The following is a 71687-nucleotide window of genomic DNA, read 5'->3' on the forward strand; positions in this document are numbered from 1 at the left end:
CTTGAAAAGTAGTGATCATTCATGGTCACTAGACGAGATATATCCCAGAATGCTTTGCCAGGAGAGCTCTCCTTATATCTCTGATATAAGATGGGGCTTGGCCAGGATTTTTAATTATTTTCTGGATTTCACATGTTTTATGTTGATTTACTTATATTTCAGTATTATGTTTTCAGTTTAGGAGCCAGAACCAGTTCTACTGGCCCCTTTTGGCCACTATCTAGAACCGCCCATAGTTGTACCAGCAGTCATGTTTTTGTATTGTGAGATGCAAACATGCAAACAATTTGAACACTCACAATAACATTGCTACCAATTGCACATACTCTCATTGTAGTTTTCTAGAGTGTAATAGTAGTTCCAATGACCAGCATTTCTCATAAAACCTGTAAGCAGAGGGAAGGATCAAGTGGAAATGGCAGTGGAAAACTCTTATTAAATAAGCCAATAAATAAAATGATCATATAAATATAAGGGCAGTGCATATCCACAGAGGTCCATGCAGAGATTTCACAGACTCCAGAAAAGTAACAGGACAGAAGTGTTATAATTAGTCAGCACATTTCTCCCACATGACAAACTGAGCCAACCCGTATGATCCTGCTCGCATCCGTGGTGTGATGTGTGGTGAGGTCTAATCAGGAGCCTTTAAAAAGGTGTCAAAGTTTACTAAAGTTCAACTCTCCAAAATAATCCGCGTCGTCTCATCATCGCGCCACGCGGGTCGCGGCATCCGACTGAAAGCGACCAATCAGCATCCAGATTCGGACTTCTGATCCTCCTGGACCAATAGGAGCAGAGCGCTCCAAACAGCTGTGATGACTTGAAATTTTTTATGGACGTTTGGCAGCTGCAGGATGAATTAATCGCTGCTGAAATACTTGGCATGAACCTGGAGACAGTTTACAGACCTCCTTAATAGATAGATACAGATGATGCATGTAACGTTTACAAGGCTGCCAACTTTTAACCAAACCTTGGGGTGAGATTTTGAAATAGTTTAGACATGCAACCCTGTCACGGTTAGATGAGGACAGGTGCGACTATAGGTTGGAGGATTTGACAGGATTTAACTGAAACAAAGTGGCAAAATGTGGGATTTTTATACCATAGTAAATTTTACTGAATAACAATAAGTGTAGTTATGTGCAACATTTTTCTCACAATATACATTATTTTCTACATTCTGGTGATTTTTAGAGAATTGAAGTAAAGCAGAATGGGCCCTACTAAAATACTTGCATCTTAAATATACTGTAAACTAAGAATTTCACAACTTTGCTCATTAATTATTCTCTGCAGTTCAATTAAATTAAACAACTAGCCACTAATAAACTATTACTGGATTACCGGCACGGAAATAGGAACCAATGCAATCGAAACCTATGCAAATTGTGTATGAATATTTGGTAATAGGCTGAGGATTAAAAAGCTTTATTCATTATGTAATTAGTTTTTCTTACAGTTGACAAAAAAGCTAAACAATTCAGTTTTTTCTATAGGAGGCTGTAGATTTCATTAAAACTCACCATGACAGAAGATGGCACTTCTCTGGATGTTTCAGTCTGGAAAATGTGATGGAAATTAAGTTTTTAAAAATATTTAATGCACCAAAATAAAGATAAATGAATAAGATAAGTAATAATAAAAGAAGATCATCCCTGTGGTTTCTCCTCTATGAATCCAGGATAAATGAGCTGTTCTGCACATCCTCTCTGAGTGTAGTTGGCCTTTTCTTGGGTGGCTGATCTTTTGAAAAAGAAAATGCAATGATTCTTTTTCTTTTTGTGGAGCGTTTGAGAGGCAAACCTGGAAGCTTTAAGAATTAAAATATGTGTGTTGGTTTAATTACTCCTAAATTCCAGCGGGAGATATTAAACTAGACTGAGTTGAGTTTTCATGTCTGTCATTTTTTAGTGTGAGAAATTGGGAATATGGAGTGAGAGTGTGTGAAGACTCTGAGATTGGTGAGTCTCACTCCCAATGGGTGAGAGATGGCAGCCCTGCGTTTCTGTTTAACAGAGAGTTAATGTTGTGAACATAAAAATTAAATGATGAACCTTTGATTAATACATTTCTCCCCAAAAAAGTCTATTTGAAACAAGGTTTTCCAATTCCATTTTTAGGCCAGATATTTTACATTTAATTAGCCTACAGATTATCAAAAATGTAGTCTACAGAAAAGATAATAAGCCCACTGAATGACTATCACTGCAAAAATGATGTGGAAATAGCAAAAAAAAAAAAAAAATCTCATTAATTTGAGTAGGTAAATAAGATGAATTGCCAATGGAATGAGACACTGAAATAATTTTTTTCTTATTTAAAATGTAAATTGTCTTGTTCCATTTGCAAAAGAAGAAAGAAAAAAGAAAAAATGACTTATTTAAATTTACAGTTTTTGTAGTGTAGCAGAGATGCTTTTTTTTTTAAAGAAAAAAAAGATTATGCTTGTTTTACTAGACCTGTTCTTAAAATGATTGTTTAAAATGCTCAAGTGTGGTTCCAATATCAGAAGTTAACATCTTAATTACCGTATTATGACCTTTTAAATCTGTCTCATATTTGATCCGAATGTTATTTATATAAAATACACAGAATTTTCTTTTAAGTCAGGAAGAGAAAGTTGAATTTGGAGCATCAGCCATTTAACAACTTCCACATGAAATAAAAAAAAAAGAAGTAACAATCGCTTAAATCTCTGTTATATTTTTTCTTTTTATTCTGCTAATATAACTTATTCAATTAGTACTGCTTGTCTAGGTTTAAACTAAATAAAGATGTAAAGGAGGTAAATCCTCCTGGTAAAACATTACCTTCTTATTGAATGCCTCTCTAAAATGCTGATTTCCTTTTTTAGTTCATTACACGATCATTGTATAAAGCTATATCTCCTTTTAAAGCAAGCAAAGCAAAAGCTGTGTGTGGTGCGTAAAATCAAGGATGAAAGTATTTTCTTCTCCAGCATCTTTCGTTTAATACTGCTTTGCATCCCGAGTTTCATCCACTGGACTTGGTTTCCAAGATTCAAATCTTGGAAACCAAGTCCAGTGGATTTTTTTATCTTTTACGGACCAAACCTGGATGACTGAGAATCTTCATCAGCACTGCTTTGCATTGTTTTAAAGTTTTAGGTAGAAAGTGAGCTTAGAGGGTCAATAGACCAATTTGTTTTTTAGCGTTTTCCTTCTACTTACAGTGGGGACTTTCAAATAATTGAATGGTAACAGGAATTAAAATACCAGTAAGTGTAGAGTAACAAGTCAAAGGATAGCAAACAAAATAAAAAAAGAGGGAAATTTACTTAAAACATGAACTTTTTCCATAAAATTTGACACCTAAACCCATTGTACAATATTGCTGTTCATTTTCCTGGTATGTTTAAACCCATTATCTCTTAGTGCATATTCAACACACACTATAAATCACTTTGGAAGCAACTGTCACCAATGAATGCTCGGTTATGCTCACATGTGCACACATATCTACGATTTATTCTCACATTTTTACATAATTTTCATTATATATTTCGTTACATAGATTCCAACAGTAAGGAAACTTAAGTTTAATTATATAATCATTATAAATGGCTTCTGGTACCTAATGTTCAAGTAGCCAGCAGTAGTCAGGAGCCATCAGCTAATAACCCATTAACTTTTAAAACAATACCTTATCATAAGAGAGCTTTTTGGGGGTCAATCCTGTTGCCAGTTCTGTTTGATGGTCTGATCATTTTGTGTGTTCATTGGCAGTAGCATCAGAGCACATTTCTCTAATGTGATTTCACTGTCCTTTATAAAATATAGTTGCTGTTAGAGGATGCACTGTAGGCTGATAATGTTCATAGATTGAAAAAATATATTTTCTGATTCTTACATTCTCATTCTTAATCTCTATAATTTTAAATTTTAATGAATTTCTTATATAGGTTTTTGCACATGGTCAAACATAAAAAAAATGTTATAGTTGAAGACTTTACATATTTTAAGTGGAACTTTATTTCAAAAAGAGATATCGAAATGAGGAAAGTAAGCAACATGGATTGTATAAATATCTGTGCAACTAAAACAGGCACAGTGAGGCACTTTCCTGCCTTCTGCTGCCCTCCCCCTCAAAAAAACCCAAATCTGTTTATTATAAGCAGCTACAAAACTAAGAACATCATCTGCAGTCTTTCAATTTGCTTACATGTTATCATTCCATTCAACACAAGATTAAAAATTGATGTTACAAAATGAAACATAGCTGTCAACATGGAGTAAGAGGACCTGAAACAGTGGGACAGGCTCATTTATTTGCAGTTCAAACAGAAAATATTCTAAGTTTTGTTCTAGAAGCTGCTATTTAAAGTTATCTGAGGGTAAATAGAGGAAAGCATGCACAGTAAAGCAAATATGAGGGCAAAATGGGAAGAAAAAAAAATTCACACTAGCTAATGTTGAATCTTACTGAAACTAAAAATAAAATCTACTTATTAGACAAAACATTCTTCAGTGCTTTGGCCCAGAATCTCCCTGCACCATAATTACAGAACAATCAAAAATTTAATGACGGAGTTCACAAAATGCCTGTAATGCAGCTCGTTTTTAAAAAGGGGCACACATTGTGCAGTCGTAGTCCTCCCTCACCGAGTGCAGAGGGTGGATTGTGAGGATGACCCAGATTTTATTCATAATTTATGAAAATGTGAGCCCTGAATGTTTTGTTGGTGCAGCTGGAGTGTTGCATGTCTGTTAAGCTGTTGGAACATCTGCCAGCGCTTTAAAGAAAAATACACACTGCAGCACTATGTAACGTGTTTTATGAAAATGCACCTACTTTTTAAACAACCGGTTTCATGTATCACATCACTATTTGAATTTACACCGAGCCACTTTCTGAATACATTCATCTTCTGGCAAAGATAAGCACAGCAACATCAACAGATACCCATAAAACTCCACCTTTCTGCTTCAAACACACTCATCCTCTGTGAGGAACCATCAGAACCAGGTTCTGTAACGGCATCAGCCACTATTCTCATGGCTTACACCTCGTCGGCTCTTAAAGGAAAATAAATACGTATACAACATCATGGTAACACTGAAGAGTGGTTGGTGTTGTCTGCAGGTTTTAAACGCCCAGCTTGTTGGCGATGGTCATGAGCACTTTGAGGATGGGCATGAAGGCAGAGATCTCGCTGAAGTTGCTGCTGCTGACCACCTGAGTGTGGACCTCCAGGCCCCGCTGGTAGTTCTGGCTCGCTACGCAGCGACTGATCTCATGGAGTCCGCCCAGGATATTGTGAGAGAGCTAAAAAGGAAGGCAGTGTTTACTTAGTTGTTTTTCATATCAAATTCAAGCTCTGAGTTTTTCTTTACAAAGATTCCTATTTTACCAAGACTCAAATGACTTTGAGAATAAAGCTAAATCTTAACTGTAAATTTACAGAGTGTATTTTCTATGAAAAAGATAGATGGGTGTATTCAAAGACAGAATCAACAGATTATAACTGGGTGAAGCTAATGATAGGCGATTCTCAGAGAGCTGGAAGTTATTTTTTCAAAATAAAAAATTAAGGGAGCATGATGTAGAACAACTGTAAAAGTGAAAAAGGTGCATCTGTCCCACATTGTCCCTCATAAGCAATAAGCATCCTAGTTACCATATTAAATTTCTTTCTTTTGCAGATCTGTTCACCGTTTAACATACCTATATACCACTAAAATTCCTTACCCATGTAACGAAATTTCTCAGGTCAGAAACATGTTGCTTTACATTGTTTGGTGATAAATACGTGGGTAAGCCGCATGGTTGACGTCACGTGCCATAAATGCATGTGGTGTATTTCCTCCTTTAGCTTTATATGCCCTATAGTGCAAGGACACTAATAAATGTCTAAATCTTTTAGCCCTGCTGATCTTTTTATGTCAGTTTCGAAAAGGCTAATTTTAAACAAATGTTATCATGCATGCAAATGTTATTTCTCAGTCCCAAGCTTTAACTATAAGAATTAGTCATTTTAAAAAAAAATGCTACAGAAAATAAACTTCTGACATGTATCTTAAGTTCCGTTTGCTTTTTTCAATGAAAATTAGGAAGAAATATCGTCGTCAATATCACGTGACGAAATGTTAATGATGTTTTTGTGACCGGAACTAAAATAAAATATATAATATTTATGGACAAATAAAAACAAGGCTAAATGTAGTTCACAAGTGAGTGAGTTGGATGTCTGGACAAACTTTAATTACAACCAAGTGGAAAACTAAACAGAATGTATCGTGGAATAAGATGAGGACAAATGCGGCTGTAAAATAACCATGAATCTAAAAAGACATTGTAAGATCTTCCATTATGAAATCGCGGTATGTTTACATTAACGTAATTTTCTATTTCACTCCGAACGGCCTCTTGTTTGCGTGGGTATGTGAAAAACACAAGGTACATACAGGTACCTATGGGGACATTCAACTGATCGCCATAATGTAAAGTTCTCTTCTTAGGGTGGGTGCAGGTATAGGACTAAGGTCTAGTTCAGGTTAGGCTGGATATATGGTGGTAATGGGTAGGGTAAGGGTCTAGGTTAGGCCATATAAAATGAATGTAAGTCAATGAAATGTCCCCATAAATCCTGTAAACAAACTTGCTTGTATGTGTGCGCGAGAGAAACTATATTATTTTCCTGCATTGACAGCAACACACATGGACATATGTTAATTAGCTCTAACTAGGCGCTGATTAGTGAAATGAGTTTGACTAGAAGAACATAAAACAATAAAAAGCATGACTAAAACTAGACTAAAATGTCTGCAGTTTTCATTAACGAAGACTAGACTAAAATAGTCATGAGTTACTCTGATTAAAATAAGACAAAAATCCTTAAGTTTTCATTGGCTTTAACTTAAATAAACAAAAGAGTTTCAATGTGAATAAAAGTGCTAAAAACTAAAATGACAGTTTGACACAAAGCATAGACTAAAAAACAACATTAGTGCCATTGCCATGGATGCAGTCTGATCGGCTTCAGTTAGTTTACATCTCGCCTCTGGGAACATATTGATCACCTCAGACTGCCTGCTGACCTGGTTCTCTGAGCTGTGGAGCATCGGTTAGAAAATACGACCCTATGCTGCTCTCATTACCATTTACTCTGTTTAAACACAAATTAAATCCTTACCGACTGCTCTCTCAGCTTATCGTACAGGTTTCCCAAACGCTTTCCAGCATCATCAAGCTTCCGTTTTGTTTGCTGAAAAAGATTGACATGTTTTACGGCATAATATCCATTCATCCATGCAAAGAACGCAGGCTACAAACTGATTATAAAAAATAAAAAACACTAGCACCAGGACACTGCCATATGTGGAGGACTTACAGGATCTCCTGCTGCCAGCTGGCAACGCTGAACTAAGCTATCAAAGGTGGTTTTCAGGACCATGTGTTCCGCTGGGATTTCCTTCTGTTCCACTCTTTCTGCTGGCAGCTGCTGGAGGAGCTGAGTGACAAATGTACACAAAAAAGAAGCTGATGACATTTTTGCAGAGCAGATAAGAGAGAATTCAGAAAAAGCCTCCATTGTTATGAAACAAACCTGCACACTGGGCTCCTGAGGGGCTCCAGGGGGGACCTGGGTGTGGTTCTGCGGCTGTGGAGCCTCCACTGAGAAACCCATTACAGGAGCAGTGATTGGGGCTGGTGGAGTGTAGTTGTCAGGGACCTGTAATTCACATTAAAAGTGTACATTTAAAACATACGAAATATATCTTCGGGTTAACTTTTCTGCTGCAATAAAAGGGTACATTTAATGCAGAGTTATAACCTTGTTATGCATCAAGATAAGGGCTGCAACTAATGATTATTTTGCAAATAGATTATTCTGTCGATTTGAGACGTTGTGACACAGTAGATTGAAACTTGGTTTAAAATCCCAATTTTTGTGCTGCAAACAAAATAATTTCAAAAGTCTTTATGTTTTTATGTCAACTAAGGAACAAACAAAAAAAAAACATGATATAAACAGGCAAACACAGAAAACACTGCATAAGGCCTGGGTTCATAAGTGTACACACCTTTGAACAAACACTGGTGCCAATTTAATTTAACACACTGAATCTGATTAACTTCAAATAAAGTTCAGTTCATTTGCATCCCACAGATAAAGAGCAAGGAGAAGAGTTGAAACAAGTATTACATTCTCACTACATTAGTCATTTATTATCATACTCCTGGTCCACATAGACCCGTTTGTTAGTTGTTGTCTGTTGTGTTGACTTAAAAAAATCAAATCAGCAAACAACAAAAAACTATTTTCATACCAGTTTTTCCACCAAGTCGACTGGTAGTGCAGTGCACTGGCTAAAGGGTGCGGCACATTATAACATGACTGATCTGGCAGCTTTCCAGGTGACACCCAACTTATACATCAAGTTCCACATGAGTGCCTAAGATGTCTTGACATGTGAATTACAAAACTTCCATTACTGGACCAGGATTTCCTTCTGATAAAGTTATTGCGTTGTTCATTAATTTTGACACCTGCATGTAGTTTTCTGGAGAAGAAATGCAACCATTTGAAAACTCTTTTGTAATCGCACATTTTAAAATGAAATTGTACATTTTATGTATGACTCCATTATTAAATACTGGTCATAATCCTGGTTATAAATTATTTTACCAAAATAGACACAAGGTCAGCCACTCCCTTTGGAACTACAAAGTGAGCAGTTGGAGCAGCAAAGCTTAGCCAAAATCTATATGGAAAAGAAAAGCCATTAAGAGAACGCTCAGGGTCCAAAAGGTTCACGGAAAGACTAAATGGAAAGTGTAAGGTAAAAAGAGGTATTTTTATTATTTAGTATATTCAGTTTGCAACTAAATCTGAGAGAAAATGTCGGTCTCCTAAAGTTAGCCGGGAATAAAACGATTAGAAGAATTTCTGCATGGTTAAATGGACAAAAACTGTAAATTAAAGCCTGAAAAGTGTTTCAGCTGTTACACCCAAATACGTCATTTTTAGTTTTTCCCTTTAACAAATTTGAACAAAATGTTTACATTAAAACCTGACATTTCAGAGTGCAATATCTGGTATTTTCAGGTTCAAAGCAAATCCTACATCAGATAAACTGTCATTACTTATCTCATAACAGTCACACTTAAGTGCTTACAAATGTGCCTGAAAACCTAAATCTAAACCCTCAAAAGATCCATCAGCTTTATTTATAAACACTAACATGAAGTTCTTTACTTCCTTATGACATTACTGAGAAAAAAACCCGTAATAAATACCTTCTTCTTTCTGGGTCCACCGCGTACCGTTGGTGGGTCATTCCAGCCTTCTTGTGGTCCTATATTAAAACGATTAGGAGATTAGCTAAAACATATTTTAAAAAAAAAGTTTTAGCCAGAAGCAGGCAAACAAATATGCATTTATATAAAGCTTCCTTCACTCATATTTAAAATGTTTAAAGTGAATATGTGAATACACCAGTCAGACAACTAACTGCTGTACTGGCTTGTCCACTGGTTTGTCTGCTGGTGAGTTAAGGCGAAAAACAAATGAACTGTGTTTATGTAAAGTACTTGTTGTATCCCCATTCACTTTTTCCCAATTATAAGTAAAAAAGTTAAAATAAAAGCAGAAAAAGGTGCAGAATATGACAGATCTTCTTTCAGGATTTTCCTTAACTGAGTCCCATCCACCTTCCACCCAACCCTAAGCAGCTAATCTGTCCCTGTCGAACACCATCATCACAGCATTTTATTTTATTTAACCTTTATTTTACCAGGAAGTCCCTTAAGATAAAATCTCTTTTTCGAGGGAGACCTGGCCAAGAGGCAGCAGTACAATAAGACATATAAAAACACATAAAAACAACATAATAAAATCAATCATAAACCCTATGATGCTGCTGCCACCATGCTGCCATTTTACTTCATGACCTACATTCATGGCCCTAAAAGTGGAACATTGCTTACTGTTGGACTAACATTAAACCCCAAATTAATACATTTAAGTGTGTATCTAAAATGTTTCAAAATGTGGAAGAAAAAAGAAAATCAAAATTATTTTCAGGCACTGTAGTAGCCACATCAACTCCCAACATTTTAACCTGGCAGATAAGCTTTCTGAGTCCCTTTTACTGGAATCGTTTTATCCTTTGGATTCACCAATTATCACCTGACAAAGTGAAAACATCATCTCAATCTGACTCTTTAGATTTCATGTGTGACCTATGAACCAAGGTTAGTCTACATAGCAACACACTGCAAGTCAAAACAACTTTTTTTCAGCACTCAGATTATCAGCGTTTATGCAAATCCAAACAGTTAAATAAGCCAAGATTCATCGGAAGCTTCCAGAACCTGTGATATGGTTTGATACTGGTACCCTGCAAAGGTAACAATATCAAAGTGAAGGTTAGAATACAAGCACTACATATGTTTAAGGTCAATAAATAACTGATTAAAATGTATTGACATAATATATCTACCCTTTCATTTTATAATTTATATCTCACTAAGGAAAAAACTACTAATAGCTAGAGATACACTTAAAAAATATTACACATTTCAAACAACTATTAGTACCCTTAAATAATACTTTGGTCAGAAACTCTATCAATTTTTTTTTCGACTTGTGAACACACATCTAAGCACCATCAGGTCACAGTAATAACACTTTAGATGCAGTTACTGAATGAAAACTCACTGTTACCTACATTAAGTATCAGTGAAGAGAGATGGAGCACACAGGTGTAAGAATACACCTAAAAGGAAACTACATTCTGTGTAAAGTCAAGAGATGTCTGCGGTTGATTCAAGCTGTTAGAGAGTAGATATCAAAGTTCAGGAAATAATAAAAAGCTCAAAGTAATACAATACAAGGGTTTTTTTTTTTTATCCTTGGCAGTTTTCAGTTTTGCCCTGGTACATGTTGGGAAATGTTCACAGCTGTTCAGAAATCGCTTAGCCTAAATTAAGAGCTACACTATATAAGGGATGCTGTTGTTTATTTTTATGGAGGACATGTTCTTTGCAATTTCTGTTTGTTTTAAAACACTCTTTTTTTGCCCATTTTTATGTCTTTGGTAATATAGTTATTAAAATAAATAAGAAAATGTGTTAAGATCGCTGCCCAAACCCAGAAATAAGCCATAATCTTTACTACTAACTGTAAGAATATACAAAATAATTTCTAAATTTCAAAACCTAAATGGTATGCTTTAAATCTACAAGGAAGGGTAAGTACAAGCAACACAGAAACAAATGCAATTCAATAGCAAAGCGTAATCTTGTTCGAGCTGTGGAAACCGCTATATGCTCGATTTTCCATATAAAGCACCAAACGTATCACCTGGATGATCACACTCTGAATTCAGCCAAGGAAAATAACCTGTAAATTAAAAACGGTGTCACATCTGAATAGACGCATTGATGTCAGATATACTGTGTAGATCAGTTCTTTATGTTAAAACAGTTTGGTAAAACATAAAATAAAAACCAGATTAAAGGAATTAAAGTTCTTGCTGGAACATGATTCATTTTACCTGTAGGAGGAGGAGCAACAACAGGAGCCTGGAAGGGCTTTGCTGCAGGAGCTCCAGGACCTCCTTGGGGGTATCCAGCTCCCATAGGAGAGTAAGAACCAGACGCCATGGGAGGGGATGGGCCTTGGCTGTGGAAGCTGCCTGGGTACATGGGACCTGGGGCTCCTGGTTGTGAGCTGGGCGGCGTCATGCCTGAGGGTAAAGAGGTAGAGGGCACAAAGCCTATTGGGGGCACCCCTGGGCTCGGAGTGGGGGGTAGGCCTCCAGGGGTGGAGGATGAAGGGGGTAATGGAGGCCCTGATAAGCTTGCTGCTGGCATGGGCGGGCCTGTAGGAGAGAAGGGTCCACCAGTGGAAACAGGCTGAGGCTGGAATGGCTGATGAGAAGAGAAAGCTGGAAAAGTACAGAAATAGGAAATATTGATTTAAAATGCATCCATGTTTCTTCAATTTTCACATTTTATTATATTCCCCAAAACTAACATCAACATACTTTGAAATATAAAGGTATCACTCAACACAATGAATGACTTCATTGGGGAGCAAATGAAAAAGGGATACAGGGGTTTTAAATGTTTAGTCAGTACTTTATGGAACAACCTTTTGCTGAAAAGTCTTTAGTTGTTCTTATCAAAATAATTTGAGGTCAGTCAGATTAAATGCTGTGACCTTAAACATGAATAGTTCTTCCAGGGATGTCCTCTACTTAGGTCAAACTATCTCACCCGATGTTTGAAACTTTGTGATAATAATGATGTAACTTCTAAAGGAAACTTTTGCAATGGATTATATTTAGAAATGAGGATGTAATGCATGCAAAATATTTTGGATTTTTATTTTGTTTAAAGCAATGCACTCCTTTCTGTTTTCTTTTCAAAAATGTCCCACTGAAATTTAGGGTTGTCACAGGACACAATGTTAAAAAGTCTTAGGGTATGTCATGGTTTGTCAGACCATTGTAAAGATTCTTTAAACCAAGGTGAAAGCTGTCAAACCTGGTGCTGCAGCAGGATGTTGCGGGTAGGGAGGTCTTACAACTGGGCGGGTGGAACTGGGTGGATGAACATGAGTGGAGGACGGCAGACCCGGGCCTGGGTTGGGTGGAGGGACTTGCGGAGTAAAAATCGATGGCATTGCAGGTTGTTGTTGGGACGTCACCTGGGCTGGAGCAGATGGCTGGTACTGACTCTAAAATTAGTAAAAAATGTTTTCTGTTATCAGAAACAAATCTATGACAAATCAACTTTTACCATAATTGGTGCTTTAGGTGCATGAGCTACAGAAATGGGGTTAGCTGTTGGCCCGCCGACCCTGTTGAAGGTATTTGAAGCCTGTTGTTGGGCAGCAGCCTCTCCCTGAGCATGAGACAGCCGGTCTCTCAGCATCCTGATCCCAGGCTATTGAGACAGAAATGTTCATACACCCAGATTTAGAAATTCCAACTAAAAAAGACTAAAAACTGGAACTAGAAGTGTTAAAATATGGCTCCCTACTTGGTCCGAGTTGTCAGGCAGATATGTCATTGCAGTTGCTAAGCTGCCCTCTGCAGCCAGTATGCCAGCATAGCAGGTTAGCTTCTCAGCCAGAATAGGACTCTGCACTGCTACTTCGCTGTTGCGGAGGCGCTCAATTGATTTTCGTAGCATCATTACTTTTTCAACCAGATCCTACAACAAAACATGCAATAATCACATGAATTCACATACATACACATCATTTTTTACAAACCCAGATTTCAGAGACAAGACAGAAAACGAGGTTGGATTTCGACCTGGAGATATTTTACATCTTTCTGAGCCAACTTATGGTGTGTTCACACAGAATGTGTTTTAGGCGTCAAAGCATCTGATTTACATGCAAAGTCTAAGGGTCCAGCGGCACTTCCAAAGGATCGAGAACGGCGTATGCAGGTGTCGTAGCGTCCAACACTGGATTTTAGAAATTTTAACTTTTGCCAAAGAAAAGCTGAACCAGGACTTTTTTATGGGAGATGGATACTACATGCAAACGGTTATCGCTTTTGCACAGCTGACTGCATATTAAGACTAAATAAATATAAAGGGGTTTAACTCCAAAGTTTAAAAAATAAAAAAGCTGGGAAAATGGATTTTTATATACAAAGAAAAGAGAGTGAGCTCTGATCATTATTGCTGCTCAAAGCATTTTTTATTCAACATGTAGAGCAGTTTATAAATACCTAAGTTAACAAAAAATTTTAAAATATGCCAACAAAAAAATATTTGATTGTATATTCTGGTAATTGTAGTTTTTTTGCACAAACCTTAAAAACTCTTTATGCCAAATTCTAGAACAGCAGCTGGAAATCCCCCCCCAGGCGGGCAGCTTTGTGAGCTTTCAGTGGGGATTTCCCAGCGGTATGCTGGAGGTCTGGAGCTCCAAAGCAGAACTGCATACTTTAGTAGGATCATAATCCTAATGAACTGACTGCACAGCTGGTGTTTCGAGGTGGAATTTCTTACTAAAAATATATTAAAACAATTATTTAAACTCATCACAGTAAATAAAGCCAAGCTGTTTTCTAGCTTGTAGCTACAGAACAGAGCAGATAAACAACCAGAGTGCAGAGAATCCAGAGCTGATGTTTGATCCAGTGTCAAAATTTCTGCCTTTTTGAAGCCCAGATCGCATTCGATGTGAACGCACTTTTAGATCAAAGCTATTTTAAATTCTTTTAAAATGTCTCAACTGAACTATTCCCCACTAAAATGATTGCAGATCGAAATTCCCCAATAAATCTGAACTTATACCTCCAGCCCAAGAGGAGAAGAGCAGTCTCTGTGCAAGGCCCAGCACTCCACTAGCTTTTCAATGTTTCCCGAGCAGATGTAACATAGACAGGCCTGCAGGCAGCGCTTCTCTGTGCCCTCGTGCTCCAACCGGTTTCCCAGGGTATCTTGCAGGACAAATGAGAAAATACCCAAATAATAAATGCAGGAGAAAGGTTAAATAGAGCAAGGACAGACACAGGCTGATGTTAGTGAGAAAGTCAAACAAACAGTCCACAAGAAACAAGACAAGCTATAACTTGACTCATACATCAATTAAAAAGTTTATCTTACCACAAAAACAAGCAAAGTCTTCTGGATGAGCATAAGTCAGTAGAGCAGCGAGGGCCTCCTTCCAGTTGTCAAGCTCACAGTTCTGTACTATGTCTCTCCAGTTCTGGGTCACCACTGATGATATAAGCTGGAGTTTGATGGGAATAACATGAATGGTGATTTAGAAAAATATAAGTTTCTCTTGTGTCTGCATGACCTCAGCAACTGCATTTAGGTGCATTTAAGATAAGAATTATCAGAAAACTTATGTCAGTAAATCTCATTATGAAGTAAAGCTCGTTCTATATAGACTGATTGCTACAGTGGCCGACAGGTACACAAGGCAAAAAGTTGAAAGGTGTTGCAAAAGCATTAATGAATGCAGTAGCAGAAACAATTCCACAATTTTAAAAATCCCTTTAATTTTTTCCTCATGTATTTTAAAAATGTTACAGCAAAGCAGCATTTTATATAGTTAAATATACTGCTGCACCATGTGACTCAGTGGTTGACACCCTCAAAGTGCTCTTCCCTTTTGACGAGTGAGTTTGCAGCTTTTTTAACTTGTTGTTTGTGGTATTTGCAGCATTTGCATCCATCTATATTCTGTTATTACAGCACTTTTCTATGACAGTTATTTTGTTGTTGTTTGTTTTATTTAAAGTTTAAATCAATAATGTGTTTGTTCCTGTTTTTGTCATTTACTGCCCGTTTCCACCTATTAGCCACAGTACATCAAACACAAACTTATTTAGGCTGCCTCCTTTTCTTTGTTAATCTTAATAAGTTTTATTTTTTCTCTTTTTAGCCTGCTCAGGTTTAAACTTTTTCCTTGCCTCAGCCATATCCAGTAGTCGAGCAGGTGGAAAAATACTAGATCAAAAGCATTAGCTCATCGACTATATAAGAGCCTGTGGCCATAAAGCAATAGAATCTTCCAGGTCACATGACCTGGCCAACAACGGTGCATCTTCTCCCAACTTAGATAGGCGGTATTTCAAGAGGGGAGCCCCGCTCGTAGCATTGATAGAGTCAAGCGCTTTATGTTAGCCTGAGAAATATTTTAAAATAATTCATATGCATTAACTCTTTAGGTCAAAAGTCTGCAGTATACCTTTAACCCACATGGATCAACTACAATAACCACTTAAACGATTTACTCCGGTGTAATAATCACTTGCAAATTTCACTTTCTGAACTAAAATTTAATTCATTTACTTTACAATGATATTTGTTTTTAATGAAATGCTCCTGAATTGTATTCCTACCATTGAAATGCTGTTTTTTTGCTTGCTAAGGTATTTCTGCTGTGTCTTCTTGAGAAGATCCTCTCCACCGCTGATGGACAGCAAAATGGCTTCAGCATAGCGACCATCATTGAGACACAAATCAACAGCACCCTCGAAGTTACCAACCAGCAACGCCTGGCTTATCAAACCGTCAGTGTCTGTGCAAAAGATCAGCGTGGTTGTTATTAATCAGGTATGCAACAGAAACTACCATGATTACAGTCAACAGAAAGAGCAACAAAGTGAAAAATATCCCTAAGTGCATTTGAATGAGAATAACTTTTACCACATGAAACAGGGATTTGGAAGGTGGAATTCTCCTTTGGAGTATGACTGAAGAAGTCTGCTGGTGAAATGGAGCCTGAGGTTCGAACATCAGCTGCAGCTTCATCTGACCTCTGGGGAAAGAAAAAATGTAGCTTTTATTTTTAAATAATCAGGTAATATGAAAGTTAAATGGACAGATGGGAGATCAGCTGACCTCAGTTGTTAAACGCTGCATCTTCTCCGCTAAATCTTTTGCATCAACTCCATGACCGTTGGACTGGAAATTCTTCCCCAAACATTTTGAAATCTACACAAACATAATACTTTAACAGCTACAACCCTAAATGACAAAATAAAAAATAGGTCAAGAATACCATGTAAAAGAGAAAAATACCTTTCTCTCCAATTCATCTTTGCTGAAACCCAAAAGTTTAAGGAATTTAATGCGGGCCTCGTCCTCAAAGTTCACCTGTGATCAAAAGAAGCAAAACATCAAACTGGCTGAAAGACTTAAGCTACATGTCAACATGAAGATACTCCTACCAGAAGGAACTTCCAAATGTCCTGTTCCGAATCGGACTTGGCGTTCTGAATCTTGGCCTGGCAGTAGTTGTTGAACGAACCCGACTGCAGCGCCGCCTGAAGCTCCCTGGAGCGCTGGAGGAACTCTGTCTCCGTGGTAACCTGGCTCACAAAGACCTGTCTGGGGAGAGGCTGGGGGCTCTGCGCCGGAGGAAGCTTTGGATTCTCAAAGGTTATCAGCTTTCCACCAAACTGACAAAACAAAAGCAAACCAAAATCAACAGTAAGAAAAAAAAACAAATAGAGTTAATCTACATACAAACAATTCTTGGCAAATGCTGTTATACCGCTTTAATAAGTGTAAATGTATTAATGTTCCAACCACTTATGTCAGTGGTTTGTGGGATTTTTATGCAATACAGATCAGTGCATAATCATGAAAATTTTTAAAAGGAATTTTTTTTTTTACTTAAATAAAATCAGAAATGTCTGTCTTGCTTATGCATTTAGCACCCTTTATTTGATTGAAACCATCAAACAACATCCAAGGCAACCGACTATCTTCAGATGTCATGGGATGGGTAAACGGAAAGATATTTGCAAAACATCTAATCTACCGAGACATGGCGATTCATGAACTGATAGGCTGAGCCAGGAGAGCATTCATTAGACCAGCATGGAGACGCTGATATTAGCCCTTGAGAGGATGCAAAGATTCACGCTTCAGGCAGTAGGTTCTCTCAACAGGAAAACTATTAGTTATGGGGATTTTCTTTGACACATTTTCCTAGAAACACCATATTTATAAGCTGCACAACTACTTTGAACCCTTTTGCAAAAAGAAGTATTCTAACATTCGACTTACACCAAAGGAAGCTCCAACCGGCCTGCGCACCCATTTAGGTGGCTTCTTCAGAGGAGGGATGATGGTGTCCTGCACACTGGGCTGGGGAACTTGTAGAGGGGGCAGCACTTGTCCTGTCCCAAAGGGATCCATTGAATCAAATGAGGACGATATCTGTTAAAAAAAAAACAACAAAAAACAAACATTATTTGTTCAGATAAACATTGAATTCTAAATACACTTAAACAACATGCAAAACTGGAAAAAACTTCCAGATTCTAAAAAGATATTTTAATCAGTTTTCTTCAGTACATCCAATGATAATGGTGATGGACAGGTGTTATGGAGGATTGCCAAAGTAAAGCCCCAGGAGGTACTCATTGCACTAATTCAGAGTACTTTCATTAGTCAGCATGTGTTGCTTCACACTAGCACCATCTTGTGGACAGAGAAACAAATGCAACAGAAGCTAGTAATCACCATATCGGCAGTGCTTTGCTGCTGAGCCTTCAAGCTCCCTCCCATCACAGAGTAAACTGTGATTCTCCCATCAAATGATGCTGTTGAAAGGAGGGCTGGATTTCTGGGGCACCACTGGACATCAAAACACCACTGGTTTGTCGTTGGAAGCTCATAAATGACCTAAAATAAAAGAAAGACTCCAGTGAGGATCAATGTGTCGGGGAGAGATAATTTAGATATGACATATAAGCAAGTGAAAATCTCTCATACCTCTCCAGTGTTTGGATTCCAGCAGAGGATCCTGTTGTCTTTAGCACTACTCAAAAGGAGCTCTGAATCAGCCTGGCTCCAAGAAATGGACAAAATTCCTCTGGAAGAAAAACATTCAGGACACTCTGAAATAGTTGAGCAAGTATGTACATATGTGAACAAGAAGAAAATCTTTAATAGTTCTACCGTTTGTGGTTTTCAAGCACTTTAAGGGGAGACGTGGCAAAACGAAGGTCCCACATTTGAATGACTGGCAGTCGGTCATCTTCCGAAGCCAATACCAACTGGGTGGCCACATCAGGGTGCCACAGCATTCCTGAACAGTGCATCTGAAATCACAGAACAGATCAGACTTAAATCACAACACCAATTTATCATCAAGCAGTTTTATCATTTTCCAGAAAAAAAAAAAAAAAAGAGAGATGATCAGAAATAAAAACTTTAAGTACCGTATATGTAGTCTCAAAGTTACAAAGTCATAATGTTATATATTTCTAGTGTTTTACCTGCTGGGTATATTGCTATGAGTTGCAAACATTTAAAACACAAATTTCTGTCTTTCAGTAAACTTAAATATCACTTAAAAATGGTTAAAACGTTAGCATTTTTAACAATGAAAGTCTATAAAGTATACACTTGAAAAACGATCTAGAAATAAGTAAAAAAATTTTAAATCAGGTGTATTTATCCTTAATTTGAGTAGGTAAATGAGATTATTTGCCAATGGAATTAGTATTTTTACTCTTAAAATAAGATAATTAGATAATATGCACTAGAAGTAAGACAATGGAATTGTGTTTTCTTATGTTAAGTGTAAATTGTCCTGCTCCATTGGCAAAATGTGTCTTTTACCTCCTCAATCCAAGAACAAATGCACTTATTTTAAGAAAAAAATTACTGAACTGGATATCCATGTTTTCCAGTGTAAAAATTCAATATTTGGCCTAAGTGTCTTATGCATGAATTACAGGGCAATCCACCTGTGGCACTGTACGTATGTTAAAGAAGCCCAGGTTGATTTAGTAGAGAGCTTTAGCTTGTCTGTAAATTTTGATTTATGGTTCAATGTTTTCCTGAAGAGAAAGATTGATGAAAACTAGCCATGAAGTCTGTTCATTATCAGGCTTTGTTACATTTAAATAAATAAAAATACATTAAGTAATAGTCTTTCAGTGGTTTAGGTCAGGTTCGTTTGAAGTAGCATGTCCATTATGTCCTCTTTCTGAAATCAAAATATTTAGGTAAGGAACAATATGCTCCATTATTTCTATTGCAATAAAAAAAAAAAAATCAACAAAAGTACAATTAAATCACCAGATAAATATACACTATATAACAATTAAATTAAACACAATGTAATTCAGTGGCAAATGTATATAAAAAACAAAAATTCTAAAAAAAAAATAAGAAATATAACTAACTCTGTTGCTGTGATCACTGATCTTTATGATGGGCTCATTCTTCCTCAGGTCCCACACAACCGCTTTCCCACTAGGGTTAGCAGAAGCCATGATGTGCTGAACCTGCCTGTTCCAGGAAACAACACTGATGTCTTCAACAGGCTGAAACAAGAAAAGAGTTATGAAAAAAGTTTCTCAAATACCTTTTAATGAGAATTAACCTTAAAGTCAGGGAAATTTGGTAGCTATCATTTGTTATATCCTTTTATTGTAACAGAGCAAAACAGACACAAAAGCCAGCAGAGGTTTCTATCAGAATTTAGTTGTGAAACTTTCAAAATAGAGCATAACACTGGCTGGAGATCTAGCATTTCAATTTAGTTTTGTTCTTATAAAGGTTATGAGATTATTATATATTTTTAAGGCTAGCGTATTTGTGACTTTTCTAGATATCAAAATCTTTTTAAAGAGGTACTGACCTGTGTTTTTGCTCCTGGAGTCATTGGGCTGCTGAAGTTATTTAGATCCCAGATGTATATTTCTGAGTCATTCGCTCCAGATGCAAGAAGATTATTCTGTGCAAGAAAACAACAGAAATAGAAAACTGTGGATTCTAGAAGATGAGTCCGTGGATAAACTGTCCATGATGGCATTAATGAAAGCATAGAATTTACCTGAAACGGATTGAAATCAAGTGCACGGACCGGTCCTGTATGTTTGTCAGACTGCCCGATTATTGCATCTGCACCAGAATTTATTATAGCCTCTGGATTATATACAGTCAATGTGCCATTTTCACTTCCGCCAACAACTCTCCCTCCGGTGCCATCTTCTCCAGTTCCAAAATTTACCCATACAATACTGTGCAACCTTGTGGAGCAAAATAAACAGGATGTTGAACTTATTATAACAACTATAAAGCCTGTAAAAGATCAAATGTCAGCTTGTACATGTGCAAAAACAACTGAGACATTCCTCTGAAAATAGTGGTGATATAAGACACTGGATCATGGAACTAAAGCTATTGTATATCACTCATCAGTTTGAGGAAAAAAAAAAAAAAAGTGCAATATGTTCTTTATATTCAAAACTTATGTGCAACAAAAATTCAAAAGGCAGTACAGCTTGTGGCTGTAAAGTAAAAAGAAAATAAGAAAAAATAATAATGTTCCAGGGGTCTGGACAGTTTTCCTGTACTTAGTTTAAATATCTAAAAATCAATTTTTCAATTTAGTTCAAAAATACTTAATTAGTTGAAAAGGGAAATTAAATGCATCATTTTATTGTCATAGCTGCCATAGTAATATGTCATAGTAGACAGTTATGGCAGGCAATAGAAAAATTGTTTTGAAAACTAGGGTTGTCACGATACTAAACTTTTCAACTCGATACCGATACTAAGGAAAATATTCGATACTCGATACCATTTTCGATACCACAAGGATAAAATTTCAACTGAAATATTTTGATTAATAATTAAAATACAATCAATAAATAAATACAATAAACAATAAGAACAACATTTTGAGGTTGTTTGCTGTGCACAGTATTTAGCAAGCTTGATAAAAAACTTACAAAATTAAAATTAAGTTTTCCTTTTTTGGCTATGCTTTGCACACATAACAATGACACTAGCCAAACCGGTTAAGAAACAAAAATAATTCTCAGCAGCTGCACCTGTTACAAAAAAAGTCTGAAACTGAAAAGAGCACAGAATTATTCAATCACAGTGTTCAGAAAGTGCATTTTCCTCTATTCTGCACTTTAGATGAATGACTGTTTAGGTGCGACTGGTACTCGATACTTTTGAAAATGAGTATTGTATCCGGATACAACGTTTCAGTATCGATACTTTTTTGAGTATCGATACTTTTGACAACCCTATTGAAAACACACAGGTAAGCACAATCAGAAACAAATTGTTTTAAGCATTTGTTGATCGACTACAGAATTTGGAAATGTAGGATTAAAAATGAAAAAGATTAAATCATAGCATACCTGTTTGGGGTGGGCAACGAACCTTTAAGCTGCATCTCGAGAGACGGATCAGCAAAATCCATCTCAAATATTTCTATAGCAGCTGTGGTGTTAAAAGAAGCATCGAGCTGTTGTGCTGATGTTCCTAAGGCCAGGTGGATAGGATGGTGTCCAGCAGGACTCCACGCCTGGTGGGCAGTCCTCTGAATTTCCTTCAGCCTCATATTCAACTACGTTGTTCAAGTTTCAAAGCCTAGGCAGACAATTCAACAACACTATATTACCTAAACAAAGTTAATAAAGCCAGCCAATGACAATCTAAGATTTTCTTGTCTGTAAAAGTGATAAACACATCAGAACTAGAGAAGCAACTGGTAGTTATTTTAGTGATTGACTAATGTATTGTTTTCATGAAAGTGATTAATCTAAAAACATAATTGTTGAGTAGATTAACATTCAACTTTTATTAAACATTTTAAATAAATTGTAAATAGCAAAACAAAACAAAAAACTAACCAACCAAGATCATTTTAGTTTAATAATATTAACTACTTTTATGATTAAGTAGCAAAGGGTTGCAAAAAGTTCTTGTAGATTTCCATTTTTACAGAAGTTGAACCAGCTGAAGCAAAATCAACACCACTTGATCCGTTTCGTATAAAATATATTTCTTTTTATATTTAAAATTACTTTTTTTATTATAAAGAGTTGACTAAATTTGTAATCTGAGTGGGTCCTTTTAGAAAATGCCTCTTTTTTAGACACTACACTACAGCTGTGAGAATGTGATTGTATTACTGAATTATTTGACGATTATTTTGAATAATCAATTAATCACGATTAATCTGTTTTAGCACAAAAAAAACAACAACAATACGATCAATAACAGAAATGTTGACACCTAAGGCATATAAACATGTACAGTATATTTATTTATTAATTGGATCAAGATAATTTTACTTATGAATAGCGGGATCAGTGTTAATTATCTATGGATGTAAATTAGGAGAGTTTGCTGACTATAGACATTATACTATACAAATTATAACAAGGTGAGGACTTTTGCAAAAACACAAAAAGTTCCACTTGGAGCTGCAGGGGGGGATCACGAAATTCTTGGTAATAGATATGAAACAAGACATATCAACAAAATTACGACAAGATACCAAAAATGAAAAGGGAAATGTAACATCGGTGGGTGAAAATGAAATTATCCTCTTATCATTCTTGCAAAAGAAAGTTAATTTCACTGTAGACAGCTAAGTTGAATATATTTAATTTTACACTGTGGACCAGCACTGACAGAGGCCATTACACTGGAAAAAAAATGCAATTTAAAGTCATTTTTTTCTTAAAATAAGTGCGTTTTTTCTTGAATTGAGAAGGTAAGTGTGAAACCTTGCCAATGAAACAAGACAATTTACATTTAAAATAAGAAAAAAAACAAAAAAACAATTGCATTGTCTTATTTCAAGTGCATATTATCTAATAATCTTATTTTAAGAGTAGAAATACTCATTCTATTGGGAGATCATCTTATTTATCTGCCCAAAGCAAGGGTTAATACACTTAATTTAAGAAATGTTGACTTATTTCTAGATCATTTTTGCAGTGTAGCTCCATTTGTACATTTTTCACTTTGGTCTAGCTGTCTCATCCTTCAGTGTTACCTGCCAACGGAAATCCCTTTAAACCCCGTTTACTTCCTACAGCGAAAGGAAAGCTTCTGATAGAACTATTATCCCTTCATTACTTTAAGAGTTTTAGCTACATGCATATAGTTTGGAGCTTTAAACCCTACGAAGTTCCCAAACTTCTAAATTAAAATTTCCTCCTCTAATCTGACATGTAGCTAATGAGTTAGCATTTCACATGTAGCCTTAGCTTTCATAGTCTTAGCCTTACATGTCACATTGCAAGTTTCCATTAATATTAGATAATTTTTATAGATTTATGATTGAAATAGCTCTAAGCAAACAATAAATAAAACTGCCTTACAGATCGACGTGATACATTATATCCAGTTTCTATCCACACCCGATTTTGTTGTTGGTAGCTAGCTACTCGTTAGCCATCAAACCAAAAGCAAAGGAAACAGTTTTACTGAGAGCTATAAAACAATTTGTTAGTAAATTGGGTTTTAAAGAGCAACTTACGTAAACTGTCTGCTAAAAAAGCTTGACAGTTCGCGTCCCCTGGCTCCAATTCTACTTTTCAGTCAAGCTAGCACTTCAGACCAAAGTGCTACTGTCGTGTTGTCACTAGGCTACGGTAGCCCACTAGGACATTTTTAAACGAACTCTTACATTTTGCCTAACGCCCTGACCCCATCAATCATCATCAAGATGATTCCAGCGTAGATTACATTTTAAGAATTTAAACTGTGATAAAAAAAATAAACCATTAAGATTTTTTTTTTAATAAGCAAGATTAGTCCTTAAACGGAAAAAGAGAAAATGACAGACATTTTTGGAACACAAGTCTTTATTGTTTTCAGAAATATATGTACAACAGCTACATTGTATTTTAGGATTAGATTTCATAATTATTAACTTCCTCTGGTTGTTTTTCGGGATCTCCTCCTCTCTCCAAATACAGGTTGTTGTAGGGATATTGCTTTGGAGCCTAAAACAAAATAAATGAAAATAAAGGCAATATTAAATACATAAAATAAAACATATTGGAGCATTTTTAAAACAGGAGTTTAACAAAAAAAATTTAAATAAATAAAAACAACAAAAAGTGCATATTGATTAGGGGCTGCATGGTTTCTTTCCATTTTAGTAACATTAAAAACAACCTTCAATAAATTTAAAGATTAAAGCGAAAATTAGAAAGATGTGTTTTTAAGATTAGACAGCAAAATCAAATATCAACCCCCATTTTGACACTACCTAGCCTCTTCAATTCACCTCCAAACCCCATTTATTCAACTATCACTAAAATGAATCAAATCAGTAATACATTCTAAAGCATTAGCCACAGCATAGCATGAAACATTACCAAGTATTTAGTACAAAACCATTCTGTTTTTTTACAAAAAAGAGAAAACATGAGTGTATGCTTACAACAGGTTGATAGGATGGGAATTTCTCTCCAACGTAGAACATAAACAACATGAACCCGATGAAACCACACAGTTGTTTCCACATACTCGACCATGGCACCGGGGTTGGAGATGTGTCCACCCTGTTTCTGATGTACATATCGAAATCCCAGTGCATCTGAAACAATAACACATGCAGAAGAGAATACGTAATTAATTCTAATAAATCTTCAATTCCACAAAAAACAGCTTTTAGAGAACCTTTTTTTTTTTTTTTTGCATGACACTTAGATATTACTTCAAAGTCAGAAAGCAATACAGTATTTAAAATCGTAGGGAAACAGCTGTTCCAACCGTTGCATTTCCGAATTCTCCCGAGTGGTGCACGACTTTACACGAGTGAATAAAATGAATGTGATTGGTCGTTTATCAAGAGGGCGGGATTGTTGTGGTGGAAGGTTTGCAAGCAAGTTTGATTGTAGCCGGATTCTTGTAAGCATCTTGCTAACCAGTTAGAAACTTAGTGCAGGTAGGTTCCCCCCCCACAATCTGTGCCAGTACTGTTTACATTTCCTTTTCACTGTTTACATTTCCTTTTCACTGTTTACATTTCCTTTTAATATATTTATATATTTTTTTTGTAACTGTTTACATTTCCTTTTCCTTTTAATATATCTATATATATATTTTTTTTTAATATATATATATATATATATATATTTATTTTTTTTTTTTTTTTTCACGGTAGCTGTTATGGAAGTCCCAAATCTCATTGTATCTGTCACAGAATATAATGACAATAAAGGCTTTTTGACTTTGACTTTTGAATGGGAAATTACATTGGGATCAAGTAGCACTAAATTGGTGACTTAGAAACAATGCTGTCAAGGAACACTATGGACAGCGGAAACATGCAAGAGGAGGAGAGTTTTGTGTCAAAGGTCGTGGAAGAGTCTCCTCCGTCATACATTATTTATTTAGAGGAGGAAAGCGGGGACGAAAATGTTTCAAAGAGGACACCAGGGCAGCAGAAGCTTTGTTTGGCGTAGAAGGCTTACAGCCGTACATGTTTGAGCCCTTGCCTCGCAACGCTGCCAGTTCTGTTAGCTCTACGCCGGCCGAAGATACAGACGTCCATCCCCATGAACACTGGTACATAACTCAATAGTAAAGTAAATGATCCTTATTTCTTATTTCAACCATTGCGTAAATTAGCTGCGACATATGAATCAAGATGCTATGACCCAAAGAATTTGACAGATGACCGTTGATATATGTGATTGCCTGAATTTAGGTGTACAGGCTGACGTATAACTTACTGGCCTGCATAAGATAACGTTTAAAAGGATTTTTTTTTTTTTTTTATAGAAATTTTCTTAATTTTGGGACAATATCGTCGGATAAACCCCTAAATCCCTCAATCATTACCTAGAGCAGGGACTATACAGAGGATTTTATAGTGAACTTGGTTAACTGACTGTTTGGACAGATGATCACTGCTTTTCCCTCCATGTTGGTCAAGTAACTCCGTCTCCACTTCGTGGTGCCTGCGTCATCGTTGTTATTAGTTGCCGCTGTCGGGCAGCGACGGTGGGCCACTGTGACAACAAAACCCATGATGCTTTGCGAGGAGAGCTCTCTGCACAAAGCATTCCAGGATATATATGCTAGTCTATTGCCTATGGATAATCAATACCTTTCAAGGTGCATTGAGATTCACTAGATAATCCACTACATGTTCAGACACTCATTTAAAATGTCATAACCAGTATATAGTGATTAGGGCTGACATTTGGACACAGCTACAGGTACATCTCAGCTACAGTGAACAGTCAACTTCATGGCCAAAAACATGAACTATGCTTTTAAGCTTAAAATTTAAAGTTATAGGAGTTTACTTTTTATTGATATCTTCCTCAACACCAAGTGTTGAAGCTGCATTATTGCAGACACGCTTTTATTAAAATAAGCTAAATTAATAGTAATCAATGTAACTAAAGCACATAAAATATTGATAATGGGTAATTTTTTAAAAACAGTAAATGGCATGCAAATCTTACGGGCTCTCCCCAGTTTCTTCTCAGGTCAGGATGGTCCCACTGGTACCAGGGGTCTCTCTCATGCTGGGACCTGTCTGGTAGTTTGGGGTAATCACCATAGCTTTGGGGGAAGTAAAACCAAATTACTGTCAAACGTTAACTAAAAGAGCAATACTTTAAATAATACATAATGGAATGCCACAAAATTATTCGATTTTAAAGCACTCAAGCTCACCCTTCTCCATTATCTGGATACGGTTCATAATCCTCAATCCTCAAATTGTACTTCTTTGCAGCAGCAGCTCTCTCCTCCGGGGTCTTCGGAAAGGGACCAGGCAGGCTGTCCTTTGTCACACTGGAGGCTAAACAAGAATTGGTGAAAATATCAACAAGTGACTTCCAACCCTGCCTAAAACATCAGGAGACCTGCTGCATCTTTCAGAACAACCGCTGCCTTCCAGTTAGCCTGAGCTAAAGTTCGCTGGTCAAGGTTACGTTAACGAGAAGCTTGTAAGTAAATACCACGACAAATATTTATTGAAGAAAGCTACCAGAAAGCTTAGCAACAACCGTTAAACACGACCTACCTGCCCTACTTCCAGATACAAGGGCTGAGAGGCCAGAACCTCTGCCCTTTGCAATAGCCTTGGCCCACTGTCGGAAACCAACACCAGCCATGTTTACTGGCTGCTGCTGTCGGACGAATGAATAGTACGCATGCGCAATTCAGACGCCTTTTTCTTCTTCTTCTTCTTGTTGAAATGTTTATGGTGGTTGGCAAAAACGTTAGGTCAGCATTACCGCCACCAACTGGTAAGGATTGTGGAGACACTTTTTTTTTTTTTTAAATCAAAGCTTTATTACAAAATCTTTTTTTTAAACTTTCAAACTACGAACGAGGATTAGGGGCACTGAAAAAATAAAAAAGTTAACTGATTTTTAAATTTTATTTCAGTTTAATATGAGAAAAAAGTCAGAATTCTGAGATTAAAGTCAGATTTTTTGGGGAAAAATTCCGAATTCTGAGAAAAAAGTCAGAATTGTGAGATTAAAGTCAGAATTCTGAGAAAAAAAGTTTACGTGTAATCAAATTTTTTTTTTCACCCCATATTAAACTGAAATAAAATTTAAAAATCAGTTAACTTCATTTAATTTTTTCAGTGGCCCTAAATCCACTGTACCAAACTTAAACAGAACAAAATTTAAAAATTTAAATGTAAGTAGAAAAAAATGTAAATCAAAAATTAGGAAAAAAAACTAATACAAAACTATTGCTTTGAAGAGAATAGTTTTTTTTTTTTTTTAGGTCCTTTATGTGAGCAATGTTTAAATGACATTTATGTATTTTGTTCCAGTGGGCAAAAAAAAAAGTAACTAAATATAAGATAACATTGATCCTGAGTTAATGATCTCTGTTTTTTAGTGGGCTTCTCTGTTGTCATATGTTTTGTTTTATTCTTTGTATCTCTGTACCTATTTGTTGTTTTATTAACTATTCACCTCGATTAACATGGTTGTTGTAATTGTCAATGGAACATATTCAACAGTCAAAATATAAAAAAATAAATAAAAAGAAGCACAAACAAACAAAAACATATGGCTTATTCTTCTGCTGCTATCGCCACAAACTTGTTTTATCTGTTGTTAATCGAGGTGATTTAAATTAATTTCATTATAAGTAAAATGTATTTCATGTTTTATGGAATACGCAAGTTTAATAAAAAAAAGAATTAATTTCAATGACAGTTTTTAACCATTATTTTTTCAATTTCTATATTTCTTGAGTAAGTTTGCAAAAACAAAAGAAACAAGCCAAGCCTTTTACTTTTTTTTTTTTTTTCAGCAAAGCAAAAATGGTAATGTCCTGCAGTGACAGCTTGCAGGAAGGGTCTCACCTTTTATGCAGTTATGGGGTTTTAACAAAATGTTATGTATGGAAGCCCGTTTCCGCCACTCTGTAAAAAAAAAAAAAAAAAACTATCTCAATATAATGAGATAGTATCTCATTATAATGAGATAGTAACTCAATATAATGAGATAGTATCTCATTATAATGAGATAGTAACTCAATATAATGAGATAGTATCTCATTATAATGAGATAGTAACTCAATATAATGAGATAGTATCTCATTATAATGAGATAGTATCTCATTATAATGAGATAGTATCTCATTATATTGAGTTACTATCTCATTATATTGAGATAGTTTTTTTTTTTTTTTTTTTTTTTACAGAGTGGCGGAAACGGGCTTCCATAGTTATGTACTGTGTCAGATGGTGCAGAACTACAATATGACAAGCTCCTAGTTTAAGTTCGTTTTTTAGCAAAATGTCACTTGTTTGATTTTGTAAATAAAGTTTAAAAAGTAAAAAAAAAGTATTTTTCTTGATTTATCGGCTGGTGGGAAACAGCAATAAGGTGCATTACCGCCACCAACCGATGGACTCTGGTAACACATTTACTCCTCTGAGAAAATCCCTTTCTATAATAATAAAATAAGTATTTTTAAATGTAGCCATTTTTTTGTGATCCATCAAAGTAATGTATTTTCATCAACTTTGGATGGACTAAAGAATGTGGTGTACAACTGCAACTACATTTATTTTTTTTGATTTTATTTATTTATTTTTTTGTTGGAGGTGGGGTAAAAAAAAGCACATTTTAGTTTTAAAAACTTTGAACACTATGTTTAATTTTCTTTTAATTCATATACATGCATTCCCTTTGTATAGCCCATAAATATCCATAAGAACAGTTGTTTATTAACAATTGAACTTTATTGAGCTCACATTAAAGAAATTCACCTCTGCATTTATACCATTCCCTTGAAGAGCAGTGGCCTGCCATAATGGGGCACTCGGGAGGCAATCGGGGATTATTCACTAACCACTAAGCCACCAACTCCTCTTTAGTAGTTAAGGCAAATATATTTAAGGCAAATAAATCGTTTAGTACATTGGTGTAGAAGCTCAGCTCCCTAATATAGAGGCTGACATAAAGGGTAGAACCTTTAGTGAGAGCCTCGGCATCTTTCATAAACCAACACCAGCCCTATTTACAAGATATTATTGTTGGATTATGCTCAATGCTGGATTTGTTCAAGAAATATGTAATTAAGTTTGATGCAGTCTTACTTTCCTCCAGCCATGTAACTTACATATCTTCAGAGTTGGACACACTAATTATTGAAAAAAATTTTAACATTAATAAACTTGCCTTGTCTTTACACAACTCTTGATTTTATAATCTCTTTGAACTCCACTAATGAGAGCTAACAGAAACAAATTAGTTGATCAATAAATAAAATTAGTAATGACAAGGGAACAAAAATAGAATTTTTCAATGTTGTTTTTTATTCTAATTTCTTTTCTGCGCCTCCAGTTCCATTTTCAGAAAAAAACAGCAGTAATATGGAAACTCCTCGAGTGGTTGAAGGGGAATCTGTTCTCAGAGAGAATGCACTGAAGCTCTGATACATGTTCCTCTTCCAATCAGATTCAGCTCAGCTGCACACGAGCATTTACTGAGTGATCGTCACCCTACCACAAGGAAGTGGTTTCTCAATGTCCATCACAGAAGGTCTGCTATGTCTTTCTCCACCATTTCGACGGGGTAATGAAGTTCATACCTGCATCACAGGGTGAATATACAGTTTGAAACAGAACAAATGACTGGCTTATATTGCTTGAAAACTTTGTCATCTTTACCTTTTGAAAGGGGTCCCATCTGCCTTAAAAAGAAACTTCTCAAAATTCCATCTAATGTCATTGACACTTATTGGGGACCAGTAGAACTTCTTTATGTCTCCAATTAGAGGATTCACAAATGGCAAAGATTCCTGTACAGAATCATGTTAATCAAAAAAGTTAGTTAATAGTCTGAATCCTTTGACTAAATAATTTCTAGAATGCTGAGTACCTTTAGATATGTGAAAAGAGGTTCTTCGTTTAATCCATTTACCTCGACCTTGGCAAATACAGGAAACTTTGGGACAAACCCACCACCAGGTCTCACATACTTAAGTATATTAAGCATTTCCTCATTCACCTCTAAAAAAATATACATATAGAAATTATTTTTTCTGACATCACATATCATATGAAGATAGAAATGTGGATTTTCATGATTAATGTGATTCACAAAGTGCTCACTGCTACTTCTTAAATACAGTTGCGAGATATCAAACAAGGTCAAGCACCACTAAGTAAACATGCTCAAAAATTTAAGTCAGTCCGAAGTTTACATTCTTGCATCATGCTCATTAATGTCAATAATTTTGGGGGCTTTTATAATTGTATTTGAATTAACATTTCTTAAGGGTGCAACATGATTAAACAAATGACATCACTGACTTTAACATCAGTTTTAGCATCTCTATCTAGAAGAATGAACATCCTACCAGAATTTCAGCAGGACTTGGCTTATTGTAACAAAAAGTGTATTCAGGCATCTATTATTGGGAGTGTATGTAAACATTTGATCCTTTATGCATAATTTTGAACCTAGGTGGGTTGGAGTAATTCAAACATTACTTCAAACTACTGCAAAATCTCGTTCTTTAAACATTATTGTGGTTGTTTGCTTTATAATCATTATTTCAGATAAAAATGTTTCCAATATATCACTTCAAAATACAAAAATAATGTGGGAGCAGGTAAAGAATGAGTGTATGTAAGATTTTGATCTGGACATTATATAAATATATAAAAGCACACAATAGGAGAAAATATTAAATGCATTAGAATAAACAAAATCAAACTTTTTATCTCTAACTCTTTATTTGGGTATTTTTAATATCCGCAAGATCTTAAGATCGTTTGTTGAATGAGTAGAGGGGAAATATTACAAAATATTATCCTTATCTTTTTTTAATAAATAGAACATTTTTTAAATAAATAAAATCTGAAATGCATATGGGTTAGAGTCGCAGATGTTAGCGCAGTTTGAACTGAAAATAAAAGAGAAAAGATCTCCTTTTTTTGCTTAAATTAACTTTGAAATTAACATAGAGTTATTTTCCCCCCTGTATTGTAAATACATTGGGGTTTGCCTGATAAACATAGTTCAATATAAATAAATGAAATTCCATGAGACAGGAGCATATACCTACCAGGTGACTGAAGACCAAACTGATTGCAGGGGAATCCTAATACGGTAAAATTCAGGTCTCCAAACATTTCCATTAGTGCATTCATTCTGTGATACTAAGATAATATAAAAATAATGGTTTAGTAAGACTAAATAGGTGGCAACACATTGCAGTTAACATGACGAATCACCTCCTCAATCGTTGACCCTCAGAAGGTGGCAACATTGACAATGAGCAGCACCTTTCCCCTGTAAACGCTCAGTGGAACGTTCTCTCCTTCCAACGTCTCAACAGAAAAATCATATATCGACTTGGCTTCCATTCTGGCTCTGTTGCTTTCATGTAGACTGAGTGGGAATTTACTCAACTACCCTCCTGAATGGTGTCATTCACTGAAATATAACTCATTGGTCAGCAGTTGTTCTGCATGATTGACTGCATTGTTTGACTAGACAGAGATGAGCTGGTTGGGGTAGCTAACTGTTCAATACATTGGTACCTGGGAAACCACTATTTAAAACATATACAGCTGTTTGGAACCTGATGATTAATTAAACAGTTAATTCCTATGTGTCAATATACTGAGATGATTTTAAACTGAATGCATGAATTAGTACTCACATACATCCATATTAATCCATATCCATAATAACATGCTTTTAAAGTTATTCAATCAGATGCAAAAATAAAATAGTCAATGCTGTTTTAAAAAAATATATACATATTTTTATTGCAATTACATTTACAGTACCTGTAATATCATATTACTTATATATGTAATCAAAAACTTATTTATGATGATATTTCATACTGAAGTATGTGTTATTTTCATAAAAAAAATGCAGTTCTTTTTTTTCTTGCTTGTCCGTATAATGTATATAATTTAAGCTACATCGATCATGTTATCATCTCTGACTTGGTTGTGGAATTGCTGTTTTAATTCTTTAAAGCACAAAACAGATTCTTTTATTGTATTTTTTTTTATTTTATTTCTTGAAGCTTCTTGTTTTATTTTACCTTACTTTTACTTTACAGAACCCCACTGTTGAAATCATGGAAAAATTACTTTCCTTTTAAAGTCCCACAAATATAGAGCATAAATACTTTAGAATAATATAAACAAATAATAATAAGTAATTTAAACTGATTGCATGAATAAGTACTAACATACATCTATATTTTTTATTTGGGCTTGCATAATAACATGCTTTTAAAGTCATACAATCAGATACAAAAATAAAATAGTAAATGCTGTTTTTTTTAAATTACAGTAACTGTAATATCACATTACTTATACACGTAATCAAAAACTTATGTATGAGAATATTTCATACTGATGTATGTACTATTCTCATAAAAAAAATGTATTTTTTATTTGCTTGTCCACATAATATATATAAAAGTTAAGATACATCAATCATGTTATCATCTCTGACTATTTTTTTTGCATGGCTGTTTTAATTGTTTAAAGCACAAAAAAGTTTATTTTATTTATTGAGGCATCATTTATTTTACTTTACTTTTACTTTACAGAACGCCACTGTTGCTGTCATGGACAAGTTACTTTCCTTCTAAAGTCCCACATAATATATATTTTTAATGTTAGCATTCATACTTTAGAATAATATAAAGAAATAATAATAAGTAATAATGAAAATGTATTAGCTTTGCAAAAAATCTAATTAGCCAGAAGAAATTAATCAAATTATAATCTCATCATTTACAGAAAGAAAATTATACTGGTGATAGATTCAAGTGTTCACCGTAAATGTTACAATGACTGATTTATTTCCAGAATAACTATATTAAACCGACACAAATGTATATATTTTTCTTAATGATATCATTAAAAACAATATCGCAAATCTCAACCCCCCAAAAAAGAAATAGGATGTGTCGTTATCGTGAGTTGTTGCAGCATTTACTACACAAATCCGTCAAAATCCAAACTAAATAGGAACACAATCAAAATCGCTCTCCACCTTTATAAGTTTTTATTTTGTTTTTTAATCTTTATTTTTTTATTGACTGGTAGAAAAACTTCCAGCTTTATAAATTTACTTAAACTGGACCGAAACGACCTGCCCAGCCACCTTTTTCTACTAACCTTTTTGTTCCGACAGTCCGTGAACGCATCTTTCGGTTTGGGTTACACCTTAAACGCTTTCCAAGATGCTAAGGCGAAAAACGCTCCTTATGTGTCACTGTAATGAACATTATACCGTAATAAACAGCGTATAATACATCGGGTTCGCGATGGATGAAGAAGACAAAGGGCAGACGTGAGTATCTTATAAAAGAATTTATATATTATAAAAAAAAAACAGCTGAATTGATGGTCCCCGGAAGACTAGCTAATAGCTAATAGCGGAAGCAGCTCCATTTATTTATAGCATAACTGGTGATTTAGCTTAGATATAATTAAGCGCCTGGGCAAGCATATCCTGCGATATGTTCGTGCTTTATAAGACATCATTAAATTTATTTTACACCTATATTTGTTGATGTATTGAGGTTGTTTTTGTTTGAGTGTTTGTAGAGTCAAAGTTCAGTGAAAACAGGGTTTTTCCTCTCCTGCAGATGTCATCTCCTGGATTTGCCGTGGGAGGACGTTCTTGTTCCACACATATTGTCCTATTTACCGCTGCAGCACATTGTGAGCCTGCAGAGGGTCAGCAAGCAGTTCCAAACACTGGTCCAGGTGTATCTGGCCAACTGCAGGACCTTTAATGTTTCTTCCGTAAGTAAAAACAAAAAGCTCACTATAATCAGGAGCAGTGCCTTGGGAAATAGATGATACAGAATAAAAAATAGTTTATAACTACCATGTTGAGGGATTTTAAGGTCTTACTCTGCAGAAATCTGAAGAGTATAGTTTATTTGTGGTCTGCCTCCTTTGTGATAATACTCTTAAATATAACCTAAAGTGCATTTAGCCCTCAGTCAGCAAAACAAACCTGATTCTGACTGGTCACCATTCTGTTGCAAGGCAACACAGAGACAAAACACATACAACCATGCACGCACACATTCACACCTAAGGACAATTTAGAGATGCAAATTAACCTAACAGTCATGTTTTTGGACTGTGGGAGGAAGCCGGTAGCCTGACGTAGTCCGACTCAATTCTAGTCAGAATATGAGTCTGATACTGCTCCATAGAGCTGTGATTATGGGGCTAATTCGAACGAACCAGGAAAAAAATGCCTCTGCACTCAATTGGATAGACCTACAACCAATAAGAGCAACGGAGTGCGTGACGTATGTTAAGCGAGGCATAGTTGTTGTCAACAAAAATCAAAGCGTGCAGTTGCACGCCTATAATAAGAAGATGAGACTTGATCGCGTTTCTCTGTTCCTCTTTTAAAATTAATTTGCTGTCGATATCTTCTAGAACAGACCTAATAGCAGAATCTACTCACCTAAACTCTCCAGCGGCAGCCATTATTGTTGTCACCTAAGCGCGCATTGGTCACGTGGTTGATTACGTTATTGTTGGTCATCTGTCCATCATCGTATAAAGCCCGCCCTGACAATTTGATTGGATCGCCTGACAGTGGGCGATAATACTCGCGCTACTATGGAGCAGAGCCAGACCGAACTTCCCGACCTCAAACTTTGTGGGTGGGACTAAGTTCGGAATGGCACCCAGGCTAGGAAGCCGGAGTACCTGGCGAGAACCCACTCATGCTCAGGGAGAACATGCAAACTCCATGCAGAAAGATCCCGGGCTGAGAATCAAACCCAGAACCTTCTAGCTGCAAGGCACAAAGAACCAGCTATTTGTTTTTGAAATATTTTTTTCTCTTTTGTATTTGTGTTTAATCCTCATGCATTTGTTCAGGACATATAACGCTACTGTAAAAATAGGATGGACCCATTTTCTTCTGGGATGCTGATGTTTGTAGGAAATGACACTGAAAATAATATTTCTTTTATCCTTATTTAAAAAAAGTGATTCTAATTGGAAGTTTTAGTGAAATTATTCTAGTAAAAAAAATGAAACCTGAATTTTCTAATTTTATTTTATTTTAAAAAATATAATTCTGCTTTTATGATTTTAAGCCAAATTTCTAGAGCCATGGTCCAAATAAAGCCCAGTCCAACAAATCCCTTCAGATGATACATAATTAGTAAATAAAGTAAATACAGTGGAAATGAATCCTAATATAAAGACTAAGTTTGTAATTTGCAGGACAGTTTTAAACACACCTCAAAATTGGACCAAATATAAAACCCCTTCCCCACCACCACCAAATTGAATTAAATCATTCCCTTTCACTTGATAATATGTTGATTTTCATTTTTATATTTTTATTCCTCGTAGGTTTGTTGGAGATAAATGGTGACCAAACAACACAGAGCCGGTCATGAAGAGCAGATATCCACAGGATTTATCAGTAGAATAACTGTTAGTTTTGCACTTCTTAAATATACATTTCAAAAACAATCTAGAAATAAGTCAACATTTCTTATATCAAGTGTATTTACCTTTAAATTGAGCAGGTTAATAAAATGATCTGCCAATGGAATGAGTATATTTACTCTTAAAATAAGATAATTAGATAATACGCACTTGAAATAAAAGATTGCAGTTGTTTTTCTTATTTTAAATGTAAATTGTCTTGTTACATTGGCAAAGTGTCTCACTTACCTCCTCAATTCAAGAAAAAATGCACTTATTTAAGTAGAAATTACTTTAGATTATGTTTTTTGCAGTGTGACCTTTATGTAAATGTGACTAAAGGAAAACCACTATTAGAATACAGTAAATCTTAGTCATGTTGTCAAAAAGTGCAAAAAAGCTGCTTTGTTGACACATTAAACTAGTTGATGAAGCAGCTCTAGTTGCGTGAGATTCAAAATAGGCATTTTACTTAACTCTACGTCTACATGCTAAATCAACCCAAAACATGGCAGAATGGTCCCTTAGAAGGGACAGAAGAAAGATTGTGATAAATACAGAGCAGCAAGTGAAAAATTTTAGTCAGCAGCTTCATATCAGGATGTAGTTTTCACATTTTACTTGGAGAAAATCCTAAAAATACACCCAGAACTACATAGAAAAGATTTGGAATAAGAAGTTTCCATATGTTTAAATGGACCAATCAAAGTCTAGAACTAAATTGAGTGAAGAATCTGTTGCAAGACTTTAAGATCCATCTCCGTGGCTGCGCCCCATTCTAGCTTGCTAATATTGAGCTGTAGTGGAAAGAATAACAGGCAGACATTTCAGTTAAATTTGAAGTAGGGTGAATCCAATTACTGTTCCCTTTTGTCAGACCTTTACATGTTAAGAAAAATTTGTAATTTTGTTCCCACTAGCAGTGTTTTGTGTTGATCTATCACTGAATTTCAAAATAAGATAGGTATATTGAAGTTTGTGGATGCAACATGACAAAATTATTATCAATGTATAGATTTAACTCTGTGCTCTGTTTAAATTTTTACAGATTGGACCATGCATCCCCAAGGAAGCATTTTGCACAATGTTAAAGGACAATAAAGTTCTCCAGAAACTGTCCCTTCAGAACTGTTCACACTGGGTCACAGACAAAGAGTTGCTTCCTGTTATCGGCCAAAACCAGCATCTGCAGAGGATAGACATGAGCGGCTGCGCCTCCCTCACCTGCCACTCCTTGGTGGCTGTGTCCTTGAGCTGCACGCATCTCCAACATCTGGGCCTGGCTCACTGCGAGTGGGTGGACTGCCTGTCTCTGCGCAGTCTGGCTGACCACTGTGGGGGGCTTCAGTCGATCGATCTCACCGCCTGCCGCAAGCTGAAGGATGATGCCATCTGCTACCTGGTGAAAAAGTGTTCCGAGCTGAAGTCACTGTCTCTGGCAGTGAATGCTAACATTACGGACGAGTCGGTGGAAGAAGTGGCCAAGAACTGCAGGAGTCTGGAACAGCTGGATCTGACAGGCTGTCTGCGAGTCAAGAATCAGTCCATCAGGTTTCTATAGAATTCATTTTACACACATGATTAGCTTACTGTCAGTCTTTGTATAGCCTCAGTTAAATAGAAGCGTCTCCTCTATCCATAAACACAAATAGATGATTGGGCCGAAAAAAAGCCTGTGCACTGGATCTTCACAATGTTATATTTCCAGAAAATGTTTTCGTACAAGCTGGATCTTTGTCTGCAATAATGTAAAAAGCAATTTAGATTAGACAAGACCTGTGGTTTTGGAACTGAGAAAGCAAAGCATTAAAAATGCATTGAAAAAAAATATGTTTAGCAGCAACATAAATCTACCCATGTTCAAAAACTCTGCTTGAAATATTCTGCACTCACAGCCTGATCTGGAGAAAGTTTGTGCGTCTCAAAACAGATACAAACATGTTTGTACACAGAGCAGATCTTCAAAGAAGCTGCAAAGTGATTTGCTTTCCTGATCATATTCTAATGAGCATTAGAATACATCATGTAAAGCTATTTTTTAAATCCAAAACTCAAACCTAGCTGCAGTTTTTGCATCTTTTTTTTCAGTACTTTTGAAAGTCAGGTACAAACTGACACTCAAAAATATCTGTGTAATCAGACAAATACATATTTATCATGTTAGATTTTATTTTAAATTTCTATATTTAAATTTATTTATTTTACATGATTTTATATTTTTTTACTTTTGTTTTAGATAGGCTATCTATTCCAGGTGCACTTTATTTTTGTTATTATATATGGAAGGCATATGTATTTGTATAGTACAATTTAGTACAAAGTATATTTAAAGTGCTATACATAAATGTGAATTAATTCAGTATCAGTATCTTTTATTGTTTTATAATGATCATCATACCTCCAGCTAAATGGCTTAGAACCTCATATCTCCTTTACTGCTGCTGTCAAACTCTCAATAGAATACTGATTTTAACAGTTCCAACCAATCCAGGTGCCTGATTTTAAAATTGTGCAATAATCTTTGTAGATCACCAGCAGCACGCCCGCTTATTGCATGGACAAAATAATGGTTGCATGTGCAGTTTAGCACTCTATATCTGGAATCTTTGAAGATCAAGCCCTATAATACCAGAATAATACAGAAACCTCAGCAAAATAGTGAACCTTAGGATAAAGAGGTATGATTTTTTAATTTTGTTGTTTCGTTTTGGGTAAATTAGACAATTTTGCAACTTTGAAGATCAAGTGTTTTGGCTTTTCTCTATGCAACCTTATTTAATGTTTCACAGACCAGCACCTTGTAGCTTAACTTATGTTAAATTTATATACTGACATAAAGCAGCTCATTTGATCATCCATTCATAGGAACCCTCTGTTGCTTCTATATTCTTAAGGACTCTTTCTGAGTATTGCCCAAAGCTGCAGTCCCTGAGGGTATATCACTGTCACAACGTGACGGAGTCGAGCCTCGATCCTCTGCGGAAGCGTAACGTAATTATTGACGTTGAGCCTCCTTTACCAAGGGCTCTGGTGCTGCTTCAGGATATGCTGGGGTTCGCTCCTTTTATCAATCTTCAGATATAACCGATGGGTAATACTTGCAACAAGTCCACAAAGTAAGGGTAAGAACAGAAATTTTGAATGTTGTTTTTCGTTTTGTTTTTTCCACCAGTTCGGATTGATATGTTTTACAGTCACCTTTTGCTTCCTTTGCAGGCGACTGACGACGACTGTCACTTAGTCTGACAACATATGATGCACAGTGTTTTTAAAAAACAAATTTAAGCTCCAGGAATTCATGGATATGGAATCAGAAGAGAAAAAAGAGGAAATCTCACTGGAATGTGGTGAAGGATGCAAAGTCTGGATGAATTTAACTGAAAAATAACCACTTCTGGAACTCAAATTGTGTTTTTTGCCTCGCTGCTTCCTGTCCAAAACCTATTTCTGCACTTTTTTTTTTAATTTTCTCTTGATGTTTAAGAGCGCATTTCAAACCAAAAGTATAGCATAATGTTTTGCTGCTTGTTAAGAACAAAATGCAAAGTTACAACAAATCTTTATGTTTTATTAAGAAACATAAAGAATGCTTGAGTTTAATAAAACCTTTTGTTTTGCATGTGTTTACTTACTGAAAGGAAATAATGATCCAAAAAACACAAAAGCATTCCCAAAGCTCTCACTGCTACTACTAGATATTGTTAGCGTATTTATTATTTAAAGTTACCACTAAGGAGAAAGAAGTGCTCGCCATGGACACGATTTCTAGAAACTGCTTACTTTTACCTGCTTTCTAATAAGGAAAGCTGAGACTTTTAGCCTGAGCAGAAGCTCGTAAATAATGAAAACCATGTATGTAGTTTGTGCGATGTGATTAAAGTGACTCTTGAATTCCTGTTGGTATAAATGCACAGCTTCAGCACTTATTTCAAATCTAAGAATTTATTCAGAAGTGTCTTAAAAGGTGTAATAGGAATTCATTTAGCAGTTATTGTCTTTGTGATAAAGCACATTAATTGTATAAGCAGTTGAATAAATATAAAAAAAATCAACCTAAATTATTTTGTGGATCATTTTCTTTATTTTACAAGCAAAATCAATTAGTTATGTTTTTTTTTGTCTTTCTTTTAATCTGTATTTGAAATGTTGAGGTTTTTCATAGATTTTTTCTACATTTTGAAGGATTGCTTTGTTTTCCATGTCAATGCTCCCCGCTCCTAGTCCTTGAACATTGTAGCTTTTATGTTTTAGATGTTTTCTATCAACTGAACCTTGATGGCATACCGATAAAGAAAAACATTGATCCTTTTGATGTGTCATGGAGCAGGGATACATCTAAAACCTACAGAAACTTAACGTTGATAGTTAGGGACAATTCTGTTATTAATATTTTCAATCATTCTTTATTAAAAAGAGCTCTTAGCTCAGGGAATCTTTCAGCATAAATTTTAAGTCCCCCATAGATTCTTAGCTTGACTTTTCTTAACATTCTTGAATGTGTTTGAATAAAAAACATTCCCATTGTAATTCTGGCTTTATTTTTAGGGTTCCTTTTCCAGCTTCAATGTGAACCTCAGCAGGTTTCTTCCTGTATTTTACTACATTCATCCTTCCATCCCCTTAATCAGCTTTGCAATGACTAAAAGTAAATTCGCAAACTGGAATAATTGCGACATAGAGCAGCCTGGGTCTTAGCTTTAACTTGACCTGTCTCCTCAAGTGGCATAGCAGGTTGCTGGTGCATTAAATACGGTCAATGTTCAGGAGATTATCAAGGTTGAATCCACAAGAAGGTCAACATTTGCAAACATCCACAGTCAAAACTTTTACTTACTTTACTTTTTAATGTACCCCAAGCTTCAACTGAGTTGGGAAAAACTGCATTCTTCTACTCTGCACCTTGGGGATGGAATAACCTCCAGAAAGAGCTCAAATTAGAAATTCTCGTGTCAGTTAATGAATTTAAAGCAACCATGAAGAATGTAGTGATGGAGATATGTGCTTGTTTTTCTTGAGATGCTCAATGTGTTTTAACATACTGCTCTGATTTTATTTTTTTTTATGTTTTTTTTTAATTATTTTTAATTATTTTTAATTCTTTATTTTTTATTTTGCAAAATGTAATATGTTGTAAATATGTATGAACTTCCTGTGGTTTGGCTGCTACCTTGGCCAGGTCTCTCTTGGAAAAAGAGATTCTGAATCTCAATGGGACTTCCTGGTTAAATAAAGGTTAAATAATAAAAAAAAAAAACTGTTGGGGTTTCCAACCAGGCTAGCTTCAACTACCTGTCCAGTAAAGGAATAACCGACTCCCCTAAATAAACGTGATTTAATACCACTAAAATGCATCTAAAATAATATGTTTAAATGCAAAAATTGAAATGCTAATTTTTTTACTAAGGATTTTAAACATTTTAAGGAAAACATAACCTTCCTCACAGTGTGACGCTGCCTCCACTGTTTTTCAGAGTGGGGATGGTTTGTTTGTTATGATGTGCAATGTTACGCTAGTTTTCAAATGCTTTCTGTGTTTTTTTTTTTTATGTTTGCTTTAATTTCCATCAAGGATTATATTAAGAATAACTTTCATGTATCACATTTAACAGAGACGTTCTCCTTGCTCCTCTTCCATTCGTTCAAATTTGTGAAGAAAATAACTTTGTCTCATCAATATATTCTCCCAGCAGAGCAGTGGATCTCTCCAGCTTCTATTGGCTGCTTCTCTCATTAGTGCTCTCCTTGCTTTAACTTGATTTTAGTACGGTAGTGGTAGATGTACACTTGTTTTATATTATTTCCATTTTCAATTGTTATATCAGCAATCCTCTGTGAGTTGTTGAAAATGTGGAACATTGTTTTATAAAATAGCCCTACTTTTATCCCCTTCACCATTTTAACCTGGATCTGTTAGCAACGGGTTTCCCTGAGTCCCTCATGGAAATATATATGTTATATTTTTATATATAATATATATTAGTGCTGCATTTGATTTATGGGTAGCAGAGTAAAGGAACAGATACACATGCATGCCCAATTTTTGTACTTTTATTACTAAAAAAATATATATATATTTTTCATCTTGGTCAGATTTAACCCTTTTACAGTTTGGGGAAATAAACTGACTCAGATGTATTGTAATAAGGATAACATGACCTTCTTTTGAGGTAAAAAAAAAATAAAAATACATTAAACTGAATTGTAATTTGAGTCATAGCAACAAGAAGGTTGAGGGTTCGATTCCCGGCCTGAGGTCTTTCTGCATGGAGTTTGCATGTTCTCCCTGAGCATGCATGGGTTTTCTCCGGGTACTCCGGCTTCCTCAAACAGTCCAAATACATGACTGTTAGGTTGATTGGCTTCTCTAAATTCTCATTAGGTGAGAGTGTGCATGAATGGTTGTTTGTCTTGTTTGTCTCTGTGTTGCCCTGCGATGGACTAGCGACCTGTCCAGGGTGTACCCCGCCTCTAGCCTGCAGACAGATAGAGATAGGTACCAACACCCCTCGCGACCCCACTTTGGATAATGGATGTGCCAGAAAATTGATGGATGTAATTTGAGTCTTAAAAAGAAAGTAGAGACGTAATACAATTACAATGTTGATCAATTGTCAACAGCATGAAATGATGGTTTTCATCTTTTTCTGAGGCTTTCTGATTTTTATAACCTAAACTAACACAAGGTGGCAGCATTGCCTTAAGTTATTGGTCCCTAGTTCTGTTTGGGCCTCCCCTAGTTTAAACTTCAATTGATGACAGACATATTACAGTTTTATAGTGCAGATACATCACCAATAGTTGGTACAATACTACTCTTTTCAGGGATTTAGAAGAGAAAATCTTGTAGCTGACTTGTTTAGCAGGCTGTGACAACAAACATCAGCTTTAAAGGTCTCGTTATTGTCTGACGGAGCGAAAGCACAGCAAGAATTAAAGCTTCCCCCTCGTTGCCTCGTAGCTTTTTGCAGTTTTCTCTGGTGGTCCACTTGGCAGACTATACCGAGTCTTGTCTCTGCGACAGCACAACAGGTCTATTTTCCACATGATGGCATGGTTTACCCCATCTGCTGTGCGCCGTCCACAGTGGTTGTGTTTGTAAGGCTTCGGGGATCACATAGCATCCTTCTGTTGGCTTTGTTGATCTTCATAATTTACTGCTGTCCCTCAAAGGAGACTCTGTGATGCTCTTAGTTGGAAAACATGATATGTTTGTCCCTCTATTGTAAGTTTGCTTATGATACCCACGGTTATGGAAACACCTGTACAGCATGGAGTCAGACTAATTCAATATTGTCCATTAAATGTATGGAAAAGTGTCTTACCCTTTCTTTTTATTTTTATCACCCTTTGTGACTTCAAAGTTCACTCTGCAGCAGCACAAATGGCCTCATTTCTTGTTGCTGAGCAGCACTCTGTGGGTTAAAAAAACATTTCAGGCTACATTCATCATCAAGGACCTCAATTAGCATTGATCTGCAGGAGGGAAAAGAAACATTGCCGCAATATGATGTTCCATGGAGCAATTTCTGTTCCAGTGATTGAGTGTATGGGGGGGGATTTCTCAAACACTGCCAGCCAAACATATTTTGTCTTCCTGTCAATAATCTGGCACTTGTCTAAATTATTGATCAATAGTAACTGATCATTTTATACGAAGGCTCTGCAGTGAAGTTGGTTCATTCCATTCATGATGCAGTTTTAGCTCCAGGCAGTATGTAATATATTGTACTCATTAAAGCAATGAATAAATCTAAGTTTAATCTCTGGCTGCATATAATGCCCTCACTGACGGTAAAGATGTTGTCCAGAGATATGTGGGGTATGTTTATGGTGGCTCGGTCTCAAAAGAATAAAACTCACATCATACTATAAAATAATAATAATAAAATCAGCTATGTTTGAATTCTTTAGTGAATGAGCATTTTAGTGAAGGATTTAGGTTTTAAATGGTGGGTTTGTTTTAATAAAGTACCTTGTTTCATTTATTTTTATTTGGAAGAGATAAAAAACTAGCTAAACAGACATTTTCCTTACAAAAGGGTATACTTGCACATTTTCACACTTTTTCATGCAAAACTGCAAACTTCTAGTTTTACTGGTATTTACTTGTGTGGGATTTTAAAACAATTAATGACCGCCCAAAATGTCTGCTAATGGAAATACGGTAGCCCCTCTTTATTCTGCTACCTTTAAAACAAATCCAGTTCCACCTATTGAATTCCAAAGTCACCTGTTGAATGAAGATAATGCAATCCAAATAAATCCAGCTGTTCCATGAAGGTCTCATAGTTTTGATAGAGTCAAATATATCATGAACCACACCAGACAGATACAGGTTTTAAGTTGCAAAGACGTTTAAGGCAAAGTTTGATTATACAGGATAATAATACAAGAGTATTGTGTTGATCATAATTTGAAAATAAAGTGGGTATAGCCAGGTGCAAACCTACCAAGAATAGGATGTCCACCTCAACTGACAGGCCAGGAAACATGGGCGGTTTGAGACAGGAGATAAAAGGGGCCCGTATCTCTGTAGAACTGATCCTGGACCCTGTTATGGCCCCTGTACAAAATACATGATACATAATATATTTATGATAAATACATTTTGATATGTAATGGAACAGAAACTGTAACTGATAAGTCTCTTAGACTAATTAATTTTATTATTTTTACAATTTATCCATCCATCTTCTCCTGCTTATTCCATCAGGGCCACAGTGGGGCCAGTGCCTACCTCTATTAATTATGATTTAAAAATTAAGTTGATGCACTTTTAGCTTTCAGTCATAATCAGATAGAATCAAGGTTTTTGTTTCCGCTAGATCTGATGATTCCAGAGCTGCTAATACCTCTTTGGTTCACTTTATATCTCAAATGATGAACTATTGCCCTGTTTTTTGGTTTCATTCTTGTGTTCGGCACCCCCATGAAAAAAACACTGGCCCCATCCTGACACCATTAGTAGATTTGCACTGGAACTGCCACTGCCAGGCAAGGGGGGCCTTTACCAGAAAATCAGCCTTGATGCCCTTAAAGCTTCAGGGAGCTACAGAGATCCCCAATACAGATGGAGGATTGTGTCGAACGTTATTATTTGTAAACCACAAATATGGGCTTAGTGGAAGAGGGAGAAGTTGATCTGCTTTTGATATTTTTGGTAGAAAACTAAAAGTATGTCAGATTGAATTGACCAATGTGTCATGATGGGTTCTCAAGGAGATCCCCAATTATGCAGAACACCACTGGGGCGGAAACAGGAGGAAGGTTAAGCAGAGTTTATTTGCACAAGCACACAGAAAGCACTGGTTCAGGTTTGGGCCTGGGCTCGGGTTCACCGGAGTCTTGAGGGTTCTCGAGGTTCTCTTTGGGGGAGTCATTGTTGGTTCTGGAGGAGAGTCTTTTCAGCAGAGTCCGTTTGCTGCTTCAGCGTCTCACGTCTAGCTTGAACAGACCTTGGCTTGGGTTTCCCAGCTCTAGTCCAGAGCTGCTTGGAGGTTCTCAGAGAATCTTCAGGGTTTGGCTCTGAGGGTCACCTTAGCAGGTTAGCTCTTCCTGAGCTTTCACAGAGGAGGCACGGGTTTCCTGGAAACACAGAGACAGTGGTTAGAATCCAACCTGCATTCAAAGTCATGGAGATACAACAAAGATCTAGGCTTTAGCGCTGACCAACTGGAACAACACTGCGGCGTTGAGGCAAGATCTGAAAGCAGCTTAAGTAGTGGATCCTCTGATGATCTAGATGAGCTGCAGCTGTGCAGGAGGCTCCCTCAGAGGATCTACAGCGGACTCTGCTGGAGAAAGATGGGATTTTCTCCAGCTCCCAACACAATGTCCATCTGCATGGGGACAGCATCAGGCTTTGGGATGATTTTCTGCAGCAGGAACAGAGAAGCTGGGCAGACCTAATGGAAATTCAAATGAAAGGTTTCTAATTCAGGCAAAATACATGAAATAGAAACAGTTTTTCTGTAGGTGTAATTATTACATAAGAGCACTACATGTTCTTGATTTTTTCTTTTTTAGACAATTAACCTTTCTGTTTGCACCTGGCCTGCTGTTTGTATTTACATATACATACATCTTGTACTGTAGCTATTTTCTTGTGACAAAATTCAGCTGAAGAATAAAAAATGCAAAAAAGTATTTGATTTTTATGCATTTAATTGATGAGTAAAAAAAAAAAAATGCAACATCTTAGAGGAGAAAAATAATCAGAAATTGGTTCAAATGATTTATTTTTTCCCTCAGCCTTCTCTCTTTAAAATGAAATTTCTACACAGTGAGGAGAGAATTACTGGAGCTGTTCAGATGGGCCGAAAATCTGACTCAGAGATTTTGTTCATTTTCATATTTTTAATTAAGAGGCTTTCCCCCTTTCGTCTTCCATCAGTTATTTCATTTATGTGATGTAGTTTATCTCTTCCAACCATTCACATACAAACTTATTGGATCCTGGGACTTAAGGATCCATCTTTTGGCCACCAGAGAAGCATAACTAATGGCAACATTACAGCGCCTTTGTGAACACGGGCATCAAAGTGTCGATCGACCAAGCAGGAAATAATGTTGGATTTAAAAAAAAAAAATCTGCATGATTAAACATGGATGTTTAAAAACCTGTGAGGCTCAATTGAGACATATTTTAGGTTTTATTTTTTAAACCAAAGCCTGGCTGTACATGGAGGCAGACACAGCTGTTTCGTTAAAGCCTCAAATTGGAGTGATTGAGGATAAAAAAAATAAGAGATTGCTAAGTTCTGTTTCAGCTACATTTTATAATCATGAGCTCAATATTGTGCTGGACCTTTGATGAAGATGATGATAAAAATATTGTTATATTAATAATGTAAAAAAAATTAGAGCAGCATTGGATGCCCTCTGAACTCAATACAGGAGGTGGGAAACAAAAGGATCCTAATTAAATTAATATCTGTGTTGGATAATGTTTCCCACCCCGTGCATGAAGCTGTTGCAGAACTGGAGAGCTCATTCAGTAACAGACTGCTGCACCTTAAATGCACCAGGGAACGTTATCACAGATCCTTCTTCCCAGCAAATCTAAGACTCTGTAACTATCACTGTTCCCCACAACCTCAATAAGTTCTTACATTCATGCTGATTTTGCAGTTTCTATCTTAGTCAGCTAAATAACATGCTGCTGTTATTTTGCACATCTCCTGTGTTGCTGCTATTTTTCAAATATCCATTACTGTAAAAATGACCGCAGCTGTATTTTGGTTATTTATTCTCCAGGTGCACAGTTTTTTTTATTGTGGAACACTTTACAGTGCAGCATTTTATTGTTTATCTTTTAAATCTATTCTACTCTAACATGGCTGTATGTAATCAATAAAAATTTAATCTATCAGAAACAAGAGAAGAAAAACATATTTTCATGTTTTCTTAAAGCCCAGTAACAGAGCTATTCCTGACTTTTGAAGACACAGTTAAATTCATTACCTCAAACCTTTTCTAAGGAATATGATACAATGATGAAACCGATCATGTTTAAGGAATATGCGAACATGATTGGTGTCATTTTTGGCTTATTCATTTAGTGTTAACCTGTATTGCTTTAGATAAAACGACAGATGAAAGCTTATTTCATTGAATTTAATGGACGCTTAGAATCAGAATCAGACAGAATCAGACATACTTTATTAATCCCAGAGGGAAATTACTTTTAGATTAGAGATTATAAATTATTAGATTAGATTATAAATTAGATTATAGATTAGATTATAAATTAATATTAGAGGGACCCGGAGAACCTCTTATAATGAGACCCTGTTTTTCCCCATCGTGGCTGGAATGTATCTCAACATGCCGTTCAGTTGGATTTCTAAAAGAAAAAAAGATTTTCAAGACTTCAAAAAATAGTAAATAAATGCACAGAGCTTTACAGTACAAATGTTTCGGTTCCTGTTGACATATATGCCATAGGAATCATTAAAATCATTAATGATTCAATATTAGTTTTTGAAAATAAGGAAAAAGTGATTTAATCAAACATTATATAAAGACTGTAGGCTGAGCGGGATCACATAAACATAGTGCACAAATATTGTTGAAAGAAATTTTTCAAGATGACTTTTAGCCTTTCTTTTTTTTTTTGGTTTCGATATTTTTCCCAAATTTTCCAAAAAATAATAAAAATACACATCCATATAAAATTAGGTGTTTTTTTTTCAACATTTTTGGTTCACAGATAAAAACTTAGTCTCTCTATATAAATGTATTTTTAACATTAGCAGTAAAACACATTATAACTACCATTGGTTTCTCATTATTTAGTTGTAGAACATATACATTTAAATTACGAGTCAAATAATACTATAAATACAACTCTACAAGTCTTTTCAGGTAGATGCTTTATCAATATCTCACATATTCACAATTATGAGTGGTGTGATTAGGTCTGTAGACATGCTTTAAAATATGATTTGTTGAAAGAGGTATCAGTGAGAAAAAAATGCAGCTGGCAGCTATTTTGGCCCATTAGTATAAGAAAGTTCTATTTCATATCTTTTGAATTTTCTTTACCTATCAAGTTAAAAATAAAATAACTTTACATTTTTTAACCTTTATACAAAAAAATAACAAAAATGGACAAGAAAGGAGCTCATTTTTAATTTAGTGCAGAGATTTTGTAGAAGAAACGTTGGCTGCATTATTAAGCCTCAGTGCCTTCGCGCTGCATATCTAATACTGTTGCACATCTACTGACTTAAATTTTAGCCCATTAATTTAATTGCTCAGATCACTTTCTTCCAGGTTTGATTTGCCCCTGCGTGGATTAGGACACTGTCAGAGAGGTGTAAACACACTGCAAAAGCATAAATGCAAAGCAAATACAAAAAAAAAATAAAATTAATTCATAGTGATGCCTATGATCCGGTCCGAGATTAGTTGATGATTCACTTCTGTTATGAAGCTAGTTTGCAGCTTTTCTTAAGTTTCAGTACTGGCATCATTTTTTTGCTTACATTTTGTTTTTCTGTCTAATTTTTGTATTTGGTTAACAAATTGTTGTCTTTTCAGTCATTTTTGTATTTGCTGTGCATTTAGGTCAGCTTTATTTCAACAATGACCCTTTTCTCTCTTTAAACGGGACTCACCCCAAATGCAGACTAGACTATTTAGATTCTTATCTGTAAAAGAATATTAGAAAATGTGTCTTTTTCCTTTTAATTGAAAATTTTGTCAAGTACATCAAAGATGGTGATTACAGCATGTCAAAATGCTGTCAAAGTTTAAAGAAAAAGAATGCTTGTGCCTAAATTGTCTTGTATTTAATTCCATAGATGTGCAAAACAAACTTTAGAAAAAAGATTTCTGTATGCTAACTTGTTCTTACTCACCCTACAAGCATATTTTGTAATGCAATGCCTCCATATTCTCTATGAATCAGATTATTTACAATGAGCACACATGTGTCTGAAGTAGACACATCCCTGTATTTTAGTCGCTATATTAAAACGGGTGACCTTCATCCTCCCATAATGGTCTAAGCCTTACTCTGAGTGTTTACCGTTGACAAGCTGAGCGTCAACGGTAAAAACACAGCAACATCCTACTAGGATATGTATGCAGAGCAAATATGACGAAGATTCGTCCTGGCAGGAGCATTTTGCCCTCTTTCTAATCTGGACTGCTAAACTGTGAGTAACTGTGTTGAACCTGTGTCCTCCAGGCAGCGGAGATTAGAGTTCAGTGTTCTGGCATAATTACAGATCACATCTTGTTATGTTTGGTGGATGCTGGAAGATGCATGACTGCCTCATGTTTTACTTTATAGTGACTGAAGAGAAGACGTTTAGCTTCTCAATTGGTAGGTGCTTGAATTTTATTTTCAACCTATATACCTTAAATGATGCATCATCTGCATAGATTATGATTTTTATGGACATTCACTTCAGAGTCCTAATATCACCATGCTGTCCAGTAAGTGTAATTTTCTCTAAAGACTCACATAAAGGAAGCTCTTGGTGTTATCTGACAAATGGAGCACAAACAGCAAAATATGTGTTTGCTTCAAGTCTCAGCCCACAGATTAATGACATTAACGAAGTTTCCATTAGCGCAACAATCAGGGGAGACAGAGGCGTCCATGCGTAAATCCACATGACTGAATCTCTGATAAGAGAAAATGAAACACATCTCTACGGGCCAAGAGGGGCCAAGAAATGCCATTCCAAATTAGTCAGTGGCCCAATTTGTTGTTACTTCATTAACTAACCGGCATCTGTAGAGCAGCGGAAGGAGGTGTTGTGACCAATATTTTGGCCAGCAATGCGTTTATTAGGCATGAGGGAAAAATAAAAGCCAGGAGATGAACAGTAAAAGGGCACCAGGAATTTCTAGTTGGGGTTGTCTTTAATTGAGAAATATCATTGAGAATAGTGTCAATGTGGTGGAACAAGGAGTTTAAATTGTCCTTTTTAAAGCTTTTTTCAAAATCCCAGCTTGTAAGGTAATACAAGACAATTAATAAAAATGTGTGAAAGGCTCCTCAGTGTTTGTGGTTTGTTTAAATGCTGGGGCATCTATATAATAACCAGAAGTGTCAACTCATCAAATATCGTACTTCACTTTTATTTAAAACCTTTAATCTCTATCATCAAAATATGAAGACTTTCAGTTACTATTCTCCTTGTTAAATTATACATCAACTGTGATAAACCAAATGTTTCCCAAAGCTGAGTTCAATTCTGCTATTCACACCCATATCTGTTTACTGCCACACCTATACTTTGTGATGAAAAAACTAGTACATTTAAAATGGGCTGCAAAGCTGCTTCTAATTTAGTAAAGGACAATACATTTTCTCCAGATCCAGAGGTTCTACCAAGATTACTCTAAATTTGTATCATTACCTCACCCAGGAGGTTTAAAAAAACCAGAACTTCTTTATGCGTGTAATTTTTATTTTTTAAAGGTATAGTGGAGGATGTTCTTTTTCCGGGTGGAACATCAAAATAAGTGGTCCTCCTAATTGTCAATCATTCTGGTATGTGCTCGTCCTTCTTTTCACTTACTGGTGGTGGGTCTGACATAGTGGAAAAATTACAAAACTTATTTTGGAAAGTAAGCTTGTATGAGCAATGCAAACAGCATCCTCCAAACAATATCCTCCACAATACCTTAGGGTCAATGTGCTTTATAAGAACTAAAACTAAAACAACTGGCTGGTGGAATACATTGAAGGTGAATTCTGGGGGAAATGATCTTGTTTGCCAAAAAAGCTCTTTAATTGAAAAGACTTGGTACCTTTCAAAATGGAAATATATTTCTAGAATGACAAGACAAATGTTAAACTTTTTGGAAAGCTCTATGTGCTGAAATGTTTGGCAGGAATCACAGTGCTTCAGAAAAAAGATGATCATACTTGCATTACGCCCACTCATTTCTTCTCTGTCAATAAATAATGCCAGGAAAACAGTTCATCAGGTCTTTTTTAGTATCTAACAATACAACAATAAAACACAGTGGAACATAAACTTCTTTCACACTTATGTTGGAATCAACCAACCTGTAACCTGTAGTCACCTGCAAGTGTTGATATTTTTTAAAACAAGTTTTATTTATTTGTGTATATGACTCTTACCTTCAGTTTTGTAATTATGTCTGAATCTATTCATTAAACTTTAAGAGGCAAGACAAGACAAGTTTATTTGTAGCACGATTCAGTCAATGGACAATTCAAAGTGCTTTACATGAATTATAATGTATAATAGAAGAAAAAAAGGCACAATAAAAGCAAAGAGAGATACAAAAACACAAGTAAAACAAATAAGTTGCACAACATCTTAATCATATAATACCTCAGTTAACAGTTTAACTACAACATTCAAAGGCAATTCTAAACAAATGGGTTTTTAACTTTTTAAACTTTTTAAAACATTTTTAAGGTGCTGAATTATTCAGTAATCTATAGACTAACAGAAGGATTTTAAAGTCTATTCTCTGAGCTACAGGGATCCAGTGAAAGGACTTTAGAACCAGTCTGATATTCGACCTTCTTGTGAGAACACTGGCAGCAGTGTTTTGGATCAGTTGCAGCTGTCTGATGGACTTTTTAGGCAAACCTATGAAGACACTGTTGCAGTAATCAATTCTACTAAAGAAATGCATGAATTAGTTTTTCTAGATGCTGCTTGGACATTAATCCTTTAATCCTGGAGATGCTCTTCAGGTGTTAAAAGGCTGACTTATATTAAATGGCTTTATGTGTTTCTGAAGGTTCAGATCTGAGTCCACCATGACTCCAAGATTTTGGCCATAATCAATGGTTTCTAGCTGTAATAGCTGAGGCTGTGATGCAACTCTGGATTTCTCTCCCTTTGGTCTGAAAATTATTACCTCAGATTGTTTCCTATTCAGTGGGACAAAATTATGTTGCATTCACACACAAGAGGATCTAATTTGTAATTTATTGTTGTTGTTTGTTGTACTTTTAAAATACATCCTTATCCAAATTACATAATCTTTCATTTTCCTTTATTGCTGGTTGTACTCCTCATTTATTATTTGCATTTGGTCCTATCTTTTGTTAAGTTATTTGTAACACTCTTCAACAAATACATCCACATGTGTTTGATTATTTTGGGTTTTTTACATTGTTTATATTTGTCTGATAATTAATATTCCACAAACCTAGGTAGTGTTATGTTGGCTGTTATTTGCAATCTTGTTTCTTTATCTTAGTCGATTTATTTAATGATAATATTTTGACCATTGTTATGCAGCCTACTTTCTTTTTTGGTTTTTAAAAAGTGACTGATTAGCTCTCCAACAAAAAATAAGTAACATTTTAATGCTGCATACTTTTTAAAATTAGAGCAACTTATGCAATGTATTAGTATGTACATTCATCAGCTTTTAATAGAGTATAAATCTCTTTTTGTTAATAATAATGAGAGATCTCCTTTGATCATTGTTTATGCGTTTAGATCTTAAGAGTCGGAGCTGATGCTTTGTTTCCGATCACCAAAATACATAAAAGGATAGTGTTCATGGTAAGACAATTTTGAATTGTGCTTATTTGTGCAGCAACAGAGGTAAACATAATAGAAAATAAGTAAACACAAAAACATCATGCTTGATGTTATTCTGAAATCTTGTTTCTGCTGATGCTGAGGTTTTTAAGGAGCTAACAATTGTTCAGTTGGAACTGGACGCTTTTTACTGATATGTGAGCATTCAGTAAAAAGATACTGATGCAGACTGCTGACACCAAAAACAATACCTCATAGACCAGGGAATAAATCACTTACAACACAGGGCCATCTCCCCAGTGTCCTTCGCAATATCAAATTCTATCACTGTTAAAGTGAGCAATGATACAAATACATGTGTGGTTCAAGCTTAAATGGCATATGGCAAAAATGTACACTGTGTTATAAAAGTTTTTCATATTTTTAAAACTTTTACACATTTTGTCATATAAAAAAACAATAGGATTTTTTTCTGATGAATTTGCACAGAGCATATAATCTTAATATGTTTAGTGTGCATTTGTATTCATTATCCTATATAAAACTAGACTCAACAAGTCTATTTAGAAGTTAAATAATTGATAAATGTACCTTGACTTTATTTAATTTGATCTCAGTGATCTCAGCCATTCTGTGAAGGGAAAAAAAAAAGAATAATGAAGACCAAAAAAAAACAACATACTGGACAAGGCAGGTGTAAAATAATACACAGCAAAAAATTGAAATCTTAATAACTCATTTTTTTTTAAAAATTTGAGGAAGTAAGTGAGACCCTTTGACAATGGAACAAGACTATTTACATTTAAAAACAAAAAACAACTGCATTGTCTTATTTTAAGTGCATATGCTTATCTAATTATGTCATTTTAAGAGTAAAATACTCCTTCCATTGGCAAATAATTTTTTTAACCTACTTAAATGAAGATTAAATACACATAATTCTAAATAAGTAATTTTATTACTAATTTTAGACCGTTTTTGCAGTGTAGAGAGGTTAAAAGCAGGGTTTGGTGATGTAATCAGCCCAAGCTTGAAACCTCTTACTACGTCCTTTAATGTAAAGAGTGTGGCACAGTTTTAAACCTACTACGACATGGTAGTAGGTTTAAAATGAACGTCTGAGTGAAGAGAGGATAGAAGAGCTGAACAGGTCCACAGATGAGGAGGAAGAGTCTGTCAACACTGCAGCTATTTATCATAATCTTCAAAACCCTGAAACCAAAATCCCCAAGGTGGAACAGGATAGAGGCAGTATCATGCTTTGGGGATGTTTGTCTTTCCTAAGGACAAGGGCATTGGATACACTTGATAGGAAGATGGATGAGCTAAATAGGGGACAACCCTAAAAGAAAGTCTGTTTTAAGGCCTCAAAAGGCTTTAGACTGAGCCTGCTGTTTATCTTATTGTGAAAAAAAAAAGGCTAAAAAAATAGCCAGAATACGGCCTAAAGGTTAAAACTCCTTTTTCAACCCCTCTAGCCTCTTTTAAAGACCAGATCCCTACTAGCTCTACAAGCTGTACATCTGCAGCAAATGTTGGTTCTAAAAAGTATGTGCTTCCTTTTGTTGGTCTGGTATATAAAATCAAAATTCCACCTTGTATTTATCCTTTGTTGACAGGTTAAAAAAAAAAAAACACTAGTTAATGTACATTCACTGAAAATGATATTTTGTTTAATTTGTTGAAACTGTCCGTCTGGGATGGGTTGTTCCTTATTTTTTATGCGCCACTAATATTCTCAGGAGCCCAGCGCTGTTTGGCACCCTGAAATCCGTTTTTTATATAGTGGTTGGGGAAGTAAGCTTGGGTGGATCGTGGATGGGGGCCTGAGACGTGGATGCCATATGGCCTCTTTTTTTATTCTCAGGGGAGTTTGTGCCTTCGGGATTCACAGCCTCTAAATGCACACGACTCCCTAACAGATGCATTTTGGTCGTTTAAAGTATTTATCATTTGAAACTCTGCTTTTACTTCTATGCTTTTCCTGTAAAGAGAGAGGGACTGTCTTTAGATGTTCTCTATTTTATTCTCAAAAAAATATTTCTAACCAGGCTATTGACATAATATTCATGGGGTTTGTTAACAACCCAAGTAATCCACATATTCAAAGAAAACAACTGTAAAGGACTAAGTATTGGAAACACTAACAGATATTTATTGAACACTAATAGAAAAGCCTGTTTTCAGTAATGTAAATTTGAAAACAGGATAGTAGCATTCATGTTTTCGTGTGCTGCTGCTCCACAATTTTATCGAATCTGTGTTTAGATCATGAAGTTCTGAACCCTTTTCAATGCACTTTCTTCATAACTTCAGTTTTTTTTTTTTTTTTTGTCAGATTCATTTTAGTGATTGACTTGATGACACTAGCAGCTTAGTTGTTCATGTTCCATGGCTGCCTGTTTTGCTGAGTAATCCATTTTTGTTTCGTACTTGTGTCTCTGTATTTATAATATGATTCTCTGTTTATCCTTTGTCTTGATATTTAAAAGTGGGGATGTTAAATATACAAAAAGACTGTCCCACACCATTGTGCCATTATTAAATTACTACACAAGACTCTACTCTTGAGGCAAACCTCACCTCAATGTATGTATGTCTGCACCTTTAACTTCTTAAAGGTGCAGTCCCATTCTTTTTCCAAACTGTCTGTACGCCCGGTAACACCCAAAGAGTTTAATTTACTTTCATGTGACATATTAATGTTCTCCCAGTTTTTCCTTGGGTTTTTTCTGTGGCATATAAGCTTGAGGATGCTTCAGCGCTGGAGTCCTTTGTAGAGCGTATGTATTGCTCACAATGAAAAACCTTCATCAAAGTAACTGCTGACAATTTGTCTTTTTTTAAGCTTTCATATCACATGGGTTTTTTTAAATAATGTTTTTTCATGTGATAGCAAGTGCTTAATGCTACTTAACCATGCTTAATATTGATTCTAACAATGTTACAATTAAAATAACCGTTTAATAATCTATGCACAACAGACTGTGCTTCTTTCTTTCTTTCTTTCTTTCTTTCTTTCTTTCTTTCTTTCTTTCTTTCTTTCTTTCTTTCTTTCTTTCTTTCTTTCTTTCTTTCTTTCTTTCTTTCTTTCTTTCTTTCTTTCTTTCTTTCTTTCTTTCTTTCTTTCTTTCTTTCTACTCGTATTGGGCGCACTACTTGTTTTGGCCAGTGGGGGACATGCTTTCCTTACAATGCAAAAGAGAAATCCAGTACATTACAGAATTTAAACTTTTTTAAATAATTGGTTAAAACAGAACCAAACATGGTATTTTTGTTTTCGATTTGGATTTCAGGTAAAAGACCAAGACAAGATTATTTATTGTGAAGTGGTTTTTAAAAAGTAATGATGGTTAGTTTTAATTTTTTTAGATAAAAATCTTAAAAGTGAAATAGATACTCATAGCTACTTAATCTAACTGTACTTTGCAGAAATATCTACAATGATAAATTCAGCTGATTAATATCTGTAAACATATATTTTCAAGTCTTGGCAGAGATTCTGGACTGAATTAAAGCCTAGGCTTTGGCCTATTTTAATGGAAAATTAAGCTCTGATTTACACTTGTGCATTGCAGACCTGGTTCATTGTTTATGGTTTTCTACAAGAAAGAAAATTCCCATTCAGACCAAGTGTTTGCAGCATCTAACAGGCTTTCTTCCTGCATAGCCATTTACTTAGCAGCACCTATCTCCCCATCACCTCTGACCAGCTTCCCTGTACATCCTGAAGAAGATACACAGTCATAACATGCTGATGCCGGAATGTATCGCCATGGGGTAATATGCTCAAGTTCTGCTTAGATCTAATTACACAAAAACATTAGTATATTTGCTTATTGGCAAGATTGTTTATATCCTCATCATCAAGTCAGAGCACCTTCTTTACACACATTTTAGACCTTTATATATAATAACACTAACAACATAAGCCAAAAGGTTTTAGTGTTAGTAAAAGCTCCAGAGAGTTGAACAACGCTTTACATGATGTAGAAATAGATCTGTACAATTTTATTGTTAAGGATAAATATTAAAAAAGTGAACAATACCTTTCCTTTCAAAGTTTTTTTTTTTTTTAAAACATTACCAGATATTTCCTAATTTGTTTCTACTGGGGTTGATGCATAGGTCCCTCCAGTCTCTGTGATGATCAACTTTTCCCACAGAGACGAGATGAACCTACCACAGGTCAGTGTGAGACCTAAGAGAACTCTTTTTATTTCTATGAAATAGAGTGTGGACAATTTTGCTGCTGACAGGTGGTCTACCTGAAAGGCCGGGGCTCCCCGCCAGCTGCATGTCATTTCTATCAAATGTGGCTAGGGTCTGTCAATTAAGAAAACACAGGGCAATCTGTGGCTGCTGAAAGAGATCTCTTTGGCCCTTCTCCTGGGCTCAGAGACAGCCTTTTGTTCCCAGACATGTCTCACATACTTTCAGGGCGCAGATAAGCAAGGACTTCATGAAACGCTGCTTTATGTTTGCCCACTGTAAAGTCTTTGTGGGGTCAGGGAATATGGGGAAGCACTGTTGGCGGAAAAAGGTAATACCCCCCTCCTCCTGCACACATTATGAGGTCAGGAATAGAAACTACAGGTTAGGTGGTCCTGGGGCCTGGACAGGGGGCTGTTTCCCCTGAATGATCCATTCCTCCCATACGGCCAAACCTTTTTCCTTTCCCTTCACTATAATACAAAAGACATAAACCGCTAAAGATGTAGGATGCTTTAGTTGTGAAATTGGATAAAAAGGAGACTTTATTACCCAATATGGCTGTTTGGAGAGTAGAGGGTTTGTCTTTAGTGGTAGCGGGACCACCCACAGACAGGTAAATAACAAGGTGGAGTGAAATATAAGAAGAAAGTGAAGAGGTCTGAGGCCCAGAGGTAGGTGGGGGGGGGGGTTTAGGTGAGCCTGTCTCACTGACAGGCTAATGTGGATCAACAGAAAGTACATCCTGTAGTAAAACAGAACCAATAGGAAGGTTTTACTTTTGCAACACATATTCTAAAATATAAAAGATTAGTCTCCTTTATTACTTTCATCCACTCAGATTCTAGTGAACGTTGTAAAATGATAATGCAATGTTGGATTGTCTGGTTTTCTGAGCAGCTTCCTTCCTGCTGCTAAAGAACCCTTATGGTTTCAGATTGAAGTGTGAGACTATCTTAAAAAGTCAGTTCTAAATCCAAAGTGATGGCCTCTAAAAACCTCGTCCAGATTCAATGAGAAAATGCTAGATAGAAAGAAACGCCACTGGATTAGGAAGATTATCTCACCATTCAAGAAAGAGGTGGAAGTGAGGGAAAATATTTTCAACCAGGTTCATCCTTGTAAATTACGTTCCTTTGTTCCTCCCAAACCTTCAACCTTTAATTAACTTTATATAAGATAACTCTAATTTAACCCGCAAAAGACTTGTCCTTAAACTCCAGAGAGAAAGACTGGTCAACTTTGGATGAAATTTACCTCTAAAGAACCAGCTGTAGACATAGTGCTTGTATGTTTCTGTCATTAGAAAATGGACCTTAATATGATAAATACTAAATACAATTCCTCATTTTCTTCAGAAGTCTAGTATGATCCTAAACATTTTTAAATATTTCAAAAATGTATTTGGATTTTTTTGGTGCAATTTTCAAAATATGTTTTTTCTTCCTTCTAATGTGACAAATGAAATGTGTTAAACTTGCAGTTGATCAGAAAAAAAAAATAAAGAACATATTTTTGGAAGGCATTTCAACACACAATTAAAAACTAAAACTTATTATATTTCAATGGTGTATTCAAAAAATTTCGACTCAACATTTTGCCTCATTTGTCTTTCCGTAAAAGTTTAAAAAAAACAATCCAATAGAATGACTATGACCTGGATGACTGAGAATCTTCACCAGCATATGTCTCATTTGTCTCTTTTGGCTTTTAAAATTTTGCTATACTGCATATGTTTTGCAAAGCTTGAGACAGCGCGCCAAAAAATTTAAACTCCCCCCAACATGAACGACTTTACCTCATAGTATGCATGTTCATAAATGAACCAAAGTTCACAGAGTAAAGATAATTTGAAAACAAAATGATTTGTATGGAATAGTTCTTGAAAGCATCCACCCATAATGACATGCACACTTTTATCAAGACAAAACATATCTTATTTGCATTATACCCCCACTTCCTCGCGCTCCCCTAAATGTTAACAGCCATCATCAAAAAGCTGCCCTCAAAGGATTGAGGTATTTAATGTCCAGTGGCCTATGGGTGTGGTTCCATCAGACAGATTTAAGAGCATGCTGAGTGCTCTTGAAAATTAGTTTTTTGGCAACTTCCTCGAACGCACACTCTCCCAGCAAGCCACCAAGGCTTTGTCAAGAGTGTGCTGGTTTAAGCTCGCAGCTTTTCGAACCTCCCATTATGCCTGGCTCAGTCGGGCAGAAAGCAAAAAGAGCCTTCTCTGCAGTCATGTGGGCATGCTGGCATTATACACACTTCAGTATTAGATATTTGTGAGTCATATAACAGAAGGGAGGCCACTAAGGCTTCTTGAGGAAAAAACTTATAATTGGGGGAGTTATATAAGTGTCCAAATCCTCCTTCAGGGATTTATTTTTTTTTTTACTCCCATTGTGTTTTATTTTTTTTGGTGAAAGCAAGAAGACCTCACAAGAGCAGTGAGAATTCCTCAGACACAAAGACCACACTGGAACTGTTAAATGATTCTAAAGTCAAATTTATTGCATTTACCTGTAAACATCCAATTACTGTTGTTTTAGGATAAACAAACCTTTTGTTGTCTAATTATAAATTGCTGTGTACAGTGCTTCCCGACACAAAAAATAGAAATAACATTTATAAAAACACGAAAAAGTACTATAAAATATTAAGGGATGTTCTTTGTTAGGTAGAATATTAGGAACATTCCATTTTTGTGGGGATATTTGCAAACATTTCTATTCTCCATATTTAAATCCTAAACCCTACATTGAAATCATCCCTTTTACTGTGTAATCTCTGATACATTCAGCTTTATTTAGCTCCATGCACCCTTGTGTAGATTTGTTATGGTTCTCTTCTTCTTTTTCCCAATTATAAACTGTATAGATTTCCCAGTGGTGAGTCCCAGTCCTCCGTACACATCTACAGCGGGCATGTGTGTATGAGTGCATGCATGTGGCTCCCTGTTGGCCAAGATGCTGGGGTGTGTGCAGTGTGTAAATCTGGGGCTGCTTGGGTCGCTCAGGCATGACCTGGACTATGTCATCCCTTGTCTTGTGAATGCCTCCAGCGGCGCTTCCTACTTCAAATCTGACCAGCGAGCCTAACAAACAAGGATTTAGGCCATCTCAGCACCCCCCCACCAATGCTTTGCCAGCAAGTTCAAACATGAAGCTCAGAGCCACTGCATCTGAGGATTTGTGCGACCAGAACCCCTTGAACTCTTTAGAATGTTTCCATGTTGCCACATCCGTCTCTCTGCCTGTCTGTCCGTCCGTCTGTCCTTATGAGAATTAGGAAACATCATTACTACTAAAGCTAAATGATAAACAATTTGTTTATTGCTGTTTATTGAATTGTGGAAATTACTGTATACTCAACTAACAGTTAAGAGTCAACTCTCATACCTTTTGTAGAAATTTTTAAGTAAACAAAAAAGAGGTCACAGATCCGGCTAATGGTAAAAAAGAATTTCTGCAGCACTCAAGGTTCGTAAGACCACAATGGCCTCCGTAATCCTTAAAAGGAAGAAGTTTGGGACGACCAGAACTCTTCCTACTGTAGACCTGGCAGTCCAGCCAAACTGAGCAATCATGGGAGAAGAGCCTTGGTGAGAGAGGTAAAGAACAACCCAAAGATCACTGTAACTGAGCTCCAGAGATGCAGTAGCCTTCCACCAGTTGGGGCTTTATGGCAGAGTGGCCCGACAGAAGCCTCTCCTCAGTCCAAATATATGAAAGCCAGCATAGAGTTTAAAACATGAAGGACTCCCAGACCACAAGAAAGAAGATTCTCCGGTGTGATGAGACCAAGATTGAACTATGTGTTGGTAATTCAAAGTGGCGTGTGTGTGGAAAAAAACCAGGCGCTGCTCATCACCTGCCAAATACAATCCCAACAGTGAAACATGGTGGTGGCTGCATCATGCTACGGGGCTGTTTTTCCAGCTGCAGGAACAGAACAACTGGTTGCAATTGCAACTGGTTGCTAAAATAACAAAGGAGTGGCTTGGGAACAACTGTGTGACCATTCTTGAATGGCCCAGCCATAGCCCTGACCTAAACCCAATTGAGAACCTCTGGAGAGACAAAAAAATGGCTGTCCACCAACACTCACATCCAACCTGACAGAACTGGAGAAGATCTGCAAGGAAGAATGGCAGAGGATCCCAAAAATCCAGGTGTGAAAAACAGCATTCCCAAGAAGACTCATGGCTATATCAGCTCAAAAGGGTGCTGCTCCTCAATACTGAGCAAAGGGTCTGAATAATTATGACGATGTGATATTTTAGTCTTTTTTTTTTATAAATTTGCAAATATTTCTAAATATTTTTTTACAGTAAAGATGGGGTGCTGAGTGTACATTAATGAGAAATAAAATAAACTTTATTGATTTTAGCAAATGGATGCAATGAAACAAAGAGTGAAACATTTTAAGGGATCTAAATACTTTCCATACCCACTGTATAGATGCATCGGCGCCGAACTACTGAGGAGTCACTCTGCTCATTAAATTATGTTTCAGTCGTAAAGGGTCAAATAAAAAGGATGTTTTAAAAATATATTTAAGTAAAAACAGCTCTCTTCAAGTGCCATTTTGTTGTGAAAATTCAATACAAACACTAAAATGTTAAAATACAAAAAAACTAAAAAGCCAAACTCTTAAACCTTTTTACATTAAGATTCTCAGCTTTCCACAGCATGTTGCAACCACCTTTTTTTTTTACATTGTGGGTGTATTGAGTGTAATTTATACAAACATTTTCACCACAGATTTTTTATGTGAAGGTTTAATTTTCATTTGTTCTAATAAGCAACTTCCTCCATATGAGGAATGTTTTCTTTCAACAAATGGTTTCTCTTTCGTCCATAAGGGTGAGATTTGTGGAGAGACTAGCTCTCCTGTTGACTCATTCTCCCATCTGACCTGTTGATCTCGGCTATTTCTCAGAAAATGCTCTCTTTGCCTGACTTGTCTGCTTAGGTGTTCAGCCATGTTTTGGTAGGCTTGCAGGTGTGCAGTTTTTAACAACGTTTACACCGTAGGATGGATTGAGCAGGGCTGTAGGAGAAGTTCAATCTGTTGAATATTGTTTTACAACTGTCATTCTAAACTTTCTCTCTGACCTGTCTGCTGTGTCTACTTGTCTTCATGTTTTTCTTTCTTTACCACTGAGGCCTTAAAAGTACACAAAAACAAAAATGGACTATATTTAGGTGATTTCTGAGGCATATTGATTGCACTTATATTTCTCCAAAAGAGGTTAAGGGAGATGATTACAGCAGCGGGCCACATTTATTCCGATTTTTGGTTGTAAAATAATTAATAATTTTCTTTACACTTGACAATAATGCATTAATTTATATTTATATTGGTTTAAATGTGAAATGCAATGACCTTAGTGCTAAGAATATCTTTTGGCGAGGAACAGTGTAACCCACAAGGCAAGTTGGACTTCCATCTCATCTACTCTATATATCATCATCATAGCATCTTTACAATAAAAAAAAGATAAGCTTTTCATAATTTTGTATCTTGTTTAAGAAAAACTGATTGCAAACCTCTAAACTGGTGTCTTTCTGTCTCAACAGAGATAGAGAAATCATACTGTTTTAATGCTTATCCTGGCAGACGTACGTGCTGTTTGCAGAAACAGAATCCATCCTCCTTGAAATACAAATACTTACACAGCAGCACATTTAAGTGAGCGCCAGCCAGGACCGACCCTAAGACGAGCGCAGAAGCTACAACATTAACATGGTGCCTCTGAAATCAGATTATGTATGAGTTCAATTGACTTAATGGATTAAAAGAGACTAGATCCTATTAATGAAAAGACTGCCCTACGGCACTGCCTCAGCCAATAGCAGGCTAATCTGGCATGCAAATTAAATCCTGCCTCAATATGCCTGCCTGTTTAATGTTATCCATTACACAGTTTCACTTATTTATATATAATAATATAAGGGAACAGTATAAACAGGCTTATAAACAAACTGAGGGAGGGGTTTGCTGCTCTTTAAATGGCAGCTGAGCTGTTTCCATTCTCTAAACCCTCGGGGCTGCAACTGCCATAGATAATGAGGAATTACAACCAAAACGACTTTAAACTGTGAACGATGAGTCCAATTTAAGCTTAAGTTTGTCTTTAATTTTCAAGACTCTTTCTATGGTTGTGTTGCTCTGAGAAAGCTTACAAAGGTGTATCTGGGGCAATTAGAATGTCATATGCTGTAAAATATATTTTATCTCTCTAATTCAGTTAAACTGTGAAACGAAAGCGTAATTCAGATTCATCCTACAAAGACTGATATATGTATATATATATATATATATATATATATATATATATATATATATATATATATATATATATATATATATATATATATATATATATATATATATATATATAAAATTGTCAATCATTCTAGTGATATGTTTACGTAAGGCCGTCCAATTTGTTCGTCCCCATTTTTACTTACAGTACAGGTGGTGAGTCTGACATAGTGGAAAAATTGCAAATCCTCTTTTGGAAAGTAAGCTTGTATGAGTGATGCAAACACCAACCTTTAAACAGAGCGTGCAGGAGGAGAAATGGGCATGTGCATGCTCTTTAATAGGCGTTCCGTCTCGGGAGCGGGCACAGGGTTGTGCATGTAAATTTTTTTTTATTTGGGAGGGCAGGTCTTTTGTAAAGTTAATGAAAATCCTCCACTATACCTTTAATTCATTTGCAATGTAATAATAGTGTTTCCTTATCTTAAAATAAGAAATGTCCTTATTCCTTTCTGTTACTTTTATATTACCTTTCACTGAATATGAATCCTTCATGGATGGGTGCGTGTTGCTGATAATTTTAGCTGCTACATGATGAGTGAAGGATGGGATTTAGGTCTCTTTGAAAAGAACCGGTTAAAAGTTTTGGCTCATTATTATATGTGTACATTCTAAGACTCAAGCCTGAATCGTTTTAGGCAGGGTATAACCACTGAGATGATGTAATTATTTGCTTATCTGATTTGAATTTGACATTTCCTGGAAAAAACTACAATTGTTTTAGGAGTGCATTTCTTGCATTATAATTGTAATTCTCTGTCAGCTTTTCTTTTTTAATTCTCACTCTGATATTCCAACACCTTAATTTCATACACACCTCTTAGTGGAAAATTGGCTCCACTACTTCCTGAACTTAAGGATACCCTTTTGTTTCCTGTCTTTCATTACTGGACGGAGTTATTCATCCGGGTTTGTCTGGCCATGGTTACTGCAGTTAGGCATACCTGTATTAATCACTTCATCCAGTAGAAAAAGACAGGAATAAAAAAAGAGTTGCCTTAAGTTTAGGAAGTAGTGGAGTTGTGTATTGAGACCATTACATTCTTCTCCCTTCTTCTACTCTAGACAAATAGGTTCTGGTTTTATTGAAATTGTTCTACTAAAGAATACATACTCAGTATAAAGACCTTTAAAACAATTAATTCAACAGGCCATTCCATCAGTAAACAAGCTCTTCAGGTTTGAGTGAGAAATACTGGATAAAAGAAGTTTAACTAAGAACAGTCATTGAAGTTATTTTTTAGTGTTTTTATGACTGAAACTTAGGCATCAAAAACAGGTGTGAATTCAATCCGGATGTGACTATAGGTATTCTCTGGCTTAAGATTTCAAATTTTATTGCTGTAATTTGTTAACTTAACAAATTGGAATTGGGTGTATAAGATAATATTATTAATATTAATAATATTATTGATATTTAGGGGATTTCATGATCATTTAACTTGCACTTGGAGATATGATGATTACTACTTTAAGCAGAGGTCTAGGTGGCAAAAGTGTTGTGCTTTGCTTTTTAACAGATGACAATTAGAGATTATGCAAATGTTGCATCTTAAGTATTTCAACCTGGAGAGACTCACACAGAGAAAAGTTGCAATTAGAAAATGTATTTTTACAGGTAACACGATCATTCATCCATTCATTTTCCATCACGCTTATCCCTGCTGGGGTTGCAAGGGGTGCTGGTGTCTATCTCCATCTATCAATAGGCGTGAGGCAGAGTACACCCTGGACAGGTCGTAACACAATCATATTCTTCAAAATATTTCTAGCTAAGGAAAGCCAGCTGATTGTAAGAACTAATTGACTCTGCAATCCCATATACTGAGCATGCATGTAGTGACAGTGGAGAGGAAAACTACCTTTTAACAGGAAGAAACCTCCAGCAGAACCAGTCTCAGTGTGAGCGGCCATCTGCTGAGGCCCGAGTGAGGTTCAAGGAGACAGAGGCAGATGAAGACATTAACGAAATAAGTTCTTTGGCGCTTGGGCCCGAGCAGAAGACTTCGATGTTGTGAATCATCATACACTTGGATGAGTAACCTAGAAAATGGTTAATCGTCTCCCGGGGTCTGGACACTGGTGGTGGAATAAACCAGAGGATGAGAATGAAGGAGGAGATGGGTGAAAGTTTACTTGCATGCGAGAGAGAAGCTGGGCCAGGAGCTAAATGAACAGGATTTTGACAAGGAATTGGCATCGGAGAAGGTGCAGCCCCCGAGCTGACTGGCTGGAGCTAAACAATGGACAGCGGTGGTGGTTTAGATGAAGCTGAAAAGAGTCTTCCAGATTAAATGCTTAAGATTCCTTTTTTAGAGGAACTAATTTCATCATATATATTCTTAGTTACAAAAAATACAGTTTGTCATTAAATTCCATTATGTTGTTTTATATTTAGGTAGCCTCTCCTGTGGGCTATTTAAGGATTTATAGTCATAATCTGGCATGATCGAATTCAAAGTCAAGCCTTTTTACTCCCACAGAGTTTTTCATGTTTGGTCATCTAAGAAAGGAGTTTTGTTTGTTTCAATGGGAAAAGGCTCAGAGGTGAAATTTCACCTGACCCATAAAAACATAAGTCAGGTTAAAAAAGAAAGGAAAAAAAGACAGTCAAGCTTGGAGGGCCCAGCAGAAAACTGAGGGGTTGTTGTCTGGCACTAATGGAGGTTTTATCAATAGGTCAAAATTATTGCTGCTTTGCTTTAATTTGATGTATACAAACACCAAAGCATATTCCAGCTAAAACCTTAAGAAAAGTGCCACAAGTCTGTTTCAATCTGTTTCAACCCCTGTCAAAGCACATTTGAGCAGGAAGCGGCTTTCTGAGCAAAATTGAATCAGACGCCAATTGAATATTTGCTGTTCATCTGACACATGTTCCTTCACGAATATAAATAAATAAAGCCTTCCCGATGCAGGTATGCTTGAGCGTGTGCACCTCATTTCAAGCACAATTAACTTGAAATGGAGTGCTGCAGGATCAATAGTCCCCATTTGATCCAGAGGGGTGAAGGGAGGTGGTGGGGTGTGTCACTTCATGGAAATGGCACGCATATGGTAATACAGCGAGCTTAACAACAACTTGGAGGATTTACTGTTGCCGTTTTCAGGGCAACGTGAATAACAAACAGTAGGCTGCTCTTGGGAGCCATCGTCTTTTATTCCAGCCTCAATTAATCTTAAAAAGAGATACCATTTAAAGCTAATGAACAGGGGGTAAAGCTAATGCATATTGATACCAATAGGTGAAAGCATCAGATTGTCTGTAATACTCATAGCCACAGGAGGGGAGCCATATAGAGCAGATTCACAGCTATAGGCCGCCTGTCTCTTGTCACATGCCCAACAAAACAACATAAAAAGAAAAATGAACGCTGAATGACCCTGATCTGGCCCTGTTCCTTTATCATATAAATAACAAAAAAGGAGGGCGAATAAAACAGACCGTGCTGGGGGCCTTTTCCCCAACGGGTGATTATATGAAATGCAACTTTCAGCCGTTCTCCCTGAACAGAATGTCGCATTTATTTGCAGGACTCTGTTTCAATTTAAGGGGAATGGCAGCTGAAGGAGGCACAGGGGACAGTGTCTCATCACCACCACTTACCACTCTTATAGGTCTGCTGCCGGCGAGGAAAGCCTCAGCAGGCAGCTCCACTTAAACAGTGAAGACCTCCACCAGTCAATGTAATGTGTGGAGCTCTGATGGCCTCATATTCCCAGTCTCAAGTGAGTGTGTGGGTGTTTGTTCATATGGGATGTATGTTTTCTGCAAAAGGTTCAGTTAAAAAAAAAAAAAGATAAAAGACAACAACAACAACAACAAAAAAATCCTTCATTTTAGGATAAGTTTTTTTCATTAAATATTTGTGAATAATGTTTTTGAAAAGCTACATGTTAAAATTGCCACTAATCTAAACAATGAATTACTGGAAAATTTTAAAATATGGCTCAAGACTTAATTTTATTTGCTGGCTTTTAACACTGCCAGGACTTAGTTTTTGTGACCCTGTTCATTAAGCTTATAGAAATTCTTTTTCTTTTTATGCTGTATTTCATTCTGTTATTGTGTTTTATTAGTAGCCATGTTCAGCACTTTGTTTTGAGCTTTTAGGTGTTTTAAGTATCAAATTGAAAACCAACAACAAATTGCTAAAGACTAATGGGAGTTGAATTATTTTTGGAAATTTTTATTTTATACTCTCTTCTGTTTAGATGATTTAAAGTATTAAGAAATTAATAAAGTTACCCTTCACAGTAAGACAGGGGTTTTGGAGCTTTACACACAATCAACCTCAATTGACGTAAGATGTCGTATGAGTTGAGCTATCAAAGAATTATATCAAGAGTAAGGAAAGCTTTATTAAACCTTCTAAGGGCGAACTGTTTACACTCAATCAGTCCATGAACAGTTTATGAAGCGACAGACATAAACAAAAGCATGCATCATTGTGGTTTACAAAACATAGATTAAAAACATTATACATAGTTGTACAATAGTGGAACTGTTATATTTAAAAAGGGGATATTTAAAAAGGAAAACTTAATATCTTTGTGCACATGGGATAAAGCATTTAGAATATAATATTTTGACTAATCTGAATGGGCACAGGGATCAGAATGAGGCAAGAGGATAAAATAAATGCATGTTTTCTTTTTTTTAAGTTAATGAATCCTCTTGCTGGCCTGCCTCTTCCATAGGAAGGGCAAATAATATTTGACCATATTTTGATTAAAAGGTCGAGGCTATTCTTGGCCTAATCGTTAAAGTTGTCCGGCCAGCTGATCAGGAAAAAACAAGTAGATGTTAAAAATTAGGATATAACTTTCATTGAGGCATAGATACAGTAACATCTGCAATAGATAAATCCTCTATTGACATATCTGATAAAGTTCAGTGGCCTGGTGGCGCAGTATGGTTAGCACTCTTGCTTCACAACAAAAAGGTCCGGGGTTTAAACCTAGGCGACGCTGGGGACTCTCTGTGTGGAGTTTACATGTTTTCACCATGTCTGCTTAGGTTTCCTCCTGGTGCTCTGGTGTCCCCTACCAATAAAGACATTCTGGCTGCCCATTAATAAGGTGACAAGATTCCTGAAATCCAATCTGGGCATATTTCTTGCTCATAGATAAAAATAAATATATTATTAAAAATAAATACACTATAATACATAATAAAATTAGGAAACTGGGACAGTGATGCTTTTATCCATTTTTGTTACATATTTATTAATATTTAAACAATGAAAATCAATTGTAAAATCCAGGAATGTGCCTCCTCATACTGTTAGTATTTCATACGATTATCTCATCTGATTAAATACTAAAAAGGCTAATCACCTCAATATGTGGAGCTACAAGTAAAAACTAGTTAATAAATTAACATTAAACAGGTGGTTATCTCTTTCTGCATCATTCTCAGATCATGCAGATCTTGTCTCATTCAGTTTTCCTTCTACTGCCTTATTTTTTTTATAATGAGGAACTTTTATATACCCTTATTGGTACAAAGTCTGGAAGTCTGCTCATAAACTCCAATCATAAAAGAGCAAAAAAAAAAAAAAAAAAAAAACCAAACAAAAAAAAAACAACTTATAACACTACTTACAATAACTAACTATCTGAAGATATAACTAAAGGTCCCAATTTCAAATCAAATAGACTGATTAACACACTCACCATAACACAGGGCAGCTCCCCATCAGCTACTGTAGGACCTGTTGCCATAAAAAACCTTCCTTTCTTTCTTGTCTGTTTTAAAAGCGGTGCACTCTACCCCTCATCTGTATATTAACAGCAGTTTCTGCGCGCAACATGTTCACTCCCTCTTTCTACCATAACAGTCTACACACAACATTTTCCACCTTTTTTATAAAACGCTAAAATTGGGGACATTTCGGAGGATGGCTTCAGCCAGGGAGTGGTGGTCCAAAACGGGGGCTGTCCCTGGAAATCGGGAATGTCTGGTCACTATACCCATTAATGGCCAGTGCTAACCCTCCATCTGACTGGAGTAATTGTATGTACCCTGTACGTAAGATAACATCATATCTTATCAAAACACTTTTTTCAGAAACATCAAATTCATTTTTTAAAACAGAAAGGTAAATAAAGAAAATAAAAGTTACAAAAATAAAAAGTAAGTATTCAAGCATTAGCCTTCGCACCTCTGCAGCTGCTCAGGCTACTGTTAGCATATTTAAAGTGTTGCTGGTCAGCCTCAAATGGAGCCTGGGCGGAAGTTCAACTGAAGGAACTCATTGCTCTCCTACATTAACCTGTGACCACATGCAATCAGCTTTGGATCCCAACCTCCACGAAAGCCAATCGGCATCCAAAGTTCATCTTAAGAGGACTCCGATACACACTTGTCTGGTCCTGTGTGCAGGCGGTGGATGCGCTGTGACTTCATTCAGATGACACCTCTTCAACCCACCTCCAGCCCCTCCTCCACCATCGCAGCTAAAGCTTCATCAGAGTGTCATTCCTCCCGGACTCTTACTGCGCTCCCCGTCCCATCTCATCTGTTGCTTCATGCTTGCTCCTCATGGACAGGTTCTCTCAAACTGTGTTATCCAACTGGACTTCCTTCTTCCAGGTCCCTGAGTGAAGCTCTAGTATCAGCTCACGCAGTCCACTGGATCTCCCCATAAAGCTCAGCATACCGTCTCGCTAACCAGCAGTCTACTACATCTATCTCCACTCCAGCATCAGTTTCTGGCCTGGGAGGGAAACAGCTCTAGTCTTTGCACCTGTTCATGTATATCAATCAAAATTAAGCGCTATGTTTCCTGCCGAGGTCGAGCGCCAAAGACAAAGTTATTGTATCAATGCATTTCTCCTAATTGTCTTTTCTCTTCGTGTGAGTTTTTCAGATTGAAATGGATCTTGGGCCTCAGCACATTACAGAGATGCTGGTCAGATTTAAACCACTAAGACCTCTCAGGTCATCATCTACCTAATCACCCATCGGTGTTCCCATAATATAAGGACAAATAAAGATGTTAGGTTTCTATACTGCTAATTTCTGGAACCAACTGCTAGAAAACCTGTGGTGTCCACAAATGGCTAGATCCTTAAAATAAAGCCCATATTAGTGTTTACTGTAGATTCAAGTAATATGAAAAACTGCTTTTTTCATTTAAGGCATGTCTTAACTGTTTATTTAAATGTGCATTCCCCTCTATTGGTGGGAAGAATCTCTGTTCCTTTTTTTTGAATAACTTTGAATAACTGCTTTTATAAATCGTGCTCAACAAACTATCTTGCCTTCTCTTTTTGCAGAGAAACAGATTTTTAGATTTATGTAATGCCAGTAGAACCACAATAAAGAACAGTAAGTCAAAGAAAAGTAGAATCAGGTAGCATAAAAAAAACCAAACAAAAACAAACAGAAATACTTTAAATTAAAACTCAGTAAACGGGAATATAATTAGTTGTTTGATGGTTTCTTCCTTTACTACATTGCAAAGCAAAGCGGATTATTGTTTGAATGTGTGAAAATATAAAAGGTACTCTAAAACATATTCTATTGTAAAAAACAAAAAAACTATTTAATTTTGTCATATCTAACTAGGAGTTACTGAGAATCTAGATTAACTAAAACAACAGGGCATCCTGCTCAAGGACGTTCTTGAGAGTGTTCCGGAAAAGATGGCATACGGACACTGCTCGCCTAAAGGGTTAACGTTGATGGAAAACAAACAAACACATCCATAAATAGGTGCTCTCCCTGCAAGAAGGACGTCATACGCTACAAGCTCATTTGAAATTCAGCTGAACATCTCACACGATGGTCGAACATACAGAGCTGACGATGGGGGGTAAATTAGAGCTCGGAGATGAATTATCAAACAATTAACAAAAAAAAGAAAGTGAGACAGAGCCAAAGGGAAACAGACCAGAGATGATGCTGGCAACAACTGTTGGAAGTCTTTCCT

General features: G+C 36.0%; 4 protein-coding genes across 9 annotated transcripts; 1 reads left to right on the top strand and 3 right to left on the bottom strand.

Annotated features, from left to right (window-relative positions):
* Positions 1-3978: 3978 nt before the first annotated feature.
* sec31b (SEC31 homolog B, COPII coat complex component) lies at positions 3979-23916 on the bottom strand. 4 transcript variants are annotated; one of them, XM_038272688.1, is made up of 26 exons: positions 23774-23916; positions 21639-21870; positions 20315-20510; positions 20120-20215; positions 19662-19802; positions 18427-18569; positions 18241-18340; positions 17989-18150; positions 17530-17682; positions 16686-16916; positions 16537-16611; positions 16357-16449; positions 16162-16273; positions 15855-16033; positions 14608-14734; positions 14296-14441; positions 13021-13194; positions 12778-12924; positions 12523-12715; positions 11529-11921; positions 11336-11374; positions 9268-9326; positions 7574-7699; positions 7358-7477; positions 7160-7231; positions 3979-5292 (listed from the first exon to the last, which is right to left on the bottom strand). In XM_038272688.1, the coding sequence occupies exons 2-26, from the start codon at positions 21839-21841 to the stop codon at positions 5113-5115; spliced, it is 3660 nt and encodes a 1219-aa protein (XP_038128616.1). In that variant the 5' UTR covers positions 21842-21870; positions 23774-23916; the 3' UTR covers positions 3979-5112. The 4 variants fall into 4 exon arrangements, with proteins under 4 accessions (XP_038128616.1, XP_038128617.1, XP_038128614.1 ...); XM_038272689.1 differs by lacking the exon at positions 11336-11374; XM_038272686.1 differs by having other exon boundaries at positions 7358-7699.
* Positions 23917-24083: 167 nt separating this feature from the next.
* Positions 24084-27453, bottom strand: ndufb8 (NADH:ubiquinone oxidoreductase subunit B8). The gene is made up of 5 exons (XM_038272632.1): positions 27290-27453; positions 26938-27064; positions 26724-26823; positions 24686-24841; positions 24084-24242 (listed from the first exon to the last, which is right to left on the bottom strand). The coding sequence occupies exons 1-5, from the start codon at positions 27378-27380 to the stop codon at positions 24150-24152; spliced, it is 567 nt and encodes a 188-aa protein (XP_038128560.1). The 5' UTR covers positions 27381-27453; the 3' UTR covers positions 24084-24149.
* Positions 27454-30035: 2582 nt separating this feature from the next.
* Positions 30036-32167, bottom strand: gpx9 (glutathione peroxidase 9). The gene is made up of 5 exons (XM_038272737.1): positions 31985-32167; positions 31816-31909; positions 30624-30754; positions 30413-30543; positions 30036-30333 (listed from the first exon to the last, which is right to left on the bottom strand). Exons 2-5 carry the CDS (start codon positions 31898-31900, stop codon positions 30276-30278), a joined length of 405 nt encoding a protein of 134 aa, XP_038128665.1. The 5' UTR covers positions 31901-31909; positions 31985-32167; the 3' UTR covers positions 30036-30275.
* A 1759-nt stretch (positions 32168-33926) lies between these two features.
* fbxl15 (F-box and leucine-rich repeat protein 15) lies at positions 33927-40257 on the top strand. 3 transcript variants are annotated; one of them, XM_038272595.1, is made up of 5 exons: positions 33927-34076; positions 34375-34534; positions 37248-37750; positions 39094-39321; positions 39416-40257. In XM_038272595.1, the coding sequence occupies exons 1-4, from the start codon at positions 34051-34053 to the stop codon at positions 39281-39283; spliced, it is 879 nt and encodes a 292-aa protein (XP_038128523.1). In that variant the 5' UTR covers positions 33927-34050; the 3' UTR covers positions 39284-39321; positions 39416-40257. The 3 variants fall into 3 exon arrangements, with proteins under 3 accessions (XP_038128523.1, XP_038128524.1, XP_038128525.1); XM_038272596.1 differs by having other exon boundaries at positions 39094-39315; XM_038272597.1 differs by lacking the exon at positions 39094-39321.
* Positions 40258-71687: the final 31430 nt, after the last annotated feature.

Source organism: Cyprinodon tularosa, unplaced genomic scaffold, assembly GCF_016077235.1.
Source record: "Cyprinodon tularosa strain WSP-4 unplaced genomic scaffold, ASM1607723v1 ctg84, whole genome shotgun sequence".
NCBI lineage: Eukaryota > Metazoa > Chordata > Actinopteri > Cyprinodontiformes > Cyprinodontidae > Cyprinodon > Cyprinodon tularosa.

Excerpts from the sequence above, each read along its gene's own strand:
- ndufb8 (XM_038272632.1), bottom strand. The coding sequence starts at position 27,380 with ATGGCTGGTGTTGGTTTCCGACAGTGGGCCAAGGCTATTGCAAAGGGC. Across the intron at positions 27,065-27,289 it reads TGTATCTGGAAGTAGGGCAG|CCTCCAGTGTGACAAAGGAC; the intron begins GTAGGTCGTGTT and ends ATTCTTGTTTAG. Across the intron at positions 24,243-24,685 it reads TCCCATCCTATCAACCTGTT|GCTCCAAAGCAATATCCCTA; the intron begins GTAAGCATACAC and ends ATTTTGTTTTAG.
- gpx9 (XM_038272737.1), bottom strand. The coding sequence starts at position 31,900 with ATGAATGCACTAATGGAAATGTTTGGAGACCTGAATTTTACCGTATTA. Across the intron at positions 30,755-31,815 it reads GTTTGGTCTTCAGTCACCTG|AGGTGAATGAGGAAATGCTT; the intron begins GTAGGTATATGC and ends ATATTTTTTTAG. Across the intron at positions 30,544-30,623 it reads CTCTTTTCACATATCTAAAG|GAATCTTTGCCATTTGTGAA; the intron begins GTACTCAGCATT and ends GATTCTGTACAG.
- fbxl15 (XM_038272595.1), top strand. The coding sequence starts at position 34,051 with ATGGATGAAGAAGACAAAGGGCAGAC. Across the intron at positions 34,077-34,374 it reads GAAGAAGACAAAGGGCAGAC|ATGTCATCTCCTGGATTTGC; the intron begins GTGAGTATCTTA and ends CCTCTCCTGCAG. Across the intron at positions 37,751-39,093 it reads GTCAAGAATCAGTCCATCAG|GACTCTTTCTGAGTATTGCC; the intron begins GTTTCTATAGAA and ends TATATTCTTAAG.
- sec31b (XM_038272686.1), bottom strand. The coding sequence starts at position 21,841 with ATGAGGCTGAAGGAAATTCAGAGGACTGCCCACCAGGCGTGGAGTCCT. Across the intron at positions 16,612-16,685 it reads ACATTTGGAAGTTCCTTCTG|GTGAACTTTGAGGACGAGGC; the intron begins GTAGGAGTATCT and ends TTTTGATCACAG. Across the intron at positions 7,232-7,357 it reads AGCTGGCAGCAGGAGATCCT|CAAACAAAACGGAAGCTTGA; the intron begins GTAAGTCCTCCA and ends AATCTTTTTCAG.